Consider the following 70,613-nt stretch of genomic DNA (forward strand, 5'->3'; position numbering starts at 1 on the left):
GAATTTTCCCAGTTCCATGAACAAACATAATCACTCCCTCACAAACAGAGGTCCCTTGTATCTTGTTTCATGTGGTGTTACAGTAGTTGACACATCACGCACATTTAATCAATGTATGTTGGATAAATTCATGGCTTTAATAGCCATTTTACCACACTGAACCTTCCTTTCGTCATTTATAAAGTCAGAATGAAAAGACCTAGTACATGGCATGAAACAGCTCTAACCCAGCTGGTGTCTGGCATATTATTGGTATTAAGTAGGTGCTGATTCCCTGGCCTGACTCATCTTGAATTATTTGTCCACAACTACAGTACAAATATAAAACAGGACCATTTAAACTGCAATACATTTGTTTTGCTGTGTTGTCTCCTTTCTCTCTTTAACCTCTATAAATCCTACAAAATCCTTCACTATCCACCACTGATTTCTTACAGGTTTTCTGTTGGAAGGTATGATAACTGAAATCCTCTCCTAAAGCTAAGTTGACTGAAGGAATAATCAAAATTTGATGGAATGTCTTCATATCATTTTTCTGTCCTTATCTCCTATAAGATTCGCAGTTCATGAATAACACAAATGACATAACAAGTGTACCTCCTAGAGAAGACCCTGGAGATTCTACTAAAGATGCAAAATTGATTAGAACATAATGATATATATTCCATTCTAGAGTGAAACCATACCTTTAAAATCATGTTGATTACAAGCTAATTGACTATATTAGAAATTTGGAAAAAAATTATTTACTATTTCTAAAGAACTTTTAGAAAGAAATGTTCTTTAAGGACATTTTAAGAAATGTTCTGAAGCCCAATTATTACAATGAATTGGAACCCAGTGGAAGTAGAAGTGATAAATTAATTTATGTGGCCTAGCATTATCACAGTAACATCTTGGATAACACTTCATAGTGGTGGACTGATAAAATATAATTGCATTTATTGCAAGAAAGTTAGAGGGTTTGTTTTTTTGTATGGGTTTTTTTTTGTTGTTGTTGGCTTGGTTTTTGAAAAGCTTTATTTTGTTGGTGCTTGACAGGTTTACCAGGGGAAGTCCTTGTAATACCTTCCAGAGACAGATGTGTGACCCTAAGCTAGAATAAGAGGGCAAGGGAATGCATAGGAAAGGAGAAACCAGAGAATAGACTTAAATACCTATGTGCAACTGCAAAACTAGCTGTGGAGACTCTGGGTATATACTAGCATCACCATCCTAACTTAACACTCACTGAGTTGTCCATTGACATGTAATGTGACAGTACTTCCAATTGTATAACATAATGATTCAGTGTTCTTGAGTATTGTGAAATGATCACCATGTCTAATTAACATCTGTCACCAACATAGTTACAAAGGTTTTTTGCAGTAAGAACACTTAAGATCTGTTATCAACTCTATAGTACACAATACTGCAGTTATCATGCTTCAAGACTGGTTTATTTTATAACTTGATGTTGGTAACTTGTGACTCCATCACCAATTCTTCCTACCTCTTGTTCTCTGTATCTATGAACTTTATTGTTTTAAGATTCTACCTATAAGTGAGATCATATGGTGAATGGCCTTCTCTGTCTGACTTAGCTCACACAGTGTAATGCTTCATGTTTATGAATTTTGTTGTAGACAGCAGGATTTCCTGTTTTTTTAGGGCTGAGTAGTGCATTGTGCATTTGTGATGTACATTTTACTTCCTCATCCTTTGATGGACACTGACGTTGCTCCTTTCTTGGCTGTTGTAAACAATGCTGCAATGAGTATGCAGTTGTCATATCTTTATACTTAGTGTTTCTTTTTTTAATCTATATCCAGAAATGGAAATCTAAGCTCTGTGGTAGTTATTTTTTAATATTTTGTGCCAGTTCCCTTTGGAAAATTTTGCTAACTTTCCTAAATTCTTTTCATTACATAATCAGTGTAAATTGTTTAAAATGTTTTAACTATTTTAGCCATTTAATCAATCGTTTACTAACATCATTACATGTCAAAGTACCATGAGATCACAAACACACACACACAAAAACAGTTTAAAAAGAGAAATACCAAAATCCAGTGGTTGAACACAGACCAATTTTATTCCTATTTTCCTCTTACAGGCAGATTTTGATAGAAAAAAGGACATTTTTGGATGGAAAGTCCAAGAAGATATTCAGGCCCACTCAATACTGGAATCAGTGTCATCACTGTGGTGTCTGACCTTGACTTCAGTCAGGCAGCTTTAGCATCATTTCTCAGGCTCTGCTATGAAGCGTTGCCTTCAGCTTCTCCAGGTGTGTAGATACAGACAGATAACTCCAGAGCAGAGGAATCTTCCTGCAATCACCAAGTCTTAACCTCACAACCTCTGCACCTCTGAAAGACCATTACATGAGGCAGAAGATGGGCAATCACACGTCAGTCACCACCTTCCTTCTGTGGGGGTTTTCCAGTTTCCCAGACCTGCAAGTCCTCCTGTTTGTGGTGATTTTATTCTCCCACGTGATCATCCTAGTTGCAAATGTGTCCATCATGGTGGCCATCAAGCTCAGCCACAACCTTCACACCCCCATGTACTTCTTCCTCTGTGGCCTGTCCTTTTCAGAGACGTGCACCACCATGGTGGTCATCCCCCGCGAGCTGTCAGACCTGCTGTCAGACAGCAAGACCATTTCTCTTCCTGAGTGCGCCACCCAGATGTTTTTCTTCTTTGGCTTGGGTGTTAACAACTGCTTCACCATGGCAGCCATGTCTTATGACCGCTACACTGCTATTCAGAACCCGCTGCACTACACCACCCGAATGACACCCAAGATCTGCTGCCAGCTCATGGTGGCCTCTTGGATGGTCGGGTTCCTGATTTCTACGTGCATCATCATCACTGTATTTAGTTTGTCTTTCTGTGGCTCTGTCATTCAACACTTCTTCTGTGATATTGCTCCTGTGCTCTCCCTTGCTTGTGATTATACTTTCTATCATGAAATGACTATTTTTGTATTCACTTCATTTGTGTTGGTTGGTAGCTTTGTTTTAATTATGATTTCCTATGTGTTCATTGGGTTTGTCGTTATGAAGATGTCTTCTGCACAGGGGAGGTATAAGGCCTTCTCCACTTGCTCCTCCCACCTCACTGTAGTGTCCATACACTATGGATTTGCTGGCTTTGTGTATTTGAGGCATAAGGACAGTAGCTCATTCCGTGAAGACATGCTGATGGCTGTGACATATACAGTAGTGACACCTTTGCTTAACCCTATTGTGTACAGTCTTAGGAACAAAGAAATGCGGTCTGCCCTGAGGAAGGTGCTAGACAAAGCAAATGGATTTATCACTCAGACAATTAATAAAAGAAACTGAACATTTAAAAATTTATAGAGCATTGGCCCTCCCTAGTGGTGCAGCATTTTAAACCACAGCATATGAAGCTGTCACAGCCATTGCAGTGTGAGTTTGATCCCTGGCCAGGGAGGTGACCCACATGGCATGGCAGACCTCTCCTGACCCTTCCTTCTCTCCTCAGTAGTGTATTTCAGTAGATTTGTCTGTTCAGCTCCCCAATCTGTCTCTGCTGGCTCCTATCAGCCCTGTGCCCCAACCTCTGATTGTATCCCCTTTTATTTATATGTATAAATAAATAAGTCTTTAAAAAAAATTTTCAGAGCATTGATATGTAACATTTGGGTACTTCCAATACAATAGTTACTTTGTCTATAAAATAAAATATTTTCTAATTTCCTGACATGCCTACTGTCATAGCTTTCTTACTATAAAACCAGCTTTAGTTTTTTTTTTTTTTTAAAGATTTATTTATTTGTGCAATTTGTGCATACAGAACTGGGGTACAGGCCAGAGGCTCAGGGGTGGTGAGAGGCTTAACCAGAGACAGAGTGGGGAACAGAACAGGCAGATCGAGGAAGTACACTGCTGAGGGGAGCAGCAGGCGGGTCAGGAGAGGTCTGCCACACCATGTGGTCACCTCCGGGGCAGGCGGGAATCGAACTCATGCAGAAGCGGCTTTAGATTCTCAGTGCTGTGCTTTAACCCACTGTGCCACCAGGGAGGGCCAAACCAGCTTTAGTTTTAAAACATCTAAAAATGTTATCACACACATAAACATACACAGCCTGTATGTACCCACACATGTGTATGTGTGGGCCTAAATGTACGTTGTAGACATATAAAAAAATGTTTTGTAACAGTTCATTTCATAATGTTGATTTTCCTTAAGGAAGGAAGAAAATTATCTACAAAAGGAAAAGAAGAATAAAAGAGTGATAGATCAAGAGAAGTATAGTACAGAGAAGTACAGCAGAGAGAAAGATCAATAATTAACTTGGTTAGAAGAGGAGAAAGTATAAACACAAATTTAGAACTGATATGAGTGGAAGATCACTATACAGAGAAATTTAAAATAATTTTAAGAAAATACTTTTTTCAACTCTCAGATATGTAAACTAGCCTGGAATGGATGAATTTCTTGAAAAAAAAAAACAACTATAGACGTGACCACAAAAGAGCTAAACTTTTTTAGTATTTTATCAAAGAATAGCAAGTTCTCTCTGAGGGCTATTCTTCCTGTCCCTTCAACAAACATATAGCATAGGTGGTTTCTTAACTACCTTATTGATGTCCACAAAAACAAATAATTCAAATATTAGTTAAATTATGGCACAAAGATACATAGTTTATAAATTATAAACTCCACAAAGGGGTAAGGTGGTCTGTATGGGATAACTTGATTAATATAGTTGTTTGGGTTGTGGAGAGAGTGGAAGCTGTAGTGGTGAATAGGCAGTTTGAGATCACACTGTTTGGTGGTACAGTGAGTGGTGCTACCCAGGCTGTGGTAGGATTTGGGGATTAAGCATGGGGAAAAAGGTCCAGAGGCTGATGAGAAAGTAAATGAGGAGAAGAAAGTAGATGGCCAGTATAGAACTCTGAGGATAGGAGGACATTATTTTATAAATGCATAATAGTGACTTCAATTAATTAATAGTTTGGTAATAAAAAAGCAGATAAATGATTTAGAAACATGGTAAGGAATTAGGAGTACACTGAAATTGTGTTCTAATGCCTGTAGAATAGGGGAGTGAGTAACTTAACACCATTAAATCTGAGAAACAAGCAAACCTTTCCTGGACAAATAGGTTTAGTTACGATGTAGAAGTAGAGAATATATTCTGTGAATGCAGGTAAGTTGACTGCAGAGATGAGTCCAGAAAGAAAGTCAAACATATCTGGAGGAAACCAAGTAAGGAAAAAGAAATACTGGAAAAGAGGAAGCACCAAGTGCTGCATTGAATGCAGGTGAGGAGGGCTCCAGAAGGGCTCTCAGCTGGGGCTCAGATTGCATGGCTGTTATTGTAGGTGAAGTCAGAGCCTATTGGATCTCCAGGTCCTATTCGTTCTTTGCATTGAATGAAATTTTCTGTGGAGAATCTCTGACCACCCATCTCTCAAACTGTATCATTCCATTTTCACAAATGTTCCCTACAAACTGTTAAATCCTCAAATCATAATTTTAAAAATTTCATTTCATTATTTTGAGCCTCAGTTTCCAACCATATTTTTTTTCTGTTTTTATATCTACAGAAAAATTAAATTCTCTAAAGGCTACAAATGACTAGAGCTATGAAAACAATGAATTTCTTGCTAGCACTCTAGTTTTTAATTTCTTCATTTTATGCTCAAAGTAACCCTCACTAATTTGGAAGGGAATTATCAGAATTATTATATTAAAATATATTTTTTTGGCTCTTCCTGGTGGTGCAGTGGGTTGAAGCATAGCATTAAATAAGCTAAAGCCACTTTAGCATGAATTCAATCAAGCTGACCCACATGGCATGGGAGATCTCTCCTGACCCACCTGCTGCTCCCCTCAGCACTGTGCTTCATCAGTCGGCCTGTTCTGCTCCCCACTCTGTCTCTGGTGAATCCTCTCATTGCCCCTGCACCTCTGGCCTATACTCCCATTCTGTATGCATAAATAAATCTTTAAAAATATTTTTTTCAAGAAAATAACATTTATTATGCCACTATAGTATAAAATTTCACCAAGCACATTTCTGCTGTATAATTCAGTATATTGTGTTTAAGTGAGAAAGTTGAACACTGAAATAGATACTAAGTTATAGCCAAAAATTCTTTCCAAGACAGAGTATGACATTTTGGAAAAATATAAAAACACTACCCTAAGCAAATAATGACAAGAATATTTTTTTAAATGTCAAGTTTGAGGTTTATCTTAAACTATGAATTTGAATGTCTCTATTTGTTTAACCAACATGACAGCAGAGGCGTTTCCTTGCTTTTTTCCAAAGTTGATCATTCACAGGAACACTATATCTGAGAGAGTCCTTTGTCTTAGGGCAAAATGGAGCACCCTTAGCTCACTGGAGATTGACATAGACTGCAAGAGAAGAGACAGAAAATAGTTGCACATCAGGAACAGGATATAGGTGAAGAGAAATACCTGGAGGCTGAGGGTCAAGACTGAGGGGATACTGGCAGACTGCCATTTCAGCAAGGGGTCTGGGGATTGTAGAGCTAAGTGTGTGGAGACACACAACTTGACTGAGAGAAAGTGCATGCTGTACAGCAAAAGAAGCTATCATTAAGTGAAAAGGGAAGATAGAAGGAAATATTTATATATCATACATCTGGCAAAGGGCGGATATCCAAAAACTACAAAAACTCATACAACTCAACAACAAGAAAACAAAAATCCAATGGGAAAAAAAGAGCTGAAGAGCAAAATAAACATTCTGAAAAGAAGACATACAGACAGTAAACAGGCACATTAAAAAAATGTTCATCATCACTTACCTTCAGGGAAATGCAGGTCAAAACAATGAAATACATCTCACATTGTGTGGAGAATTTATACTAAAAAGACCAGATACAATGAGTGTTTATGGGACATGAAGAAAAATGAAATGTAATACATTTTTGGTTGGAATACAGAATAATCCAGTCTCTATGGAAAGCAGTGTGGAGCTTTCCCAAAATATTAGAAGTAGATCTATCATATGGTCCTGCAATTTTACCTCTTGGTCTTGCCTGAAGAATGCATTAATTTGAAGGGATATATGAACTCCTGTGTTCATTGCACTTCTGTTTATAGTAGTCAAGTTATGGAAACAAGCTAAACACCCAAGCATGGATGAGTGTGTCAAAGGGTACAAAGTTGTAGTTATGTAGGATAAGTTCTATGTATCTAATATACCACATAACTATAATCACTAATATTCTATTGTAAGAAATACTGGAGATTTATTAAGAGAGTAGATTTTACATAAAAAGTAACTATGGACCCTCCCTGGTGGTGCAGCGGGTTAAAGCACAGCACTGAGAATCTAAAGCCACTTCAGCATGAGTTCGATTCCAGCCTGCCCCAGAGGTGACCACATGGCGTGGCAGACCTCTCTTGACCTGTCCGCTGCTCCCCTCAGCAGTGTACTTCGTCGATCTGCCTGTTCTGCTCCCCACTCTGTCTCTGGTGAAGCCTCTCGCCGCCCCTGAGCCTCTGGCCTGTACCCCAGTTCTGTATGCACAAATAAATAAATCTTAAAAAAAAAAAAAGTAGCTATGTAAGTAAAGAGATATGTCAATTAGCTTGATTGTGCTAATCATTTCACTATGTATAGGTATGTCAAAGCATGCTGCACCTTAAAACCTATATTTTGTATTAAAAGATAAGACATTATTTTTGAAATTGCAAGTAGCATTTTGCTGATACCACTTGAATGGAAATCATTGAGATTTAAGAGCCATTTCTTTGATTACTGTGAAATTCTTGAAAGAAAAACACATGGTGTACAAGCTTTGTGTTCTTAGTCCATAGACTATACTAGGAATAATGGACGCACTAAATAAAATATTCATTGAGTTAAAGTCAATGTTTAACCAAGAGCTATTTGTAGAATTGTTCTATGTACCAGACACTGTACGGTGAGCTAAGGATAATTAGTTCAATCTCCCACACCACTACTTTCACCCACCCACCAATGTTCTGTAACTGAATGATAAGTTAGCTCCTGTTTTCCCTTATGTTTCGGTTGAAATGTCATGTCCTAAAACCCTCCTTGAGCCTCACAAATAAATGGTTTTGACAAATCGTATTACGAGAAGTAGAAACTGAGCAAAAAGTACAACTTGGAACTTTTGATGATGTGATAGGATATGTGCTCCCCCACTAAACGTTTGAAGTCAAAGATGCCAAGTAGCTAAGACTTGTGATACCAAGATTCTGTTTAGGAAGACACTATAGAGAAATTAGTCTGAAATCTTTTTTTTTTTTAAAGATTTCTTTATTTATGCATACAGAACTGGGGCATAGGCCAGAGGTGTGGTCGATGAAAGGATTCATCAGAGACAGAGTAGGGAGCAGAACAGGTAGACTGATGAAGTACACTGCTGAGGGGAGCAGCAGGTGGGTCAAGAGAAGTCTGCTGTGCCATGTGGGATCGAACTTGCAATGAAGTCTGTTTAAATTGGTCTCTATAATTGGTGAATGGGATTTTTAAGTAGAAACTATTTTCCAAAGTACTTTGAAAAAAAATCCTCATTTAATTTGAATCAAGTACATAGCCAAGTCATCTTCATAAATTGAAGTAAATATTGACTTTGTATGTTGCTAGAAGCTCTTCACTATACAGTGATTAAATTAATGGTAAATGTCTTTACAATACCCAGCACAAATGTTGGTTTGCTTTTATGGATTTAGAAAACCAATCTGTTCTTGACATGTTTTCTCATGGACTCTCTCTTTTACCTTTTTGTTCCACAGGCTATAAGTGGGGTGGGGGTCAACATGGGGGCTGCCACCATGAAGATTACAGATGCCACTTTGACTTGTAATGGAATAGCTTGATAATGGCATCACATAAACAAACCCCGTAAAACAGAGTAATGGCTGTGAGGTGGGAAGTGAAGGCCTCCTTCCTCCCCTCAGTGGAGTTCATTGAGGATGTAGCTGCAGATACAATTATGATAAATAGTGCACTTGTGGGTACTGATGCAGAAGAAATGCAGGAGGTAATTCAGCACAAGAAAATATCAAGAGTGGACAGAGACCACTGAAAAAAATGGTTGAGTTTATTTGGGTCACAGAAGGCTAGACTCATCAGACAGCCTATAAATGACAAGTATTCAGGCATCCCCAGCTAGGAAGCCCCCAACAGCACAAAGTAGACTGGAGACATCTGGTGGGGTTGGGCAGGGGAAAGCAGGTGGCCACATGGCGATCATAGAACATGGTGGCCAACAGGAAGCATGCTGCTGCCCCGGAAGTGACATCAAAGGCATGCTGGCTGTACCACCAGTGACAGGGATAGTAGATCTCTCTCTTAACAAACCCACAATCATAATAGGTTGACTGATGTGGAATAGCCAATGTCTACAAAGGCCAAATGGTTTATAAAAAGAAACATTGGGGTTAGTAGCTGTGGGCTGCTGTGAATAAGATGATTATGCTATTTCCCAATTGGGCGACTATGTAACTTAGAAGTATCCCAGAGATAGAACATAGTGCATGATTATCTGTTAATCCCAAAATAATGAACTCTTGTCACTGTATGGAGCTTTCAGTCTCCTGCTATCCATTTAATGGTCCCTACTAAAATTAGAACCAGAGGAAATAAAAATGAAATGACCCCACATTTGATGTATATCCTTAAGTGTAAACATATAAATTTTAAATGGTAATTTTATTCCAATTCTAGGATATTTTGTGCACACAAATTCCTCTACAAATTTCATCAGAATTTTAAAATTGAAGCCTCAGTTACCCTAGAGCCCAAATGTTTTATCCTTATTTGTATACCATGCAGTGAGTCTACACTGTATACACATGAGATATACAAAAGGATGTTTATGGAAGCATTGATTGCAGTAATGCAAACTTCAAATAACATAATTGATAACAGAAAGGCCAGATCTTGAATTTCCAGCCCCATCCCTGATGTACTCTGTCCCAGCAATTTCTATTTTAATATTCTCTTTTTCACACTCATTTGAACAAAATGTATAGTGTTCACTTTGGTCATTTTCTTACTTGATCCTTTTATTGGAATTTTAAAAACCCACATCCTTAGTTATAATAATGGATAATAAGGGTCAGAGTTCTTCATGTGCAAGATGAAATGCTCAAACAATTTTTACTACTAATGGGAGGTAAACATCCCAGGTGATGTGTAAAAAATTTCTAGGACACATCTCCGATGTCTTATCTTTTCATACTTATGGGGCTGTGTGAATCAATAAGAAGAACTAAGATATTCTTTTAACAAAGATTAAATAGAAATGGAAATGAAACATTTGGGAACAACTTAGATAACTTTCACACCTTAGGTAACTTTAGTTTCAGTTCTATTAAAAACAATAGGGAAATAAGAATTGAGACAGAGAAAGGAAGGTGGGGATAGAAGAAGCAGGAAGAATGGCAGGAAATTAAATTCAAAGAAAGATGAACATTTCGGAATACTATTCCCGTAACTCAAAACAGATAGAACTCTCAAAGGGGAGAATATGTTAGTTATGGACACTCACTCCAAGTGCTCCTTTAACATGCATTTCTGAATAATTTGTCTTAAAGCCATATCTAGCTAGCTAGCTTCCTAAAACTCTTGGTACCCACATACATGTTACTCAGTGTTTCATTTTACTCAAGGCATAAGGACAAAGGTATGTTACAGTACAGACATTATCAAGATTATGTGGCTGAATTCTGAAGTTCTGACTTTTTTTCAAGATTTATTTATTTATGCATACAGAACTAGGGTACAGACCAGAGGCTCAAGGGTGGTGAGAGGCTTCACCAGAGATAGAGTGGGGAGCAGAACAGGCAGATTGACAAAGTACACTGCTGAGGGCAGCAGCAGATGGTTCAGGAGAGGTCTGCTGCACCATGTGGGTCACCTCTGAGGCCGGGGATCGAACTCATACTGAAGTGGCTTTAGCTTCTTAGTGCTATGATTTAACCCACTGCACTACCAGGGAGGGCCCAGTTCTGACTTTTCTAACTAGACAAATACTCAACTCTGAAATTAATTTTATGTTTTTAAAGAAAATAGATGTGTGAAAGACATAAATGTTTCAAAGCTGGATATGAGTACTAGCACAGAAGACAGGTGCAGAAATATCATGGAATTTGCACCCATGAAACCCTGGCATCAGCTTCTGGCTGTGTCTCTCATTATCTATGGAGTCATAAACAAATTACAAAAATGCTCTGATCATCTGTTCCTTACCTGTTAAAAGGAGGCAATGATAACATATGTGTTTCTTGTGTTGAGTCATATGATGTAAGTGAAAACACCAAGCATTATAACAAATAATATTTAATCACTAATAGTTTGCTTAAAATAATTAACATGTGACTTCTGGCAACATAAGAAAATCAAGTATGTCTGTATCGTTAAAACTAGAAATAGGTTCCAAGGAATCGTTACTGTACAGCAGTTTAATTTAAGTAAGACTTGTGTCATTTAAGAGAAGGTACAAATTGCTTACTTCCCAGGTTATTACAAATTAATTACTTCACATATTTTGGAAAACTAGGTTGAGAATCTCATTGGGATAAAGACATTACATGGACCATCTATTGGGATAGATAAGTAATATGTAAAATATGTATTATATAAAAGTATACAAATAAAATATTCTCTAAATACTCGGAGATTCTGTTTATTTGAATAAAACAACATTTTACTATCATTAAAGCTGACAATTAGAACAGCAGACAATGTGACAACAGCACAGCTGATGTGCCTGTGTGCAGTGGTCCTGGCTTCCACTGTCGCGTGTTTAGAAATCATTTGAGTTTGCTAGTTCAGTTTAGTTTGCAGCAATGCATCCTGTTTGCACAATATTATTTCCAATGTGGCAAGTGTCATGTTGAGAATTTACTTTAAGTTACAAACTTTTTATCTTCCAGTATCTCAGATTGATTTTTATACATTCACTATTTTATACTCCTCTGAGTATATTAATTACATATATTTTAGCTTTTTTATTCTAATTACTCTTTTAACTCCATTTGCTTGGGAGTTAGGTCTTCTTTTGATTGTATTTGGTGCTTCTCACTGTTTTGTTTATTCTTCTCAGTCATTACTTATTCTTATTGTCCACTCAAATTGTACTTCTGATTATCTCTCAGCCTTGTGTGAATGTCATAAACATTTTACCACAGTCACCTCAGTGCTCTTGAGATAGGGACAGGATGTGCTTCTTGATAGAGTCCCAGGCAAATAACACAGTCTGGATTTCTGGATTTGTCTACATCCATCCTTCCTGCATGTTGCCAGTTGCTTGGAACCCTGCCTTTTAGGACCCAAATAGTTTCTCACATGTACCTCACAGACAGAAAACACTGAAACCAATTCCTGATTGGAAAAAATTAGAGCAGGGTGTTTTAAAATACACAACTTTTGGGGCCCAACCTGGTGGAGCAAGAGGTTAAAATACAGCACTATGAAATTATCTACAGCCACTGCATCATGAGTTCAATACCTGGCCAGAGCGGTGACCCATATGGCACAGCAGACCTCTCCTGACCTTCCCTCCGTTCCCCTCAGCAGCATATTTCAGTACATCTGGCTGTTCTGCTCCCCTGCTCTGGCTATTCTGGTAAATCCTCTCATCCCCGCACCTCTGGCCTGTACTCCAGCTCTTGTATGCATAAGTAAACAAATCTTTAAAAAAATTCATCTTTAAAAGGAAGAGATGATGTAGAAATGAGAGGTGTAGCAAAGGGAAAGTGTGAAAAGGAAGTGCCACCCCTAACTTGTGAGTTTTTAGCAAAGGAATAGAAGGGCTACCAGGGAGAAAAGAGGCTTAGTCAGACCTCGAAACCTCAGAGCTCTTAGGGAAAGAAACAATAGGAAGAGCTTTCAGATACAGTACACACAGGTTTGGAGAACAGAGAAACAAAACCTTGGCAAAAAAAAAAAAAAAAAAGTATATGGATTTCCCTGAGGCAGGATCCTGCCAAGGCAAACACCTTCACACACAGAAGTAAAGACGGTAAAGGAATAGGGTTATGTTTGCAAATGAAAGCTACCTTGCCCAGCAAGTCTAGGCAAAAAATCTATTTTGTGTTTCAAGCTCTGTAGCCTTTCTCCTGAATACTAACTTTTTATGAAAATCTAACTTTATGGTACTTGGGAAAAGAGGGTCAGAACAGATGTAGGTTACTGACAAAATCAAGGGAAAAAAGTAACTTAGAACAAAAAAAATCTTACAAGCATAGAATGAGAGAGGAGATTGTGTTAGAAATCTGGATTTTGATAGAAATCTGATTGGGGAGAGAAACTAAAAATACATCTTTCTTTTGTCCAAAATTGAAGACTTGAATAGTGAAAATCCAGAGGAGGGAGGAAGAAAAAGTGAGAGAAAAGGAAGAGGGAGAAAAAGAGAGAGAGAGAGAATGAACAAAAAGCTCTTTTGGTCTTCCAGAGAAAACCAAAAGATATGACATTATTAGTATGTCTCAACTAATAATGACTTAGTTGACATAATATTGTGATAGAAAGTAAGAACTACGAGTCAGAAGACATGCATTGAATCAAGACTACAACACTTACTCATTGTGTATCCTTGGGCAAGTTGATAAAAATCTATTTGACAGTTAGATTCCACCTTTATAAAATATGAATCCAAGGAAAATCTTTTAAAAATAGTTCTAGATGATAAGCACAGAAGGAATTATAAATTTAAAATATTATGAGTCTGTTGATAAGATCCTAGCAATGGATGTTGGCAATGATCATTAAGTATTGTTTAAGTTCATTAAGTGGAAAAATATGAGGGACTTTATGCTGGATGAATCAAGCTGATAACATCTGAAACTACTGGTTAATTTAAAGTCATAAAAAAAGACAACCAGATATTATGGGTCTAATGGTTTGTTGCCAATGGGTCACAAAATGAATCAAGAAGAAGAAAATGTACGGATGCTCACATACACAGCTTCAAAAAAATGGTAGGTTGACACTGAGATGCTGAACATAGTTCCAGAAAAGGAGCCTGGTGGGGCCACACCCCCCTACCCCCCAACTGGAGTGCACACTGTCTCTGTAAGGCTGCTACAAACAAATGTCATGAAAGTGAAAATCTGTCAGCTATCTTTAATTTTCTTCCATTGAAGGGAATTTTCTCCAGATTTACTTATTTTATTTTTTATGCTTCATTTTCTTAAGATGTCTTCTTTTGTATTGAAGTCGTATATTGGTTACAACACTACATGTGGTCTGGAGATGTAGTTTCACATCTCTGCAGATACATGTTACCACACATGCGCACCAGCAATCCAGTCACAACACCTCACCATAGCCCATTGGGCCCCATCCCTGCTCTGCTCTCCACCCTCCCTGTCCCCCTCTGATAGTCTCAACTTTGCAGTCATGGTACTAGATTTGCTTCGTTTGCTTCTTTATATGCGACATAGGAGTAAAATCCTGTAGTACTTGACGTTTTCCTTTTGACTTACTTCACTTAGCAGAATCCCTTTAAGTTCCATCCGCATTGCAAATGGCAAGGTTTCATCGATTTTATGCCTGAGTAATATTTCATTGTGTATCTATTAGCACTTCTCTCCTGGGTTAGCAAAAAAGGTTTGAATGATTCTTTGATAAAAGCTAAGTGGCTTTGAAAAGTAGACATACAAGAGCTTGCATTTAGAAAATAAAAATAAAAAAAAAAGCTGAGCTTATTAAGAATGTAGGAAAATCTACCTTTGTTAACAAAGTCTATTGTTATTCAGTTCTCCTACAGAGAAGTGTAACTATACCAAGAAGCAAGTAATGTTTGCATAGGGAAATATATACCAACCACTTGCTAACCAGATAAACTCTGCAGGAGGCAACATATTGATGTGGGCATAATGAGACACAGATATTGTTCTAACAAGCCTAAGCTTCTTTTAAAAATTAATTATTTTTTAAACATCCTTGTTTATTTTTTTTACAATATAGAAAAAAGGGTCTATGCTTCTGTGGTTGACTCCATAAACCTTGCAAGGATCTTGCGAGAAACCACATTCAGAAACATCATGTAGATATGGTTGAATGCCTCAATTCTTGGTTAATGAATAAGCTTCTGAGTTGTTATTATTTTGCTGGTCTCACAAGTCTTTCTATTTTTCATTCTTTTTTGTTTCTCTAAAATTTCAGGATGAAAAATCTTAGATTCAAAAAGCCTGTGAGCAAGAACAAACTAATTTTACTACTTGGAATGATATGTTTGGAGCAAGGTAAATCTACAACTCTCTCTCTCCCACAAGGTAAGTTCCAAAAGAAACTCATAACTATGTCTAAAGGAATAGCCTTTGCTAGTAATGGGCATCACAAACCCACTCCATATTCTTAGGGGATACAGGAAAAGCAAATATATGTTGAGATCGAATTATTTTCTCATGTAATTATTTTGGACTTCTCTTCTGTAATTCCCATATGAAACTGAGGGAAAAAAACATTTATTGGTACAAGTTTGACAAGTTGCATTGATATGAAGAAAACTGAAATTGCGCGCTCATTTGGACACATTACAGAATTCCATCCTCTTTCATAGAAGAAATTCTGGAAATCAGCTCAACTTTGGAAGCATTTGTAGTCCTTTGGAAAACTTATGGTGCTGGGAAGTATGAAGTGTATTCATAATAGTAATTTATAAATGGTCCTTTTTTTTCCCTCAGGTAACATAAACTAAGAATAGTTTTTGGCAGGCTTCTCCTTTATTATTAGATTGTGCCAGTCCCATGAATCCTCATATTTTCTGGTTTTGCTTCAGTTATTTCAGGAAATTGTAAATTTGGTTTCTAAGGTACTTACGATTCATTCAACTCAAATAGAAAATAAATTTCTGATCCAATGTCATATCTGCAATAGGTCCAGAAAGAGTTAGTATTCACCTGGGCTTTGTCACTAATCAGCTATGCGTCTCTTTGATTCTTAATTGTCTCCTCTGTAAGGTGGGGGTAATAGTGCTTGACTCACAAGCATAGAAGGGGGATTAGGTGAGAAGCTACTTCAAAGGCTTTTTCTTTTTCTTTTTTTTTGCATGTTTCTATATAGCACATTTGAGCATATTACCTGTATAGTTATGCCCTTAAGAATTTGTTCTAAAGATAATAAAATACTAGTTCATCCATCCTAACATCTCCTGTATGTTAGGAATTGTGTAAAGCTTGGAAATGCAGAGATGAGTAAGTTAAGTTACTCCTAGTCCAATAAGGTAAACAAACTGTTGTGTCACTTGACTTATTATGGGACTATGTCCTGATACACCATTACAAATTGAAAATATTTTAAGTTGAAATGTATTTAAGGTGCTAGCAGTGCACAGTAGATGCATAGTATCAGCTATCCACCCTCGTGATCAAGTGGCTGACTGGGAACTTTGGTTCTCAGCTGCTAACAGCATCACAAGAAAGAGCATGCTGTTAGTGCAGGAAAAGAGAAAAGTTAAAAACTCAAAGGCCAGTAGGTTATATGAATGATCATTGCCTTGTTGTGAAATATAACCAAAGCTCTACAAGCTATTCAAGTTAAGTGAGTGAAGCATACAGAGTATCTGTATTATTTCTTTTTTTTTTTTAAAGATTTATTTTATTTGTACATACAGAACTGGGGTACAGGCCAGAGGCTCAGGGGCAGTGAGAGGCTTCACCAGAGACAGAGTGGGGAGCAGCACAGGCAGATCTATGAAGTACACTGCTGAGGGGAGCAGCGGGTGGGTCAGGAGAGGTCTGCCACGCCATGTGGTCACCTCCGGGGCAGGCGGGAATCGAACTCATGCGGAAGTGGCTTTAGCTTCTCAGTGCAGTGCTTTAACCCACTGCACTGAGGGAGGGCCTCTGTATTATTTCTTCCAACTGCATGTGAATTTTAGTTAGCTCAAAATAAAATTTTCATTTAAAATAAAAGTAAATAAAAAATAAAACAAAGTATTCTACTGATTATGTGTTGCTTTTACACCATTGGAAAGTCAGAAAATCATTAAGTTGAACCATCATAATCCAAGGATCATCTTTACTTCACGGCAGATACTATAAAAGGGCAGAGGAAGGAATGATACCCGCACATAGCAGAGGAAGCAAAATTTGGTAAAACCAAGAAAGACTTCTCAGTTGAGTTGATAACCAGGCTAAAGAATAAGGATCAGAAGTTTCAGCTACATAAACAAGTGGGGTGATTATTAAGCAGGGTTTTATGGATCCTCTTAGGAAACATGTAGTCAAGCACGATCTGCATAAGATCCAGAAGATGTATAATCTTTGAGTTGCCAGTCCTTTGTAAACAGCTTTAATTTAGCCCATCTGTTAACAGTGGAAAAAAAAAATCAGGACAAATAAATAAAGGCAACTCCTTCAAGGGAAAAATCTTTTCCACACAGAGGAAAGAGCTCTTTTTTTCTTTACCTGGGAAATTTTCTATACTCACACCACGTTGTTATTTGGACTGAGGAACTGTCTTCTCTACTCCAACCTCCATGCGCAACCTGCAGTGGCGATATACCTCTGAGGCCCTTAATTTTTATGTCAGAAAAGTAGATAGCTTTATGATTTGCCTTTTCTATGTAACAAAAGATGAACAATCCCTGAACTGCAAATCTCACAATTAACTTAGTCATTTTGTAATCTTTCCACATATTTTGGGTCCTACAATTGTTTTTTGTTGTTGTTGCTCAGAAAGGTTTCCTCATTCTGGGATCTAGCTAATGACTAAATATTTGTCTTTTCTGTTCTCCAGCTCCCACTTGTGGGCAGAGTATGGCCAACATAAGGCCTTGGAATTACTTGAACTTTTTCAGTCGCATTGTTGGGGGAAGCCAAGTGGAGAAGGGGTCCTATCCCTGGCAGGTGAGTCTTCGGGAGCATTCTCTGGTGAGTGGACTCTGAGTTATCTCAGAATCATATCTTTGAGAATGCGGCTTAGCGGTGATTAGCTTAGCATGTGAGCTTAGCAGGGCTCCATTCTGCCTACTTATCACCAGAGATCTCATGAGTGTATAAGGATCCAAGTCCTTCATGACATGTATCAGTTAAATTCAGAATAACTACAAAATTACATGCACTATAAGCTTGCCCTCAAAGTTGGAAATTGCATCCTAAAATTTCAGCCCCTAACACAAAAATCCCACTTAAGAAATTGAAAAACTTTTGAATTTGCAATTAAAAAACTAATTTTCAGATTCAATAAACATATTTAAAATAACTTATCTTGTTATAGTTAAAGATAGCCAGGGAAGTCAAAGGTAACTTCTCCATAGGTCTACTTTACATTTGTACCAATACCTTAGGACCTCTTGGAGAACAGTCAATAATGCCTGCTTAGTGGCTCATGCCCTCAGACTCTGTCTCGCAATAATTTCCTGGTCCTCTGATGCCATACAAATGCCTTTGTGCCTCTGCTCTGAGCAGATGGTATTTATTGTCTTTGAAAGTCTGTCAACTTTTTTTATTCTGGGAGTCATTTGCATTCTTGCCTGTTCGAGGGTGATGACTACTCTTTATTTTACTTCTCTCAAATCAGCCATATTAACTTTTAGGTTAGTAGATATGGTAGACTGAATTCAGGGGTTATTTGAATGACTGAGTCATTGTCATCTGATTAAATGACAAACTCATCATTTGGTTAAAAAGTTTAGTCATTAGGCCCTCCCTGGTGGCGCAGCAGGTTAAAGCACAGCACCGAGAATCTAAAGGCGCCTCTGCATGAGTTCGATTCCCGCCTGCCCCAGAGGTGACCACATGACGTGGCAGACCTCTCCTGACCCGTCCGCTGCTCCCCTCAGCAGTGTACTTCGTCGATCTGCCTGTTCTGCTCCCCACTCTGTCTCTGGTGAAGCCTCTCACCACCCCTGAGCCTTTGGCCTGTACCCCAGTTCTGTATGCACGAATAAATAAATCCTTAAAAAAAAAAAAGTTTAGTCATTAGTTGCTTACATGTTCAGTAGGTTGGCCAGCCAATTGCAGAAATGTATATTTAAATCATAGTTAGGGGGAACTACTTACTTGCTGGCTCTTTTATCCTTTGTTTATATATATATATATATATATTTATATACATGTATATACATACATATATGTATATATACATACATATATGTATATATACGTACATATATATGTATGTATCACTCATTGAATTTTTTTAATATGACAAATTGTTTCTTTTCTAATTTTAACAATGGGGTTTTTCAAGTATGTACTTGTATCCTATAAGTCATTATAAAGTAAAATCAAATATCACAAACAGAATAAAACAAAATACATCTTACATAAAGTATACTGCTACAGAGGCAAATTAAAAAAAAATAGACTAGAAGAAATTATAGAAGTGAAATAGTTGAGCATATGAGAAAATTGTTGGTCCAGACTGTTTCTCTAAGAGACTTGGAAAACTGGAGCATGATTTGAAAATTCCTTTATTCCTCACCATGACTTTCTCTCAAACCTCTTTGTCTTTACTTTGCCATGTCTTGTATTTCTTTTTCATTAACCACAGATAATTGTTGTTATTGTTAGAGTAACAGTCTGGGCCAACAGTAGAAAATAAATACATACATATGATTATATATTTCAAATTATAAAGCATTTCATTTTAATTAAAAATTAGATATTTAATATTGTTATACAATTTTTCTAATTAGAGAGTCATAATATAATATAAAGTAGACAACTCAGAAAGTCAAAATTAGCACAAAAGAGGAAAATTGTCTGATAATCTCATCTCTGAACACATTATATATGTATATATGTGTGTGTATGTGTGTGTGTGTATCATACTTTGTCTTATCTTTGAATGGTATCAGAGCACTTCTCTTAATGTGAAATAAAATATCAACAACTTTTACTACCAACTTCTGGAATATTCTGGTTCCAGCATTACTCATCTTTCTGATCTGTAGTAGGGTGGGTTTTACTTTTTATAGTCTATGATGTCTGATTTTTTTGAGTGACATGCTCGGGCCTGTTTTTTCAGAATAAGCTCAACCTCCACGTTTTGGGGGAGTTGAGGGCACTTACTTGCTCCCAGTTAAGGATTTTGCAATTCAGGTGTCTCTGAAACGAAGGCAGAAGCATATCTGTGGTGGGACCATCATCTCTCCACAGTGGGTGATTACAGCCGCTCACTGCGTTGTGAACAGGTAAGGATGAACAAGTTCATGGGCAGAAATCAGATTACCCCTTTTCCACCCATGCAATCAGCAGTATAGTTCTATTAAAATACGAAATTTTTGATGATGGTGTTAGCGCAGGAACATCTTAATTGCATAACATAATTAGGGTTCATTGACATTGTCAGAGGGGAGGTACTCAGTTTGGAGAAAGTGGACTTTCCTTGTAGGAGTTGAATACCTTGTTTACTTAGATAAAGTGGAAAGGTATTAAGGAATCATGTTCAAATTAGATTTAAAAATATCATGAAGATATATTTATAGATGTTCTCTCCCACTTTTCTTAAATTTCAAAGAAAAAATAAGCCTATTCATTATGCATCTTAACAAATAGGTAAAGAAAAAAGAGGCCAGTAGAATATAAAGGAGTCTCCAATGTCTTTTTTCCGACTGCCCTAGTTTCTCTGAGCTTTAATCTGACAACTTCTACTCTCACTTTCCTGTGTGCCTTTGTTGTCAACGCTGGGGGTCCTCACTAGACTGCAATCAAGATCATGTTCCTGTGCTGGTCATTTTTAATTTCAAAACATCTCCTGGGTATTAATTTGGTCCTAAACACTAGTGGGTATCAAAGACACAAAGATGACTAAAATATAATTCCTGTGCCCAGAGAGTTGGTCATCTAAAGAAAAGTCAAGTGATGATTTCCTGAACAGGGCGGGTAGTTAGATGAGAGAGAGGGTATGTGTTAGGTAAAGTACTTAATGTAGCTAAGCGCTAAGGAAGAAGTACCAAGAGAAGATTGTTTCTCTTTTCAGTTTTGTATAAAAGTTTCACTTATGGGAATGAAGGGCCCCCCAAAATGGTAAACTCCAAAACTCTTAGTACTTCTCAATGCATCCTATCAAGTTCCTTTCTGGTAACTGGGGCAATCTTTCCCATGGTGTGCCACATCTCTAAATTAGAATCACACCTCTCATAATAATCAGTCCCAAACCTGAGTGCGCTTGCTTTTGGGGATATAGCAGTTATGGTACAATTATATAATGTACACTATGTACCATCTCATTGACATCAAAGCAGCATGCTTAATAGAAATCAAGTCATTCCCAAAGTTTCTCATGGATATTGAGATACTGAGACCAAACCATCCACCTAGGGTAGCTGAATAATAGCCACTTGAATTACAATGTCTATACATCTTTAAACATTTTACAAATAATATTACAATGCATTTAGTTTATCATGTAAAACCATATGACATGCTAGTTCCCCACTTGAACTGGGAAGCCTATGTGTTTTTACTTATAGTGTTGCAAAGATTTTCACTTTCTTCGTTCAACAACCTCACACCCCAATTATGCATCCATGTCATTTTAAAGAGGCTAGTTTGCCAGCCATTCCAACTGTACACAGAAAATCTATGAAATTCATCGATTTTATTGTCTCCTATTCATAGAAATAGTGCATCAATTCTGAATGTTACTGCTGGAGAATACGACTTAAGCTATATAGAACCAGGAGAACAAACTCTTGCCATTGAAACTATCATCATACACCCATGTTTCTCAACCAGGAAACCAATGAACTATGATATTGCCCTTTTGAAGATGGCTGGAGACTTCAATTTTGGTAAACATCTGAGCCCCACTCTGAAATGTTGATCCCGTATTTTCTATAACCTCTCTGTTATAGCCTACAATACATCCTGTCTAGTATATGCCTATAGTATGTGCTATCTAGCTTATCCCCAAGTTTTTTGGTCATGGACTTCAAATAGGGAGTTGGAGTAGAGGGTACTCTACCTGAAACCCTTGAGGTTTCAAATATAGATTATGTCGACTAAAATCAGGGTCATTCTCAGTCTGATAAGTGACTCCCAGAGGTGCCAGGTAGAGATTACACAATTCTTATATGGTCTTTGGGGAACCACCTAAGTCAATTGGTGAGTGACTTAAGGTGTCCTCTCCTCCTTGGATGTGATGAACCCTGCTTTACTCTTTTCTTCAGACCAGTTTGTGAGGCCCATGTGTCTTCCAGAGCCAGGAGAACAATTTGAGGCTGGATTTATCTGTACAACTACTGGCTGGGGCCGCTTGATGGAAAGTAAGTCCTTCTATATGACTCTTATCAGATACTAGAATTTATCACATTAAATTTGATAACAATTGTGTTAATATTTTTAAAAGTAGAGAGTATCACATTATTCATAGAAATTCATGTCTTGCCAAAAGACACAATCTGCATGATGCAGCTTCAGCCCAGGAGGGTTGAAAGAGCAACTTGTCGGGGTTCTCCTCTTTGTGTTTTGTAGATGGCAACCTTCCTCAAGTCTTGCAGGAAGTGAACCTGCCCATTTTGACCCACGAGGAGTGTGTGGCAGCTCTGTTAACCCTAAATCAGCCCATCAGTGGGCAGACATTCCTCTGCACAGGCTTCCCAGATGGAGGCAGAGATGCATGTCAGGTAGGTGGGAGCTACTGGGCTGGCAAGTACAGATAGTTTCCCTTGGCTTTGCCCTCAGATTAAGGGCTGAACAAAGGCCGTAGATAAGATTGGGAAGAACCGCCAGGAGTGACAGGGACATCAACAGTTTAAACAACCTATTTTTAAGCAGGGAATGTGCATTCAGAGACAGTCTTCTGCTCTTTCCAAAGAGCAAATAACAAAGATAATACCAACAATGAATTCAAGTTTCTCCACCCCTGAAGGACAGTTGGCTTTTTCCTACGTAGAGACTATCAATGTGTGTATACTGGGAACTTAATTTTCTGCCATTCCTTCTGCTTGTGAAGACCTGAGTTCTAAACTGCTGGGTCTCCATTGGGTGAGACAGAAAAAGGAAAGAAGCTTGATGCTTTGATGAAAACCTAGCTAGGGAAAAAGAATGGAAAATGGGCAGCCTCAGACAGTATTTGATCTCATGTGACTTGTGTCTGGCCAGCGTCCAGGCCCCTGAATCCAAATAACGTTGATCCTCATTTAGCAACTTTGAAGGGGGTGGGGGGGAAAGGTGAGCACTGTGGGATATGGACACGGATAAGTACATTAACAGTGGCCCCTTCCCTCCCTCCCACCCACAGGGGGATTCAGGAGGTTCCCTGATGTGTCGGAATAAGAAGGGGGCGTGGACTCTGGCTGGTGTGACTTCCTGGGGTCTGGGCTGTGGTCGCGGTTGGCGAGACAACATGAGGAAGGATGATCAAGGAACCCCTGGCATCTTCACAGATATCAGTAAAGTACTTCCCTGGATCCACAAACATATCCAAATTGGTAATGAAGCCAGCACACAAGATCAAGAAGCTAGGTCCAGGAAGCACATCAGCAGAGTCTAGGCTGAGCACACCCACGACGCTGGCTCCTTCGTGTCGGTTAGACTGCGGTGATAGTTACTCGGTCTAAACCATGAGTAAAACGCAGCCTGGTACAGATACAGATAGTCAGTGAAACATTAATCCACCCATCCTAGACTGTCAAATTTGCCTTTAATTGAAATCATCTCATTTCACAATTGAAATGGATCATGTTTTTTCAGGCCGGGAGAGGAAGGGAGTGGCATATAGTGTAGGAACCACGGATGTTGCTAAGCATCCTATGATACACAGGGTAACCCCCCCCCCCCAACAACAAAGACCATCCAGTCAACAAGACAAGAAATGTCATGCTTGAGAAAGCCTGGCAGAATTCAGGTACAGGATGTCTGGCAAGGCAGGAGTCTATACAGATGAGTGAGTTACTTCTGACCAGTGAGTTAAGGCTTCATTTCTGCCTCCAAGTCCAATGTAATTGCTTTCTTAACTAGTGATTTTCAGCCTCAACAAGGGTCCTTTCCAACAAATTGGTTCCAGAAGAATTTGGGTTTATTTTCTAGAGTGTGACACAGGGGGCGGGTGCCTGAGACCTCAGTTAAAGTCTCAGGTTTTCAGCAAATCTTGTGTGGGTGGTTGAGCAATTTCCATCGCCAGCCTCCCTTCTCATGTAAAGTGAGGGGTAGGTCCGATGACCTCTTCTTCCTGTACTGGACCTCCAAACTAATCATGGCCTATTTCGTAATTGGCACAATTAATAAAGAGAGTCCCATCATATTGAAACACCAGGGCCGTTTTCTTCCTTTGTTAATTTAGCCATTCTGTTCTTTCCACAGGTTAGATTTTTATTAGCACATACATCTAAAATTCTTCACTTGTGAGCTAGGGAGACGCTAACTTCTTGAAATATTTAGGATACCACAAACTGTGAATTGCGTCTTTCTTTTTCTTTCCCAGGAAAACAGACAAAGAGCTCCAAAGGTGGATATTTCTCATAACATGCTCCAATAGAAATGAATAGCTAGCATTCCTGAATATCAGTCCCATTTATAATCAGTCTTCCTCTGCAAAACCTCTCTTTGTTCAGATGGAGAAGAACCACTTGGAGCACCCATAGTCATCCCCCCCCTCAGCCAGTAGAGTTATAGATTTCCTCCCTTCTCATTCCTGGTCAGTCCAGAGCTCCAACTCAACATTTGCCAAATTCTGGCTTAGAGCAGAAACTTATGGGAGGACGGTGAGGCCATGCAGCTGTGGTCAATAATTACTCACTTTACCCTGAGTGTCTCCACCTGTAGTGGGGGGTGTGTGTTCCCCTGAAAGTCGGTAAAGAATTCTCTTTGTAATTCTGAGCACACTCCTCCCAACTTTGGGCCTTGACTTTCCTCAACTATAAAGGAAATGCAAGGCACATTTATCTCAAACTATCAGTGGCCCCGTGAGTATGAGTAACTATCTGTACAAAGCAATGAACAAGAATAGTCTCTGAATTCTCAGTGGAGCAAGCAGTCACTTCTAGCTGAAAACAAGTCGGAAGGGGTTTGTTTTTGTTTGTTTTAATTGAATATTTATTTTCATTATGATAACATTAGAATTTTCCCCATCAGACAAGGGAGGCTTTAAGGCACAGATGTCTTTTAAGGTTACTTTTAAAGAACAAGTAGGGTTTTATCAGGTAGATCTGGAATACAGGTAAATAATGATATTCCAGCTCAAGGAATCATCCTTACCAATGAATAGATAGATACTAAAAGATGGAGACAAGTAATTTTCAAACCAATAAGCCTATATTATTGCAGCTAAAGTATGGAAGGTGATGTGTTTCATGAGGGAGAAGATTCAAAAGATAACTTTGTCATATGTGAATTGGTGGTGGGAGTTTCACGGGGAAACAACACATTGTACAAAAATGAAGGATGATATAATGAATATATTTAAAAAATTAGAAGTCATAAACAAAAAAATGTGAAAAGTAATAAAGATAAGGTAAGGCCAAATTTTGGACACTTTGAATACTAATCAAAAATGTTTGGGCTTTATTGAATAATAGGAAGTTGATTATTACATAAAAAGATGAGTGATAGTCATATAAGGATAACACAAAGGGACAGAGTAGAGAAGAAATAACTGAAGTGGATTTATGAGACTACACATTAGTTCAAGAGAGAAGAAATAAGTGCTTAAAACAGGGTGATGGTCAGAGAATAAAGAGTAGGGAATAGAAACAAGAATTAGAGCCCAATAATTAGATGAAGAGTGATGAGGTAGACAAACAAGGATAATACCTGGGTTTTGCTTATAAGACTAAGGAAAGGGCACACATAAGTAATCAAATTGCCATGGTGTGGGGGGCCTTGACCAGAAAGGCGAGGGGGTAGAGCCGCAGGGACAGCACGAGGAAAAACGCGGACACGTCTTTCACTGAGGAGAGCTTTTATTCTTTTTGTTCTTTCTTGTTACAGTCATAGATAGATAGAGCATGAGGGCAGTACAGAAAGTACCGGTGGGGGGTGGTCTTGATGGTTTGATATCTCAAAGGCCAATGGGGTTGAGGGGAGGGAGCTGTCGTCATCTTAAGGGAGTCGACACTTATCTCGGGAGCCAGAGATAAAACCTATCTCAGGCGCCAGAATTTGGTCTCGGTCCCCGGCACCATGGAAAGCAATTTTGCAGATCCAGAAAAATACTTTTATAGCATATTAAGTTTGGGGGAAATACATGGGAGACAGGAGAAAAATCAGGTCTGAATCTCAAAAATGTAGAGCTGATCATTGAAACTCAGTACATAAATGAGGCTGGCCTCATGAAGAGAGAGATGAAGCTAAGGGTAAAAGCTGGAAAATACCTGTATGTGTAGAATGGAATTATGGGATCAAAGACAAAAGAGTGAAGGAGAAGAAATCAAAGAATCTCAAGATCAAGCAGGATCTAAAACAACAACAAAAGGCATCACAGACGCCAAGACAGAAAAGAATCTGTGAAGCATGAAGAAGAGCCAGGAGGTCACAACATCTCTCTGGGTTCTGGAAGGAGCACCACCCCTGTCAGCCTGATTCTTAGGACTTTACCTCCCAGCCTCTTGCAGTGAGCAGGACCATGTGATCAGCCAACCTGAGGGGGAGCTGCACTTCCCAGAAGGCCCCTACCTATATCTGGAGGGCAAGCAGTGAGTAGTCCGTCTGCCAATCCCCACCCAGATGCCTTCTCCAGTCTGACTGTGCCCATTAGTTGGATGGTACCAGTCACTTTCTGTCTAGAAATAACCCCTCTCAATGTATCCGCCCACAGACTGTGTGTCTGGACCATATTGGCACCAGAGAAAATGCATGTGTTGCTCAGTTTTTCCTACTTGGACGCAGAGTCTTGTTATCACGATTACCTATCGATATATTCTTTAAAAGACAGACTCATGGGTGAGTGGATTTTCACACTATCAAAAGGACACTAGTGTTAAGACTGCTGAAGGGGCCCAGTTCAAGTATGTCTGGCACAGAGTCATCTATGGACCCTCCCTGTGTCCAGTTTTAAGTCTCAGAATTGACAGTGGGACAAACAGGAGCTGAATCTGAGCCTGAGTGATGGCTACAAGGCCTCAGAGCATTTCGTTAGTTGCATCTGCTTCCCACTGAGCGAGGGTCCTAGATTGATTTGCTAAACCTGTTCACCTCAGGAGTAATATGTAGACATTACATGGCCTGGGGGGCACAGGGGACTTGCAGGGGGATGCTGATTTCCTAGGTAAGCGAATAGAGCTAAGAAGAAATATACCAATGGATAATCATGAGACAAAGGTTATTTACATAAGAAAAAGAAATGGAGGTGCATTCGGTGGCTCTTAACTGGTGGTACAGAAATTTGACAGCGCCTTAGAAGTAATGTTGGTAGTTGAAGCTAGAAGAAATATTTCTGGCATCTGGCAGGCAGAGGTCAGGATGCTGCAAATGCTCTGCAATGCATAAAACTGTGCATTGTAAGTCATTTAAAAAAATATTTATTTACTTACACATACAAGAGCTGGGTTGCAGGCGAGTGAGAGGATTCACCAAAGACAAGAGTGGGAAACAGAATAGGCAGATGTACTGAAATATACTGCTGAGGGGAGCAGTGAGCAAGACAGGAGAGGTCTGCTGTGCTATGTGGGTCAACTCCCCAGCCAGGGATTGAACTCATGCTGCAGTGGCTACAGATAGCTTCACAGTGCTGCGGCTTTACCCTTTATGCCAGCAGAGAGGCCCTTACAAGTATTAACACTCCTAAGAGCTCACGACAAGTTCAGTTCTCCAGAAACCTTTGCATGTTTTTACAGATCCTGAACAAAGACTCTTCCTTCTTGCGTTGCAGGGAAATTCTGTGGAGAAAGCCTGGCTTCATCAGTTCTCATTGGGTCCAACTCTCTAAGACTGAGGTTCATCTCTGATGCCACAGATTATGCTGCTGGGTTTAATCTCATTTATAAAGCTCTTAAACCAAGCTATCTTCCTGGTAAAGCCATTTCTTTTTCTCACACACTAGTGGGGCCTTTCGCAGACACCAATTTTCCATAGCAAGGGGAAGGGCTTAGTGCCCTCTCCCCAGGCCAGCAGGGCTCCTGGTGAGAGGAAAGCAGGCCAGTGAGACACGTGGTGCAGGTGTCTGTGGATCATGTTTATTGCACACCTACATGAGCTGATGTGCCACATAAGTTATTGAAAATCAGTACACAAGTTCCTCCTTGCTGGAGCGACATTGGGGGAGACAGGAGGGAGAGCAAAGAATTCCTCTTTGCTTGGGGTATGCCGTTGTCTGGCAGTTTTCTCATGTGTTTCAGATTAGGGTTTCTCTTCCTTAGTCATCCTTTTGGAAGAAGGCTTCATTCAGAGTCTTGATGATCCTAAAAACTACATGGCCAACTACAAATGGGTTTTTCAAGCCCCCATGTATTCCCCCTTACTTTGCTCTGAATAGCCCTAAGGGAACAGCCCATTTCCCCATGCAACTACTCAAATTTACCACTAGATGGCCACTGTGTACTTTACTTTTAATTATCACTTCATCAGGGTCTAGTTCCTTTTAGTGATAGAAACAAGTGTTGCTTCCTTAGTAATTAAACTGCTAACAAAACATTTTGTAGGACATGGCTTACAGAATTCAAGGGCAGTACGTTCTAAATCATCAAATCGTCCAAATAAGGGGTCAAAACAAACTCTGACTTAAACTTTTATCCTCCATCACTAGCAATAAATGTTCCCTTCATTCTGCATCCTCCTGAAATTTCTGCCTCGACTTTTAGGAAGAGAAGGTCTGTAATGACTTCCTCTATATTTTGTCTTGATCTTGCTTGGACGGTCCTGCAAGTAAATAGAAATTAGCATTAGAAGTCATCATGAATCCAAAACATATCCCAGTAAGAGTTTAAGAAATGTTTGAATGAATCCTGTTCATCTTCTCCCCATGACTGCATTTGCCATGGATCATCATTTATCTCCACTCTTGTTATTTCCATTCAGTCCCTTGTATCTTCTGCTGACCGCTCAAGCTCCATCGAATCCTCATTATCTGTGTGTTTAAGATCCAAATTCCTACCCTATAAGTCCTTTCTCCCACTGTTTTTCACTTCAAGCTCGATGGCTGTGCCATAAAATGACTTTAAGATTGTCCTGTTTCTTTGTTCCTCCATCTTGTTTCTCCTGTCTATATACTTCCCCTTCCTTTAAACAAAGAAGTATCCTATAGAGGAAATAATACAAAAGAAAGAAAACAAAGTTGCATAAACATACATTTCCAAGAGAACAAAAAATATGTACAAAAATCTAAAGAGAAAAATGATTTCTTGCAACCAATCTGAGTGCACCAAGAATATATCATGATAAGCCTCTTGTTTTTGCAGTTTCTATAATCGTGTTTAATGGCTGCATGATATTCTATTTCTCTCTATACTTGGGTAATTATGAGTTTTATTTTCTATAATATGCCCTAGAATTTTGTTGAGGTTTACATTTATGCTTGGCATGCAGTGTTTCCATTTCCACACATCTATGATTTCTCAAGTTCACTGTATTGACTCTGACACCACCTTTGCAAGTGCTTGCAGGAGCTCAGGTGACCTTTTGTTTTACATCAAGGTCCTCTTGCTCCCATGCTATATCAGAATTTGCTAGTGAATCGTAGAGATTTATTAGCAGCAAGACAAAGCAGGTGAGAATAGGATACAATATATCCTTTCAAAAAAAAAGGCAGAGGACCCAAAGGTACAACCACTTCTGATCTTGATTCTAAAGAACTGAGGGTTCAAGATGAAATATCAGGAACCAGGTAGACAATAGTCAGTGGTCCAGAGAAGCAGTTGTATGCCCGTGGTTTCACTGTATAACCCAAAACCAGTCTCTTTAGGTGGGAAACATCTCCATGGGTGACTCTGCTGGTCTCTTCAGAGCCAGCAGGGAACTAAAAGGCGTGCATGTATTCCCACCTTGAATTTGGCCTGTTCTGTAGTTTAAACTGTTTCAGACACATTGGGAGCCCATGATAGAGCATCTTTTTCTAAATAATTTAAATTCCCCATGAGTAGAGTTCACTTATTTTTTTTATCTGTTGGTCATTTTCCAGAGCAAGTTGATTAATGCAAATTTCTTTGCTTCATCAGAATTATTCACTTATATCATTTAATCTGTATATAATATAGCATCTTCTCAGCTTTCCTTTCAGAATCTGGAAATAGAAGAAAATGGAGGCTGCACTTCTGATTATGTGATGGTGTACAGGGATGTAGAAGGGAAGGAGGAAATAGGTTTGTGTTCTAGGAAGCCACCTCCCCTTTGTTTGCATGTGAATGGAGTTTGGTGGGTGGGGAGATGCATGAAGAGAATCTGGTGCAATTTTCCTTTATTGCCCTGTGCCACTTCCATGCTTCCTGTGCTCTCACCACCACAACTGTAGGGACAGGGAGAACAAGAAAGCATGTCAGAGAACCATTTGAGCAGAAAATGTGAGAGACAGGCCCACAGTAAACTAGGGATCACCAGGGAATTACCATTGAAAAAAGCACTATGGCTAGAACCAACACTCTGAGGGAAATTTCTAGTGAGAGTGTTTAGAGATAAAATAGGATGGAAAAACTGATGGGGCACATTTCTTTTATTTTTTTTTAAGATTTATTTATTCATATGGAACTGGGGTACAGGCCAAAGATGTGGAAGGTGAGAGGATTCACCAGGGACAGAGTGGGGAGCAGAACAGGCAGATCGATGCAGTACACTGCTGAGGGGAGCAGCGGGCGGGTCAGGAGAGGTCTGCCGCGCCATGTGGTCACCTCCGGGGCAGGTGGGGATCGAACTCATGTGGAAGTGGCTTTAGCTTCTCAGTGCTGTGCTTTAACCCGCTGCACCACCAGGGAGGGCAATGGGGCACATTTCAAAGAAGCAACCTGCCTTTCTATTTTTAAAATGAATTGTAACATCCTCCAGAAAAGCTTATTTCTTAAGAATTATCTAAAGGGCAACATTTTTCTTCTATCCAATATCACATCTACTTGCTGGATCCTTGACCATGTCTTGCTGGGGCTGGACTTGAACCAGCACGGTTGTGTGGCTTTGATATTCCTGCCCCTGTGCTGAGTTACTCTGGTACAGTGCTCATTAGCTTCCAGTTGGATGAAAATAAGATTTTCAAAGAGTTTCAAGCTACAGTATCCTTCATTCCAGAAACAGGTAAGAAGATAGAGGTGCCAATCCTTAGGCTGATATTCTAATCCTCATAATATGCTCACAACTGGCAGCCTTTAAATTGCCACATGAATATAATCAAGTCTCATTATTTGCAGCAGTTCTGTTCTATAAAGCTGCCACAAACACCCAAACACCTAGTTGGTGAATAGCAAAGAAACACATAGTTTGTTGGGCTCCTCGGAGTCTCTTTTTTTTTTTTTAAGATTTTTTTTTTATGTATTTATGCATACAAGAACTGTGGTGTAGGCTAGAGGTGGGGGGCGGTGGGGTGGTTGAGAGGATCACCAGAGACAGAGTAGGGAACAGGCAGATCTACTGAAATGCACTGTTGAGGGGAGCAGCAGGAGATACAGGAGAGATCTGAGTCAGCCATGTGTGCCATGTGGGTCAGCTCCCTGGCTGGGGATGGAACTCAGGCTATGGCAGCAACAGCATGATAGTGCTGAACCACCAGGGAGGCCCCCAAGAGTCTCTGGTTTTATGTGTGTTTCTGTTTAAAGTCACCTTATTTAATCAGTATTGCTGGTTCATTAACACAGAATGAAGACCAGCGCTGCTATGACTCGTGTCTGAACAAGCTTACCCGCCATTTATCTTCCCTCTAAGGTACATCAGACTATTTTATGTTTCCTGTTATTCATGACACTTACATGTCCAGCCATTTTAAACAGCAAAATCACCAACAAAAGCACCAAAGGTGAAAAACAAATCCACAACTTCAACATGGCACTAAGTAGACCATGAAAAAACACTTATTCGTAGTATGAGATGTGTGGTATGAAGCAGGAGCATCTCCTCATTCAACCTCAGCTATGAGCACAGATATCCGTGACTCTTTGTCCTTGAGTGGCCTTGAAGGACCATGCATATTAGCTTTGAGTTACAAATAATTTTAGTGAATAAGTGAATCTGCAAATACAGAATTCACAAAGAATGAGAACTGACTGAGTCTTGGGCCTACCCTTGCTGTAATGCGCTATCTAAGAAAAAGTCATCTTAGGCTAATTTTCTTCACTCTTGCAATAGGAGAATAAGAACCTGGGTGGGGATTAAGTAACAGCTGCACTTGACCATGAGCAAGTCTGCAACATATAACAGAGTTTCAGTCATGTGAAATAACTTGACCTTCCTCCATCCACGAGGCCTCTGTACAAGTCCCACAGAGACTCTGATCTGCCCCCCACCAAGTTTTTCATTGTTATTAAACAGTAAACAACTACCAAGGGCAAAACCAGTTTATTGTTAAGATATTTCACTTTTTATGAAAATAGCCATAGAAGCCAACTGACTAAATACCCCACGGTTCTAATAATAATTTTCTGGTAAGTCCCAAGCAAAACATGTTTATGTAAGCTGAGCAATATGTATTATGCTTCTACCCAGATTTAAATATATCCAGATCAGAGGATGAGTCACTGTTTCTGGAGACCTGGACTGTTCTACCTGAGAGGCCCACTTCTTCTGGTAAGCTGTTCTGGGGAAGGATCCAAAATGTATCAGAGTTTTAATCAAAAAAGAAGAAGAAGATGGCTAGAATGTGTTGGAGTCCTAACTCCAGTACCCCAGAGTGCAGGCTGATTTGAGCCAGAGTCTTTATAGACCTCAGGATAACCTGAGGTCATTGATGTGGGCCCTAATTAAATATGATGGTTGTCCTTATAAAAGGAGAAATTTGAATGCAGAGAAACACACACAAAAGGAGAAGATCATTTGGCAGAGATTGGGGTGATGCAGCATCTATAAACAAGCAACATAAACAATTACCAGCAAGCTAGCAGCAGCTATGGGAGAGGCCTGAAACAGATTCTCATCAGCACCCTCAGAAGGATCCAGTCCCTCTACTGCCTTGATCTGGACCTTCTAGCCTCCAGAACTATGACACAATAAATTTCTGTTCTAAGTTCCACAGTTTGTGGTATTTTTAAAAAAGATTTATTTATTTATGCATACAGAACTGGGGTACAGGCCAGAGGTGCAGTGAGAAGATTCACCAGAGACAGTGGGGAGCAGAACAGGCCAAACTACCAAGTACACTGCTGAGGGGAACAACGCCTCAGATCAGGAGAGGTCTGCTGTGCCATGTGGGTCACCTCTGGCTTGGGGATCAAACTCATGCTGAAATGGCTTTAGCTTCTTAAATGTTGTGTTTTAACCCTCTGTGCCACCAGGGAGGGCCAGTTTGTGGTATTTAATTATGGCAAACCAAGTACACGAATACACCAGGGGTTGGCTATGAAACTGAGGAGCTGATTAAAAGAGAATACCTTACTTTCAAATTTTTATGGAGTTTTATTTACTTATTTATTTTATATATTATGTGACATATTGAATACAGAATAAGAGAACATATAGAGTCAATATTCCCTTTAATGAGTTGGGGCAGAAAGTAGTCTATGTCTTTTTCTTCTTTTTCATTGTGTGTGGAGAGCAAAGGGTGTCTGCAGCGATTCCTTCTATTCGTCATCCCAGGTACCATCAGCAAAACCATTTCCCCATGTCCCCATCTCAGAGACACACCTAGAAGTGGTGGCCACAGCCTCTCTCTCACACCTGCAGAGCCTCGCAGGCTGCTGGGGTCCTCACAATGCCGCCTGGGAAAGGTGAGGATGTTTACCTCACCTTCAAAAAAAAAAATACAAAGGAACCGAGGCTTGTGACATTGAGAGTCACGTAACTGCTGCGAGAGGGAACCTGCCCAAGATTGACTTGAAGCTCCGCCATCTTTCCACTGCCCGGCATGGCCTGTCTCTGAGAATGAGTCACTAATTATAACTTGGTGCCATGCTGCCTTCAAAACCACACAGTAGAATCTCCTTTCCTTTTGTCTGTGTGTATACATGCCCAGATGTCCTCTGGGGGAGAAAAAAATCTGTTCTTTTTCTCTTTTTCTGGACCGTAGTTGTCTTTAACTGAAGAGAGTTGCCTTCAAAGTAGAAAGAAGTTGGACAAGCTGCTGGGCTTCACATTCCCATCACTGTCTCTGAGGCACACCTGGGTGTAGTGGGCCCTCTTTCCTGGCATGCTCTAAAGAGCACTGCATGCTGACTTCCCTCCTGAGGCGAGAAGCCATGCTGGTCTCAGAATTGCGTTCCTAATGTGACTGTTTTGATCATTTCCTTAGCCCCTCTGTACCTGGGTTATTTTTCCCTCAATGTAAATTCTTTCTTGGGAATCTACTTCCTGAGCATCTGCTTTGGTTAGTTCCATCCCACCAGTGAAAGCATCACTGCATATGTCTGAAACCCACTGAGAATCAAGCTGAGAACCATGATTATGAAAAAATTAAGTCTTCTAATAGATAAATTATCTACCATATTTGTTGGATCAGTGCCTATGTTATACTTAAGATTCAAGACATCAGATAAAAAAATGTAATAAGCAAGAAAATAAAACTTTTTTTTCTTAAAGATTTACTTTTTATTTATGCATATAAGTACTGGGGTACAGGCCAGAAGTGCAGAGACAGAGTGGGGAGCAGCATAGGTGGATTGACTGAAACACCTGAGGGGAGCGGTGGGCAGGTGAGGAGAGGTCTGCCAGGCCATGTGGGTCACTTCACTGGCTGGGGACTGAACGCATGCTGCAGTGGTTTCAAATAGCTTCATAGTGTGCTTTAACTCCTGCACCACCAAGGAGGGCCCAAGAAAATAAATGTGATGTTGGGGCTGTATTTTAAGACTCAACAAGTCAACTGTGCTTCTGACAGAGTCTTGGAGATACCTTTTGCATTCAAACCCTCAGCTCTGTTAGCCCAGAAACTGTGTCAAGAATAGAGTGAAGATCCTCACAGAATTTGAGTCTCATTTTTAATCAGAAAATTCACAGTCTTCTTGAGTGTATTAATATGTGGAAAGGGTCCTTAATTTCTAGTGAATGGATTATGTGACATGGAATACAGACATCCATATCTCTCAGTTTCATCTGGCAAAGTTCTTTGATGGGCAACAAATACCAGGTATCATCTTCGGGAACATCTCATCCAGGTATGGGAGAGTTCTGCTGAAGTGTTGTCCATTGCTTTTCTGGTAAGCAGATGCTCCTGGCCACCACACAGGGCAGCAAACACCAGAGTGGAGCCCTGCTATCTGGCTTCCTCTTTCCTGCTCCATGCAGAGCCTGGCTCAAGCTTCATGCAGCAATGGTTCAAGGTAACTTCCTGTCTTTAGGGTAGACTATAATCCAATGGCTTAGACCATGGATTTCTCCACCCTAGACACATCATGGCCTGCCACATTATGTTCATACCTAGGTGTTATCCACAATCATGTCTTTAGAAATCATGTCTAGGTTGTAATGAGATTAGCTCAGTGTCTATATACATCATAGGCACTTAATCAGTGGTGGCTAATAGAGCTACTCTATTATAGAATGCTAGTTTCATTCATTATGCTCTATGTCATCTGTAAAAGTTCTAGGGACACATGAATTTGCCCCTCTACACATGTAACAGACATTCTATTTTCTTAATATATCCATTAACAAATGTGATTTAGGGAAGAATTGGACTGGTATATTTATATTGATCTCAGGTATTCTCATCCTGAAACCCATTCTTTTTTTTTTAACACTTAGTTATTTATGCATATAAGAACTGGGGTACAGGCCAGAGGTCTGAGGAGGTAAGAGGATTCCCTGGACACAGAGTGAAGAATAGAACAGGCAGTTATACTGAAATACATTGTTGAGAGGAACAGCAGACATGACGGGAGAGATCTGCTGTGCCATGTGAGTCACCTCCCTGGCTGGGGATCGAACTCATCCTGTAGTGGCTGCAGATAGCTTCATAATGCTGAGACTTAACCCTTGTGCCACCAGAGGGTCCTATCAAGCCCCTGCCACAACAGATGGTATTTGGGAAGAGTGGAAACAACTGCTGTAAATACTGGTGGAGAATTCAACTGGCATCCTTGGCATAACTCTGGAGACACAGCTGCTGAAGAAGAATTCCCCTGGGTGTGAGAGAGATGACAGGAATAGAACTCTACAAGCTGTTCTTTTGCCTTCCCAAATACAGTTTCTGGCCAATTCTGGTCATTCCTGGTTTCTCAAACCCTTTCTCTTCATATAGTCTTAGCTGTCAGGTCCATTCCAGACCCATATTGCCAAAGTGGACCTGGTCTTCCGTGCCATATTTTGTTGTGAAGACACTACAGAAACTAAGTGTCACCACTGGTTTATGCAAACAGGAGTGTTCTGTAGTGAGTGCTGATCAGTTGGCATCAACACACTTTAGTTTAAAATGTTTGATGAGGAATAGCAGGAATATAACAGACCAGGTGAGAAAATAATAATAATAATATTAATAATAATGAACAGCTGTATACTAGAGATATTTTATGGGGGATGGGAGGGTGGGGAATGACATCAAAAACAGTGAGGGGAGGGAAATGCACTGGACTGTGGTGGTGGCATACAAGTGACTTGGTGATGGGAAGCCCACAGGGATTACAACTGAGATGGAAAAATGCACAAAATGATGTAAAAATACACTATTACTCATTTTAAAAAATGTTTGATGAGGAAAATCTAGGCAACGTCAAAAAATCTTCTTGGAATATTGGAAGTGGTGTTGGGTTTTGGAGTGGATTAGATGCTATGTTCTCTCATAAAGTTCACTCCTGTAGCCTAGACTTGTCTGTTGAGATCCTTTGTTCAGGATGACATTTTTATATAATGCACAGAGGAGAGGGCAGAGCCAGGGCAGAGAGAACTGGAAAGAGTGGGTGGCCACTCATGTGGCCTGACAGAGAAAAAGCTGTCAGGCAGCAGAATGTTGCTGAGGGAGGCGTTCACGGAAGGAAATAGACCCATTCTTGAAGAAATCATCAGCAACAGAGAGAAAGGGGAACACTAGGCTCCTCTGATCCAGAACACAAAAACATGTTGGATATAAATAAATCCAAGTATAAGTAAATAAGCCCTAAGAAACAAAATCAATAGTTCATTTAGTGTAATGATTTCCCATCGATACTGTGACAAATTAGCATAAATTTACTGTCTTGAATAGGACAAATATAGTCATAGAGTTCTGGATGCCAGATGCTTGAGATCAGTTTCAATGGGATAAAGTCAAGGTGTTGACAGGGTTAGTTCCTTCCTATGAATCTGAGGGAAAATCCATTTCCTTACTTTTTTTCAACTTCTCATGGTCACCTGTATTCCTACATTTCCAGGCCTTTCCTCTCTCTTCAAAGTTCTATACTCCAGCTGTTCCATCTGTCATCACATTACCTTCTCTGTCTTCTCCTACACCCCTCTAATAAAGAATATTATGATCACATCAGACACATTGTACAATCCCAGATAGCCTTCCCATCTCAAGAGTTTGAATTTAATCATAGGAAAGTCCTGTTTGCTAGTATTCATAAATTTTAGAGATCAGCACATAGGTATATTTGGCAGGAGGGAGGCCTTATTCAGCCCATTATAATTACCATAATTTAGGTTTAACAGCTAGAAGCTTAGAGGTGATCGGGAGTAACATAAAAATGCCATTTTAAAGGTGTAAAAGTTAATGAAAATCCACAACCACGAGGATATTGCTTAGAGAGAAGATACTTTGAGCATCAATTTGGTCAGGATGCTGGTTTCCCCCAGGGAGTCTCAGCAATGAAGGAAACTTGGTTACCCCATGGAAAAAGCTGTCTTGGGGAGCAGTTGAAGGCAGACCCTCGTGTATGCTCAATGACAACAACAGATACTCATTCTATTCCTTTTTTTCCAGGAAATATTTGCTGAGAGCCTATTCTTTGCCTGACCCTACCACAAGTTGGGTATTAAGACATGGTAGATATGTACTCGTGGTCTATTTTAGATCAGTAGGTGATTCAAGCCAGGAAGCACTTGAAGGGCACATATGAAGGGTGAAGGAGCACCTAGGAGGAGTGTCAGTGCCGTCTCAAATTGCAGGGATAAACACCTGACTTGTATCCCACTCCTAGATTAATGTGGAAGGGTATGTCTTCTTTCTCTCTAGTGAAGCAGAGATTAGTGTGCAGGGAAAATAAGAGGGGAGATGGGGAATGTAGAAGGAACCACCAAGAAGTTGACAGGGAAAGGTGAGATGCCTCTGGATTAGAAAGTCAAAAATAAAGACTGGTGCCTAGGCCAAAGGGAAAAATTAGCTTGTGCATTCATTCTTGCACGCATGCATGACATAATATCTACTGTGCATCTAACAGTTGCCAGACACTCTTGCAAGCCTGGGATGTGGTGGGAATTCAAGCAGACAAATAAATAAATAAATAAATAAATAATCCTGTCCTCATGGGTTTGTTCTGCTGGGGAAAGATAGTAAACAGGTAGGTAAATAGTATGTCATCTGGTAATGTGAATTATGGTGATAAATTAAGTAAGGAAGGGGTTTGATGGAAAGGATTCCTTCTCTCATTAGCATTTATTTATGGAGCCTCTGGCATGAGCTGGGCAGTGGGGTAAATGCTGTAGGATGGACATAAATTCATTCATTCATTTGTTAAATATTTATTGAATGTCATCTATATGACAGTCACTGTGCTAAGTCTTCAGAAAACAAGGTCTCTGCAAATTGGCACTTCCATACTCATGGAAGTTGGTTATTTAACAGTTAGATGTTCAGGATGTATAATTACCAACTGAAGTAAAGCTATGAATAGGACGTAATGTGTACATGTATTTAAACTGGGGGTTAGAACAAGAAGCAAGGTAGTCCCACAGGGATTTGGCAACCAGACCAGCATAAAAAACAGAGATCCAAAACCAGATTTAGACATCAAGGAAAACTCATACATGGTAGGAGGGGACACTGCAGGTCAATGGCTAATAAAAGTTTGTGAGCTGACACATTAACCATACAGAAAAAAGATTTAATTGGATTCCTGCCTCATATATACACAGAAATTAGTTCCAAGTGCTTGAGACATTTTAGTGTGAAAGGAAAAACTTAAAAATTTGTCAGAGAAAATATAGACTATCTTAGGAATAGACAAGTTACAAAAAGCACTAACCATACAAGCAAAATATTGAAGACTGACATAGTGGTCTAAATAAAAGACAGAGAAAGATTTTTAAAAATAAAGGAAAAATAGGTGTTAAGCTAGAAGGCAACATCTGTATCGCATACAACTGGCATGTAAATGGTCTTGAAAAATATGTGTGTCTATAGACTAGACTACAAAAATCAGTAAGAAAAAAAAAACTCAGTGAAGCCATGGGTACAAATCTGAGCAGGCTTCCCACCCCTCCCTCTCCCCCCCCCAAAGAAACTCCATGAGAAATAAGCATATTAAAGCTGTTCAACCTCCTTAGCAGCTAGGTAATGAAACTCAAAAATTAAAATGCCTGACAATAATATACCAGCACTGGCAGATCTTAGACACTAAGCAAGTTTGGGTTTGGCTGGGACTCTGTTCCTTCACTTCTGTCTCACTCTCGCCCAGGAGACTGGGATTCATCTTTGCCGCTGGGTGTAGACTGATGGGGAGTGAGGGCTGGGTGAGGGCTGGTACCAAGGTTCTGAAATGCTTGGTAAAGAGCAGTCGTAACTGTCTACACCTGCCATTTGCCTCCTCTTGTCTAGTGCTTTGACTTTTCTTCCTCTCCCAGTGATGAATGAAAGAACTAATGAATGAATGAATGGACACTGCGAGTGAATGTCTTCTTTAACCCCACTTCCTGTCCTCCCCATCACCCCCAAACACACACACATACCCCGCCAGGGACGGACAGTCTCTCTGAATTATACTAAATTCCCATCGAGGGAGTTCTCTGCCCTGGTGGTTCCGAGCGTGGGGGGAGAGGACCCGGATGGAGAAGGGGCCACGGAAGAAACAGGGGAAGCCCCCAGTTCCGTGTCGGGTCCCAGCAGCCGGGAGGCCCCGGGATCCCCGACGCTGGGGTCAGGGCAGGAGCCCACTCAGTCCACAAGAAAACCTCGCTGAGCTGGAGCCTCGGGCTCAGCCGTGGGACTCTCCCACGCATTCGCCTTTCCCGGCGTCTCCCCGCGGCGGGTCTGGGAGGCAGCGGGGTGGGCTGGGCGGAGCTGCAGGGAGGCGCCCGCGAGACTGGGCTGGGGGAGACGCGCACCGGCCATCCGGCAGGTCGCAATTGGACGACATGTTCGGCATTTCATTCCGGGTAGGATCCCGGCGGCGGGACGGCCGGGACTGGAGAAGCCTGAGCAGGCAGCAGGGGAAGTTCGATGGGGCCCTCGGAGCTGGAGTGGGGGGCGAGGGCAAGGGTTGGGGGGGACCTGCCGGTCGGGGAGCAGAACAAGACAGGCAGCCAGGTGCCAGAGCTGAGGCTGTGGGGTTCAGTCTGCTTAGTGGCTGGGCTGGGGATGGACGTCCAGAGCCCCAGGCAGGTGGGTACCCCTAGGGTTATCCCACCACTTCTGCCAGGCTTCTTCTTGGGCATTGGGGTGGGGACAGTGTTGCTACACCTGAGAGCTGACCTGCGAGGGAAGGCAGGACTTGATTGTCCCACATTATCCCACCAGGACCCGTCCCTGCTCCTGGCCATCACCATCATTGGGGTCACAGCGCTCCTGTTGGCCCTGAAGAACATGAACTCAAAGAAACAGCTTGTCACCCTACGAGACCCTAACACCAAGTACCCACTGCCCTTGATTGAGAAAGAGGTTAGCCCACCTGCTCCCCTGTGAGTGCGTGAAAGTAGGGGACAGGAGTAGAAGACAGGACCTGGGGGCAGGCATCCATGGCCTGGGATTTACCCCCATGGGTTTGTGCGCTTGTGCGCTGGGAGAGCACCAAGTTCCCTGGCATCCCAGCCGCCCAGCGAGGTTTCTAGAAAGCTGACAGTCTGTGGCTGTTTTCTGTCTTATAGCAAATCAACCACAACACCCGGAGGTTCCGCTTTGGGCTGCCCTCGCCAGACCATGTCCTGGGGCTTCCTGTAGGTAAGCGGGGCTTGACATCATCACCAGGACTGGGGCCTTGTACAGCTGTGCATTCTGCTCTATCAGAAACATAACTGAGGTATGAAGGTGGTTCTGAAGGCTCTCGGAGCCACGAGAGCCCACCGTCCTTTCTCATCGTTCAATTTGGCCTGACACAAAAATGATTATCTCAGTGAGTGACAACAAGTGAATTTAGGGTTAGAGGTCTAATCTTGCTGAACAACATTGGACAAGTCCCTCAACATCTCTGAGCTTGTCTATAAATAGGGTTTTGTTCTGCCTGATGACTGGATGTGGGTTTTCAGCAGGGACTGCAGAGCCAGAGTACCAGCCACAGCTGTCCTGGAATTCCAAGTTACCCTGTTTCTAGTCTCTAATACCACCTGACAGTTGTTCAGGCTGAAGTGGAAAACCTCTGCTAAGCCCAAACTTAGGGATCCAGGCTTCTACAAACTGCTTGTTTGGCCCTCCTACAAGACCCCATAGTGCTCTGCATCCCGAATCTGTCCTTTATGGGAATCCTGGGGCTCGTTACATTGCCCTTGCTCAGATCTGACATTTCATGCCTTTCTGTAGGTAACTATGTCCGTCTCTTGGCCACAATTGATGATGCTTTGGTTGTCCGGGCTTACACACCTGTGTCCAGTGATAATGACCGAGGTTTTGTGGACTTAATTATAAAGGTGAATAATCCCTGCCACGCTTAGCTGCCTTACCCACACCAGCCTGGGCAGGGCTTTCTGACACTGATAATCTGGTGGTTTCTGCAGGGACTGCTGACAGCAGCAGTGAGTGTAGAGAGCTCCACGTGGTTTCCAGCAGCAGATGCATTCTTGAATTATGTGCAGCTGTGAATCAAGTTGAGTGCACCATCAGGTTTGATGGTGTGGAAATCAAGCTGCCTTGTTTTTCAGGTCTACTTCAAAAATATACACCCCAGACATCCAGAAGGGGGAAAAATGACTCAGTACTTGGACAACATGAAAATTGGGGATACCATCCTTTTTCAAGGGCCAGTTGGGCGCCTGTTCTACAGTGAACCAGGTATTGGGAGGTTCATAGTGGGCCTCCAGGAGCAGGAAGCTTCCTGCAATGGCCCTATTGTTCAAGAAAACTCCTCAGATTTGCGTTATATAATGGGTTCATACACTCATGCACACATCCAGTTCCAAAGGTTCGGGGAACAATTTGCTTTTTCTTTATTATCGCTGTATGTCCAGCAAAACGCCTGACAGTTCAGAGCTGTCGTAAGCTGAAGAATGGATGTATGGGCGCAGCACCTACTCATTGATGAATTTACTCCTTCACTGTGGTGGGCGGAGAGCGAGCTGTGAGATTTCATATTAGCCTCTGTGTCTTCCTTCTTCCTCAGGAAAGGTCCAGTGATTCCCTGAGGAATCATTGTGCAACTGGGCTGGCCCAAGAAGCCATCCTGGCCTGCTCCTGTGTCTTAAAATGGCACAGTTTCATCCTCAGAAGGCCTGGCCTCCTGGGGGCCCCAGGGAAAGCTGGCGATCTTCTGCAGGCTCTCAGACAAAAGCTACAGAAGTCACCAGTATCCTCTATGTTTCAGGAAAGTTTTCAATGAAGCCAAACAAAATGAGTCAACCAGAAATCAAATTGGTTCAACACTTGGGAATGATTGCCGGTGGCACAGGTAAGAGGGTTAGGGTGTACCCAGAAACCTTTTTGACTTTAGAGGCATTTGCTCCTGGAAGGACTGATGTGAGCTTCCGTCCCTGACTGTTTTAGATGTGAATACAGGTCAGTGATGGCCTTAAAGCTGACCCTGTTCTCCCTGCTCTCCTGACCAACATGAGAGCTACCCCAGGAGCCATTTCAGGGGTTCCCAGATTTACTTCAAGCCTGACTCCCCATCTCTTGAACACACACACACACACACACACACAAAAGAGAGAGAGAGCAGACATGTAAGGAGACCTACAATGAGTCTAGAACCATCATCAGCACTTTTTGAAAAGTGCTGTCATTAATATCTTTGCCATGAATTCTGTTTTGTAGTAAGGACCCTGCAGAGCTCAGACTCGTCTTGACTCTCCCTGGTCAGACTTTAGTGAGGGAGGGAGCTGGGTGTGCAGCACAGTTCTGGTTCCACAACCAGTTCTTTCATCTTGCCATCTGAAAAGTGGAAAAGGCTTTTGATGTGTTATTGCATTCAGAGGAGAAACCAAAATGTAGGGCAGTTTCCCACCTTCAGTTTGGGGTACAGGAGTAAGAAAGGAGAGTCAGGGCCAGGGGGTGCTGGGAAGCTACTCCAGACCAGGGGCGGCGGGCGTCAAAGGAGCAGCCAGCCTCCAGCCGCGCTGACTGTGTTCCAGGCATCACGCCCATGCTGCAGCTCATCCGCCACATCACCAGGAACCCCGGGGACAGCACTACAGTGTCCCTCCTCTTCGCCAATCAGGTCAGTTCTGCGGAGCCGTCCTGAGGGGGTAGGGTGGGATGGACCGCGTCTGAGTAGCTCTGCGTTCACGGACCCCCGACTGAGGTTGCTGCTAGGGCCCATGGCTGTGGGAGGCTGGGCCCAACTTGGTCACCAGTTGCAGCCCCAGGCGTGAGTCCAGGCCTGTGCTCCCACTTTTTTCCTAAAGTTCTCCAACCAGTCTTAAGCAGCTTTCTTTCCCTCTTAATACATGGTTCTATGTTTTTGTAAGTATAAAATCATAGCCTAGCAGCTCTTAGTGGAAGTTTCAGAAAGTACAGAAGCATGCAAGTATTTACATTTCACTTATGTTGTGTCTGTTTTCTACACATGCTGTATATTTACACTTACCTACATATATTTCGTAGTGTGTTTTCCCTCAACATTACCACATAGGCCTGTCCTTTTCATTAAACTGTTTTTTTTTTTTTTTTAAGATTTATTTATTTGTGCTTACAGAAATGGGGTACAGGCCAGAGGCTCAGGGGCAGTGAGTGTCTTCACCAGAGACAGAGTGGGGAGCAGAACAGGCAGACGGACGAAGTACACTGCTGAGGGGAGCAGCGGGCGGGTCAGGAGAGGTCTGTCACGCCATGTGGTCACCTCCGGGGCAGGCGGGGATCAGACTCATGCGGAAGCGGCTTTAGCTTCTTAGTGCTGTTTTAACCTGCTGCGCCACCAGGGAGGGCCTCATTAAACCATTTTTATAAATGTTTTCATTATGGTCTATATCAAGTTGCACCATAATCTACCAAATCTTACATACACATATTTTGGTTTTTATAGTTATAAATGATAAAGTGATGAAAAACTGTGCAGTGGGTTGATCACTTTTAGACCATTTTCATAAGTAGAATCTCAGGAGTGGGATTAAGCATCCTGAAGTGTTTTGAATCCAGGTCTTCTCTGTCGTGTCTTTCAACCTGTAACACGTTTCTTCTGGATTTGCACCTTTCTCCAAAGGAGTTTCCCATCTTTATTTTCCTGGCCCGTAGCACTCCACAGCTATCCTGTGTTGTGTTAGAGGTGACTGCCTCAGCCCCGCCCGTTCCCTGCAGGGGTCCTGGGCCTGCACCAAGCTCTTCTGGTGGTGTCTGGTGCTGGGACCCAGGTGAGATAGGGGCTGTGTCCTCGCAGTGAAGCCACGTGCCCTGCACAGCCCTGACCTGCCACTGGAGGGCAGTCACCATAGGGCTGACAGTCTCCCTAGTGCCTCCACAGGACAGAAAGTTGGTTGTGCAGATGTGGCTGAGGAACGTTCTCTTTGACCCAGAGTCTTCAGCAAGACCACTCAAGCTTAGTAGAGCACTGGCAGCTTGGCCAGAAATATCCTGACCCAGATGCTTGGTCTGGGAAGGGAGCAGCTGACCCCTTGAGGGGCTCTGCTCCTGTTGCTTTTTTTTCTAGACAGAGGAAGATATCTTGGTGAGAAAAGAGCTAGAAGAAGTTGCCAGAACTCACCCACACCAGTTCAACCTGTGGTACACCCTGGACAGGCCTCCTGCTGGTACGCTCCGCGTTGTGATGGGCCCTCCACTGTGGGCCAGCTCTAGCCCCTGGCCTCCCTAAGGGACTAGTTAGTCCCTGGTTGGTTGGTCGGCTTTTAGGGCTGGGCTTGGGACCCAGGCCTTGGCTCTGTTCCCATATTGGAAATGAGGGATTTGGGTGACCTGCTTACAAGGAAAGTCAGGAGCAGGTGTCTGGGTGACCTGCTTACAAGGAAAGTCAGGAGCAGGTGTCTGATCCTCCATAGCACTCCACCCCACCTAGAACACTGTGGGGGAGGGGAGACACCGAGCATCTGAGTTACCCCAAACACACACCCCCACACTATAGAGGACACCCACTGAGAGCCCTCTGACACAGTGCATCTATACCCGACACCTCACCTGAATAGCAGACCTGCCGTTCTGAACCCCAACCGCGTCCAGCCACCCCCGTGCTCCGTCCGTCCGCTAGGAGCTCACCACTCCGGTTAGCCGGCCTCTCCTGCGGCACGGAGCTGCGCTGCCTTGTCATACAGCTCACTGCCCAGCAGAGGGCGCTGCTGGCCGAGCTGCTCCCAAACCTCAAGGAACAGCCTGTACTGCTGTTCGTAGATTCCACCTTAAACTATACATCTGGGTAGCCCTTCACCTCGCTGTCAAGTTCTCCACCTCACCAGGGCTTACAGCAATCAGGCATCAGCCAGGGGTGTCAGACTCCCAACAGGGAGCCTGTGACCAGGTCCATCAAGTCCTCTACTTCCTGGCTTTATGCAGAAAACTATAATGCAAACGTCCTAGCCTGCAGAAAAGCCTTGCCTCCCTCTCCCTGGCAAGGAGGGAGGTCGGGGGTCAGAAGTCAGGGGCTCTACCTAGCACCCTCACAGTTTTTCTCTTCTTTCAGACTGGAGTTACAGTTCTGGTTTCATTACCTCCGACATGATCAAGGAGCACCTCCCTCCCCCCGAGAAATCCCCACTCATCCTGGTATGCGGCCCACCGCCCATGATTCACTCCGCCGCCCACCCGAGCCTGCAGAAACTGGGCTATACCAAGGACATGATCTTCATCTATTAACACTACTCCTGCGTCTAGCAATTTTGCTTGGTCCCCTTCATCTGTTTAAAGTGAGTTCGACTTTCCTGTTAAACTGGAGTGTGTTCAAAAATGTCATGTAAAGCACCCTCAGGCACTCCTGTTTCCTGTATGAGCCTGAGAAGAAGAGTTCGAGGGGCTGGAGACAATGTGGCTTCTGAAGCCCTTCGGTTTGAGGAGACTTCGAGGAAACCGTTTCAATATATTTTTTCCCCCATAGTTTAACGAAATAAACCAGTACAAAGCAGATAACCCATGAGGTGTGGCTCTCTGGGGAACCCACGAGGTAGGTAGAAGGCCTTTTAGCCTGCCCTGCATTTAACTTGGTTTGTGTGCATCCAGTCAGAAGTGGCAAATGTGCCAAGGAAGAATTCCAGAAAAATCTTTGCAGTGTCATGTCAGCTCCTAATAATCTCCAGAGTTCTACTTTTAAGGTCAGACCTATTGAAAGACGCTTCTCTTGTGGGAGGCCCTTCCAATGGGAATCAGGACAGTAAACCTACAGGGGAGGTGGACCCCAGGCACCCTACACAAGGAAAATGAAGGCAAGATATACTCTAAAGGCCTTGGTCAGTTCTGGTGTCTCAGGGTTAGAGTGGTTACACACAGAAACTCCTGAACATGGCAACCAAATTAGATCCAGAAGTTCTTCCTTCAGCCCTTCATATCACTAAGCCCAAAGGATCCGAGTGACCGTGGGTGCTGTCCGTGGCCAGGACGCTGCTTTGTGGGTGTGAGCCACAAACGGCTTCTGCACTTGAAATGCTCTATTTCTCATCAAAAGCCAGATTCTCTGGGGAGTTTGTTCTTCATACCACAGGTGAGGAAACAGGCTCAGAGTGGAAACTGTGCCCAGTTGCTCAGCCAAATAGGTGGCAGAGCTGGGCGTCTGGACTTGGTCTGTTTTATTCCAAGGTGTATTTAAAACTGGTACAGTAGCAGCCTGCTAGGACTCGATTTCTTCCTAGTGGAAACTGTGCTTAGCTGTGTGTGAGGCAAGGAGAGGAGCTGGGATCCAGGAGAGTGGACACCTCAGCTCTAGAGAGCTCAAATTCAGTTGTGTGGAGTATCCACAAGGTGGCCTGACAATGACCTTTCAGAGGGCCGCCGAGGGGGGCTGGGGAGACAGCACATGCTCATCATCCACCCGCAAAGGGTGTCCCCTAAATGCCCTCACAGGGGCACCCTGAATAAGCTCCTACAGATATGTTTTTTGAACAGACATCTCTCCACGCTTGTCCCCTGCTTTAACACCCGCTGCTCTCACTAGCTCCCCCACCTGGCCACACTGTGTCTCCAGGATAAATGCCAGAGACCTTTCTTGACCTGGCTCAGCGATTTTTCCTTCCCTGAGGTGCTTTCCCTAGCCCAGTTCTTTGCTCCAGTGGCTCCTCATTGGAGGCAGTTTTTCCCCTTCGGGAACATCCAGCAAGGGCCTGAGATATTTTTGCTTGTTACTAGAGGAGTACTACTGTGGTCTGAAGGGCTCCCCGGGAACAGTGGGGACACTGCTCAGCACCCCACAGCACACGCACAGCCCTTCACCGTGACTGTTCAGTCCCAGAGGACAACAGTGAGGGTGCAGGGCCACAGAGAAGCTGCTCTTGTCTGGCCAACTTTGACACAACTTAGGATGTGCAGGCCTGTTCGAGCCCATTGGCCTGGAGTGCCCAATTCATCTTTCAGAATGAAGTATCTCCTCTGAGTTTCTTCAGTTGCTGCCCATTGCCCTCCACTGAAAATGGCCGCTTGCTCTCTCGGACTGGAGAGATTTCTGTTGGAGCCTCTAAAACACTGAGCACACTGTAATTTGGGGGAGATCTGGCCTCCCCAACTGGACTGTCTGCCCCCTCACCCAGGGGCTCGCCTGTGTCTTTAGGTCTCCTCAGCCCAGCACAGAAGGCCCTTACCATGAACACATGAAGGAGCGGTGGGTGGGCCTAGGGCTGTGGATCTCCTGAGCAGTGTGAAGACCAGGACAGGGTCTGCTCTCTGTGCAGGCGGCAGCCCACAGCAGGCATTTGGAGTTTGGGCCAGGGGCGGGGGTTGAGGGAGAAGTGATGAGTGATTTAGGTGAGCTGGGATATGCCTGGGCTCAGGGGCAGGCATCGCTATGGGACCCAGGACCTTCAACCCAAACAGGGAAAGGCCGGGGCTGGTTATGAGGCAGGCTTATGAAGGCTGGTATTGAGAAGGACCTTGCATGTAAACTAAGGCATGAAGATTCTAACTCCAATCTGGTGATTCCAGAAGCAAGGAGTTCTTAGCAGAAGGGTTGACATGCTTAAAATAGTGTTTTGGGATGGTCATGCTGGGGGTGGGGCAGCAAACATGGAGGGAAATAACTGGAAAGGTGAGGGACCCGGTAGGAGACCAGCTGTGGAAATGAGAAGAGAGGTGAGGCCTGAATCAGAGCCTCAGGGAGGACAGGGAGTGGGGAGGTGCTGAAGGGTAAGGCTGATGGGGAGTGGGCTGTAGCGCTGGGGTTTGGTGGTGTCTCTTCCTCCAGCTCCCAGCACAAGCTCCCTGGGAAGACAAAGCTGGCCTGGAAATGTTGATTCGTGGTGACCACTGGGGGGCGCTATTTGACCAGCCAATTGATCTGAAGGAACAATTGCCCGTTCAGTGCCTCAGCTCTGTGAAGGCCTGTGGGTGTTGGGGATGTCTGAGCTGGGCGGTGAGGCTGGGAGGTCAGCCTGGGGCTGTACAGGTCAGAGTGGATTAAGGGCAGTGTCCCCACCCCTAAATGCCCTCACTCTGGCCAGATTCTTGTGAATGGAAATGCCAAAGGAGCCCAGGAGGGGGCTCCCTCTTACCCTTGCCCCCCAGCTCTTCACCAAAGAACATTCAGAGAACAGTTTTCAGAACATTTTTTCCCATGGAGCTTTTATGAATTCAGAGCCCTGCTCTTGGTGAAGGATCCTTCCAGCCGCCCCAGGAATAGCTGCGCCATCAGGTTCGTGCTGGTATCTCATTTCCCTCCCACAAAAGTGCTCTGCTGTCCACTTATAAAAGTACAAAAGGTATAAAAGTACAGTGAAGAGCGTGGCACGGTGGACACGCAGGGACGCTGGGGCCACTTCCTGGACGTCTGACCCTCAGCTCTGCTCCACGCTGGTTGGCACGATGTTGGAGATGCCCCACCAGCCCCCGCAGCCTGGACCTCACGGCGGCCGTGTGCCAGTCCCCGCTGGAGCAGACACTGGGGGCCCCCCACACGTGCCTCTCTGGGCTCTCAGCCATGAAGAAGTTCATCTCCAGTCCTCAGAGTTGGGCGTGACCAGGCAGGCGTTCAGCAGCTGGTCCTGGCTCAGCATCGTCTGAAAGGACAGCCGAGGGGGCAGCTGAACAGGGCTCTGGGCCAGGCTGCCCTGCGGCAGCTGCCGGAGGCAGAGGGCACTAGGTGTGGCTCTGGCTGACACCGGTGCCCTGTAAGTATTCGGTGTCTTCAGGACCCCATGTACCGGGTCAGAATAAACAGCACTATCAAGATCAAAATAAATGGCTCATACCTTAGAGCTTAAAGTTGACAGTTAAGGGCATAAAAGGCCTAGCAGAGGCGATAAAAATAAATGGGTTCATTTCTATGTATGAGTCAAGAAAAAAACTGAATGAAAGTGATCTTGTTTGGATTCAGGGAGACCCCCAACTTGGGCTTGGATACAGCCTTCTTTATGTGCCCCAGTAAGTCAACAAGCCAAGGACGATGACATGGGGCCTTCCTGTGGACACATGCTATAGCCAGTGAGCCCAGGAATAAGGAACAGGGCCTCATAAGTGCAGTTCCCGGTGGCTGGCCTCACCCTGCCAGCTCTGATCAGTCCACGAGTCTTGCAAGGATATTAGCTTCCTTAGCCAAGGCTCGGGAAAGTGACTTGCCAGAGACCCCAGTGCTATTAAGAGGCAAAGGCAGGACTTGATCAGATCAGCCTCACTCGAGGGCAGCCCCTCCTTTCCCTGCCCCCCGCCCCCATGAAAACTAAGCTTCCCTTTCCTCGGTGCTCCCATCCTCCTGTGATTAATTTGGCTTCACTGGACATGTCAGGATGCATATGGGAAATACCTGTGTCTCACAGGCAGAACAGGGTCTACTGGGTCAGAGAGGCCTGGGTTTTGGACTAACTAGGCAGGAGCCCAGAGCTGTGGAGCATCTGGGTCTCCTCAACAGCTACTAGACTGGGAAGAGCATCTGAGACCCAGAACACTTTAGCTGGCCCAGCAATAGGCCAATATAAGGCCTCTAGGCTACTTTGTGCCTTAGGGTCAAGCTCAAGATTTGGCCCCTGCAGACCATCCTTTGGTCTCCTCAGTGCCCCAGGCTCTGGGTATGGGACACAGTTTGCTCTAGGACTTGAGCACCATTTACCCAACTCCCCTGCCCCTGTCCAACTATGGGAGAGGGTCAACGTCCTACCGTGAGGCGGTGAATGTCTTGGGAGAGGAGCCCTATCTGCGTCACAGTGCCTTCCGAGGGTGCCATCTGTAAAACGGCGGCAGCCCAGTCAGCTCACGTGGCTCCTGGTTTGCCCTGGAGGCAGGCATGCAAGACCTGCCCTGCTCAGGCAGCCCTCCGGGGGGCCAGGCAAGGAGTGGGCCAGGATGGCCCCAGCACATGCTGCATCTGTCCAGAGCACAGGCTGGGTGTCAGCACCCCATGCTGCCATGCACACTCTCCTGGGCCCTGCTCGGCCTCAGCACCACAGCAGCAGGCCAGATAGGCTGACGGGAGCAGCGCTCTAGCCCATGATTACGCTCCAGCTTCTTCCAGGGAACAGCAGCAGCAATGAAAGCCTTCAGGATGAGCACACTGACTTTCTGGGACCAATAGGTCCCCAGGGGGTGGCACCCGGGTGTTGGCACAAGCAGGCATCTGGACATCCTCAAGGAGCTGCTAGTGGAGAATGCTCACCACCAGGGCCTCCCTCTCCTCCTCGGGTAACACTAGCCCATTCCCTCTTCCCTAAGCCTATTCAGCCAGTGGATTGGGAAGCCTCATGTGATAGCACTGGATAGCACTGGACCCACAGGGCAGACATCTTGCTTGAGGCTGTGTACGAAATTAGTGATGTTAACGACTCCATGCAGGTTTGAAAACAGGCACATGCAGTCTGTCACCAGGATGTGACAGGCACAAAGGGACAAAGCCTGCCCTGGGACCCCACAAGCACTGCCCAGTGTCTGCCCGGGAACACCTGCCATTCAATGGTGCTGGACCCTGGCATCAGAGGCCAGCTGGCCGGCTTGTCCATCTCTCCCCGGAGTGGCCGTCAGAAGAGGCCATGGCCTGGGCTTACGGGCTGTGCCTGTGGCTGCTGGTAGTCTAAGGAGCAAATCTTCTCTGACTCTCTGTCCAGGTCAGAATTCGAGCTCCCTTAGTGAGGCGTCAGGCCCGGCCCTATCTGCCAGATGGTTGGGCTGCGTTTAGGAGACCCAGGGGACCAGTGGAGCCAAAAGGCTGTTCTGGGGCCAACTGGAATCTCCATAGCAGGCGCTGGTCTGGCCAGGTGTGCCTCTCCCTCAGTCCTCGCCAGACAGAGCCCACCTGGAAAATCCATTATCAGTTACTCAGCCCCCAGATCAGAGGGCAGGTCTACTCCAGCTGGTTGGCACAGACAGACCAGCCTGCGTGGTTAGTAGACCCTGCAGCTGCCTCCATCACAGAGACACTGGCAAGACCCATGGAAGGACACAGGGGCCTTCCTGCAGAGCCAGCTGCCGTCACCCACCACCCCTTCACTACATGACTGGTGCCATGAAATGGAGGCCCGCTCTAGGGTCCCCCAACATGGCCTACGGTCAGGATGGGTGTGACACAAGGTTCCCCTGAGCGTCACAGAGAGAGGTGGAGCCTGAGGCTGGACAAGGCCAGAGGCCCCCTCCGAAGGAGAAGGCCCCCTACCCTGTGCCCCTGATCCACATCGCTTGTCAAATCCTGAGAGCGGGCGTGATGCCGTCGGCTCTCAAGCTGCACGGTGTGCAGAATTCCACCTCCAGATGTGCCCTCTCTGTTCCTCCGCATGTTCAAAGATAGGCCGCACTGTTCATTTTCTACATAAATACTGATTTTATTGCAAGAAGCAGCGCCTCTGTAGTAAGGCACGACACATTTCGCCGTCTCCGTGGCAGAGAGCCCTGCTGTGTCCCCTCGATCACAACCCTGACCTGTGGCCAAAGGCCCAACTGATTGCCCCTCAACTGATGTGTGATGGAGGGAGCTGAGAGCGGAACCTCTCACGGGATTGTCCGTGGTCTCTTGTGTCCAGGTTCATGTCTTTCCCATTGGGCTGAAGATGGACACGAAGAAACACTTAAAATGTACAAACGTCTGTAAGTGTCTTTCCTCCTGAGTCCACCTTTGGCAACAGTCCCAAACCCTGGTCTCTTAGCAAAGGGGTAATTCCACACCTCAGTCACCCTCAGGCTTCGCAGAGAGAAGGGGTGCGCAGTTGCCGGGGTGTGTTCTGCGAGGCAGGCACGCGTGCAGGAGGAGGATGCAGTTATGTGGTGACACACACAGCGCTAGTAAGGCTCTCGGTGCACAGCACGGGGAGGGGCCAAGGGCATCAGCTAATCTGTCCCACCTGGTCCAGCCCGTCCAGTTCAGGGGCATCCAGGGGGCTGAGGCCCCGGTAGCTACCATAGACCCTGTCGCTGGTGCTGTCACTGGACTCCATCGGGCAAATGTAGTCAGTCGATTCATCAAACTTCTTTTTCCTTATGTTTCCAAAATGGGAAAATCCTAGTTTCCTTGGCTAAAACACAGCAAATGCAAGATTACGAGGAAGAGATCATTAGAACATTGTGTAGATATAACTGATGGTGCACTGAAAGGCAGGCCCAGACGGACAGGAATAAGGCCACTGCTCCGAGAAAGACTCTTAACAAAACAGAGCCCCTGGAAGCAATTTCTATGCTGGAGAAAGGCATGGCAGATAAATCATCTCGAGCAGCAGAGCTGCTTCTCCAGGACTGCTGACACTCACGCTGCCTGCTGCCCCCCCGGAGACATTCTTATTTCCCGGTGGTTCTGGGCCTTCCTGGATGATGGCAGCATGGAGGCCCCGCCTCGCCACGGCTGCTGGCCACACACAGGGACGTTCTACCCACCCCGTACCCCCGGGAAGCCACACCTGACAGCCCCTTGTGGCCTTCCTTCTTGCTCCAACTTCACCTGTCCCTGACCACCCCCCAATCCTGCCTGGAGGCGGTCTGTATGTGATGGGTGACTGGCATCACCATATTGCAAGGCACAGGGCCAGCCTAGGCCCCGAGATTCTGAAAGGAGGCATGCAATCTACGAAGGACGTGTTCTGAGGACAGCATACAGTTTAGGCAGGTCAAATGGCCTGCTGGGAATTAGAGCGATGGAGCTGCTCCTTGGGCAACATCTTGACAGCTGTGTGCTGGCCAGCTTGGCCCAAGGCCCCATGGTACTGTGGCATGCTGACAACCCCGACCCAAGGGGAGCCCAGACTCGGGAACCCTGCTTTGTTAGGTGAGTCAAGGCAGTGTGGATAAAGGAAGTGCTCCTGGCTGCCTGCACAGAGTTTGTGTGTAAAGGAACCTGCACTCTCTACCTTGGACTCGACTGGCCAGAAGCTGGCCTAATGCAGACTGACAGACCGTGAGACCAAACTCCCAAGGCAAAAGTCTAGAGGGCCCAGCTGCTCACAACGGCCTGCTCTGGGCATGCAGCCTGCCACTGCCCACCGTGAGGCAAGAGGGCAGGGCCCCGTGGCTGCCCCAGAGAGGGGCCGGCAACTCACCCGGACTTTGGCAGTGGTGGTCAGTGGGGTGTAAGCTGGGGAGGACATCTTCTCTCGTTTTTCCTGTTCAGCCTCAGGACCAATGAGGGCATTGAACTTGGTGGTTAGGTGACGTCGGAGGAGTGTCTTTTGTGGTGGGATATTGAGAAGCATAGCCAGGGTGTCCCCAGTGAAGCGTGGCTCCAGGATCTAAGGAGAAATCACAGACAAAGCCAATGGTGATGCACGGGGACAGGAGCCCAGGGGGCAGGGACTGAAGCGCACCCATGGGTCTGCTCTGAGCAGACACCGGCACTTTGTGGATGGCCGCCCATGTTCACAGAGCAGCAGAAAACTGTGACCCTGGGAGAAGGCTCCGTCCCGGGTGGGCTCTGAACAACATCCCAGACACCATTCCTTGTTCCCCTCCTGAATCTGCCCCTTGACAGAGCTGAGTGCAGATGGACAGTGGCGTGGACAGCAGGAAGGCGTCTGGCTGCCGCCCCTTGGCCTCCTCAGCCCGTGTCCCTGAGGAGGAGGTGGAGCTGCCCTGGTTAAAGGCCAGTTCTCGGACAATCCTTTTGTCCTGGATGTCTCTGAATCTGCTGCTAGCATTGTCCTTCCAGAAGCCATCTTGTCCCCGTGAGGCATGCTAATCCTCAACCCTAAATGATCAAAATACTTTGAAATGTCAATCTGTACAGTCTATACAAGGATTTCAGAGGAGATACCAATGTTCATTTTTACCAGGATCTATGTCTAGACCTTAAAAAATTGGTTCCTGATAGTTCCGTTTCCACTGAAACAGGGGGTCTAATCCAGAGAGCCACTCACAATAAGACCCCCATGGACGCCACTCCCGCGAAGGTTGGGTGCGTACTCTGCCAGGTCCACGGACCGCAACCACTCCATCACCCTATGGTTGGACCACTGCACGACTTCAGAAGGGGAAAGGTTGCTCTGTGCGAGGGAGAAGAGAGTGAAAAAGTAAGATCTGATAGATCCAGCCGGTCCCATGGGCCCAGCTTCTGTGATAAAGCTGGTCACAGACGCCCTCACGAAGACCCTCACCCCTAGTGACCCAGGCTGTCAGAGCAGCTGCCTATGATCTTTCCTATTTCCTAAGAAATGCCACTCTCTGGGATTCTTGAAGGATCTCCCACACTGACATACCTGATCCCAGGATCCTAACCACTGGTTAATTTTGAGACTAACAAATGATGGTGTCCACGTGACGATTCAACATTAAATACAACAATGCCTCAACGTTAAGAGGCCCATCAATTACAAGGCAAGTGTTTTATAAACACAAGTGCTCCCCGGGGAGGCCAAGTGTTTCAGGAGGGTGCACATTAAGATGCAGGTGCCAGGGGGTGCAGTGGTGAGTGCGGCTGCCTTCTGAGAGGCACATGCCTGAGTGCCTGCAGGGCATCGGGGTCTTCCAAATGCCCGGCTCTGTGCCCGAGGGAAAGATTCAAAACACAGCTGTGAAGAGTGAGAAAGAGATGGCAGGTAGCAGTGGGTGTCTTCTGTCCCCTGGGAAGCTGCATTAATTTTACAGCAGGGGTGGCCGTGGCTCCCAGGAACGTGGGAGTGAGGAATGTGATAGTGCCTCAGCTTTGGCACCCACCGACAACTCCAGGCTCATGGAATATCATCAGGGACTTCTTAGGATTTTTTCTCTAGCAAGACCTTCCTGAACATCCTCTTTGTACATGGGAGGTCAGTTAATAAAATACCTGTAAGTAAGGCGATCTGTTCTGAAATTCCTGATTCCCTATTCTGCTTACCTGACACCCATCTCTCTATTTTGCTCTCCCCTCCGGCTCCTTGGCTCATCTTCTCACCTCCTGTAAGCACCCTGATGGCATTAACAGACTCTGCCCCAGCCCCCACCCCACACTGAATAGACACCATTTCACCTGAAAGACTCTGCCCCACAGTGTGTGTATATCCCCAGTGGAGGTGGGAGCTTGGGGTTCAGTGGCTGTGGTGGGACACAAAGAGCAGACAACAGGAAGACTGGGGCACCATGAAGCACTCCATGCACTTGGGGTACATGGAGCCCCAAGCACCATGGTCCTAAATGCAGAGTTTTATGATGATGACACCTCATCTCCTCACTTGACCTTGCAAGGTCCTGGCTCAGGCTGGCCCTGGCCTCCTCTTACCTCATCTGCAGGTCTCCGGTGCAGGCAGTGGGGGTTGAACTTATTGACATGCAGCACATGAATGGCACATTTGATGCTGAGATGATGTAGCTGACTGGTGACTTTTAAGAAGAGTAGATCATTCTGGAAGAACAAAGATTTGCCTCATGAACCAGCTCCCAAAGTAACAAAACCAAACAAGAACACCCTGAGGTTCCTTCCCAGACCAAACTGGAGTCCACCACATCTCAGGAAGATGCATGTGAGCGCTCCAGCAGCTTTTCTCAGAACAGTGGCTCATGCTCTGTTTTCTGGGATTTCTAGGTGACAAGTAATACCTTAAGACCTTAAGAATACAAAAGAAGAGGTGGACCCACATTTAAAATAGCCACCATGGTGATACCTGAGCATAGCGCTCAAGGGGTTACTGAGATATTGACAGGGAGGACCCTCACCACAGTTAGGTATTGCAGCATTCGCCCGTCAACTCTGGATTCATGAAACTGGTCTTTATACTGGGGTAAGCCAATGTCATCAAGCCAACCTGCAGAAATAGAAAGGAACAGGTGAGTTAGGGCTCATGAAAATGTGGATGCCCTCCCACCACCCCCCGCCCCAAAGTAGCAAATTATCATTCTTGGGTTCCAGTTGTATTCCCACATGGTTTAGTGACCCATCTGCTTTTTTCAAAGACAGCTGTCTTAGAGACACATTCACAGCTGTCTTAGAAACGTTGTCTCCCCTCAGGAGCTGCCAGAAACAGAACAGCTATGCCTGTCCTTACGCGTCACCCAAATGTGGTCTAACAGTGCAGACTTCTCCTCCTGCTTGGTGTTGATGGCTTTCACTGCTAAAACCAGCTTCTTCCTGTGAAGAGGATGCTTAATTCCCAGCTCCTGAAATGGAAAGGTGAAGACTGGAGTGAAGTTCCCACAGGCAAGGCAGGCCGTCGGAGGATGTGTCCGGGTGGAAAGTGGCAACTTTGGGCCACCCTGCTGTGTGTGGGTGTGGGTTCCTATGTACTGGCTACTCATGAGCAACTGTGACCTATTTGCTATCCACAAATTGCAGCAGAACATTCCTTGACTACCTGGGGAGTATAGCTTGTATCACGAGGCAGGCTTGGGGACATCTAGGCTGCTCTTTACGTGACTATCTCATTATGTGACTATCTCCATGGGGGCTCTCAGGATAACTGCCATTGATAACGTCATACACATGGTCACGATGTCCCCTTCCCTGTCCCGTTCCTATCCTACCCTCTGGATCCTATTCCTTGTGCCACTGTCACATGATCAGCCTATATGATTTCAATCAATGGCACAAGAACTTCTGCTCCAGGAGCAGAGCTTCGCCTTGCAAACCTGCTCCACGATGGCTGCATCCCTCATTGTGTTCCTGCTGCAGAGCACAAAAAGTTTCCGTCCCAACAGGTGTGTGTGTGAGCTGGGGTGGGGGAGATGCAGGAGTGAGCAAGCCTGGCCTTGATTTGCAGACAAATGAGAACCTGACCCAGGGCTGGGTCCTTACCTTCTCCATATCCTGAGGCGTAGCTGACAGCAAAGTGTGGCCCGAAGTCACCCACTGCCGGGCGAAGATCACGTACTGAGCCAGACCAAAGTCCTCCAGCCACGTGCACACGCGCTCCGTGCTCCACTGGGCGAAGGGGGCATTGGCGTCACTGGAAGCAGGGAGACAGCAAGTCACTCAGTGGAGAGTCTGGGCACCATGTGACCACAGGGCCTCGTACAAAAGGGACTTGTTTAGTGCACACCTCAAGTCATGGGGTCTTGTCCTACTCTAACACACTCTCTTGGGGTAGATGCTAGTTTCCTGTGATAAGTCCTGGGCTAAATTTCCGATCTGTACTACGAGAGCCTGGGCAGTTAGGAGGTCTCCACGTGCTTCTACATGAGCTCCTGGCCCACGCAAATGTGTCCCAACCCAGGGCCCGGGAGGATGCAGATCCACAGAATAGTCAGGCTTGCAAAAGGATTCAACAGTGTTTTTAGGAAAACCCTCAGATGGCCAGGACAAGGGGGTCAACTGTCTAACATGGAACAACAACAACAACAAAACACCAAAACCCCAAATCTCTATGCAACAACAGCAAATACCTTACTGACTAATGAAACACGAGGGACACTCATGTTATAGTCAGTATTTTGTCAGTACTTGAGAGTAGAGTTACAGCCGGTAGAAGATGAGAGGAAACAAAAATAAGTATCACTGTTACAAAGATAGAAATAAATAAAAGCCATTCTTTTGAGATGATATGACTGCCCATCTAGAAGACCCAAGAGAATGCAGGGAGGTGTCTAGTTACAAATCACACTCACACATGGCTGATAAGACACACAAACAGGTTTCTATAGACCATCAATGCCCAGATGCTAACAATTTGTTCAAGCGACTTAAAAATTCCACTGATGCAACAGGAATTATAAACAGCCTCAGATATGTCTAGAAGGAGTGTGTGGCCCTGTGTAACTGTGTGGGGCAGAGGGGAGGGCATAGGGAGGTGATAACTACAACACTCACCTACACCACATAAAAGAAGACATGAATAAATCAAGAGCTAGATCATGTTCCCAGACAGGATGACTGGGTATTACAAAGCTATCAATTCTTAAGGACATCAATTTTTCATTTAAAGTGTGAATGTAATGGCACAGTCAAAATCCCAACAGAGTCGCTGTGATGGGGTGAAAGTTGACAAGGCAACTTTATATTCATTTTTTTTAAATAAATGGGGATTTATGAAATATGGACAAATTCTTCCAGGAAAGTACCTTAACATAATGGTCAAAAATATTTCTTTTTTTTTTTTTGGAAGCCTGGCTGAGTCGTTCTTAAAGTGAAGAATTCCTTAAAGGGTTGAAACAACACAAAAGCACCATTCTAGAATAAGTTTTGGAGAGTCGTAGAGTCACTCAACACTGCCCACGGTCGCCTGAGTCTGGTTGTAGTAATAATGAGTTGGTGCAGATCCAGGTTTTATGAGTGTTGGAACTTGTAAAATTGTGGGAACTCTCTTTAAATACAAAGTAGTTTAAATCTGGAATTACCAAGGTGACTATTTAGAATGAGGAACTAAAAACATAATTTAATCAAATTTAAAGAAAACCCTCAAAACCCTGGCAATTCTATTAATTCTGACACATCACTGTAGTGTCTTTTAACCATACTACATGCAGTCTCTGATTGCTACGTCAACAACCCAATGCTTTTGGTGAGAACAGAAGGCTGATTCAATCTTCTAGCATGACTGATCAGTATTTCTTTTATTAGGATAACTTTTTTTAAAAGATTTATTTATTTGTGCATACAGAACTGGGGTACAGTCAGAGGCTCAGGGGTGGCGAGAGGCCTCACCAGAGACAGAGTGGGGAGCAGAACAGGCAGATGGACGAAGTACACTGCTGAGGGGAGCAGCGGGCGGGTCAAGAGAGGTCTGCCACGCCATGCGGTCACCTCCAGGGCAGGCGGGAATCGAACTCGTGCAGAAGTGGCTTTAACTTCTTAGTGCTATGCTTTAACCCGCTGCGCCACCAGGGTGGGCCTATTAGGATAACTTTTTAAAGTTTCAGCTTCACAACTTAGTATTGTCAAGAACACTTTCAGTGTTGTTAAAGTTAGGAAAAACCTCTATCAAGTGTCTTCTAGGTGCATGCTGTAAAATAACATAGCATTTGAAATATCTAGCGTTCTGGCTAATCTTACAAATCCTTCCAGCTGACAACAATTACTTGATGTCCTCTGGCTGTTGCATATTGTGAATTTCATGTTCTCTCTGCTGATGTCAGCCTGTCATGGAAGGTCAGCAAGAAAGTTTAACCTTTTCCCAGTGTGTTCATATGACTCAGTTTATATGAGTGACAATCTAGAAGACTAGTCACTATTTTTCTTCAGAATTTATCTTAGTCAATTATTGCTTTTAGTATGATTTGGAATCTTTCTGTTGATATGTTTTTTCTTAATGTCAGGATGTTTTCTCTTCTTTCATTTCACATTCTTTTTTATTGTGTATATTTTCTGGTTTCTGGAAATTGGCGAAAAGAAAAACATTGTCAATCAGAGGTATATTGCTGTTTTAGAGGGAAATGGTGTTTTTTAAGATCTTAATTTGCAAACCTCTCTCCTAGACCTTGCCACACACCCTGGAGTTCTGGTGCTTACCTTCACGAGTTTCCCACCCACGGTGGCCAACAGCCCTCCCACCCCTCAGCCCCTGCTGGTCACACAGCAGCAGACCCAGCTGTCCACCTGTGCAGGTTCCCTCTTGCCAGTCTCCCACGCGCTCATGCCAAGCCATTACTGAACACACTGAGTGTAATTTAGAGATGACAGAGAAGGCCCTTTTCATCTACAGCCACGCTGCGTGTCTTACGGACATACAAGTGTCACCTTGGCGTGTGGGGCAGCAGTCAGTGGAGTCCTGTGGGCTTCGGAGAAGCTGTCATCAATACTTCAACTACCCCGAAGGAAGAAAGATCACCTCGGCATAGGGCCACCTGCAGAAGTAGCCTTCTTGGGGGAGAAGCCCATCTGCCTAGCAGACACCTAGCTGCAGGGCATCTGATGGTCACCTAAGGCCCTCCTGCGCTCCTGACACCCTATGCTGTTCACTAGCTGACCAACAAAAACCTCAGTCTGTCCTGTTTACCTGGAAATGACAGTCAAGGAAATTCTCCACCTGTCATGCAAGTTGGGGATATTTTTCTCTACTACTAATCTATCTGATGTTCATTTGTATAAGCAGCTGAAGAATCCAGATGGGGTAAGGGATTCTTTCCTCTACCTTACATTCTGAAATATGCGTCTCACATACATTAAATGGATAAAACTGAGATGTATCAAATGCACCACTCCCTAGTGCAGGAACATTTGTAATTGTACACACTCCATTAGGAATTTGCAGATTTGATGACTGGGAACAATTTCCATCAATAAGCTTCTGGTTTTGTGCTTTGAAACTGTTCCTTCTTTTCCACCATCCATTAACCATGAAGGCTATACCTAAATATCTATAAATTATAAACTCTGCAGAACACTAGCATATAATTATATCAAATTCCTGATTTTTTTAAAGGATTTATTTATTTATGCATACTGAATTGGGGTACAACCGAGAGGTGCAGGGATGGTGAGAGGATTCACCAGAGACAGAGTGGGGAGCAGAACAGGCAGATGGACAAAGTCTAATGCTGAGGGGAGCAGCAGGTGGGCTAGGGGAGGTCTGCTGCACCATGTGGGTCACCTCCGGGGCCTGAGATCGAACTCACACTGAAGTGGCTGTGGCTAGCCTGTAGTGCTGTGCTTTAACCTGCTGCGCCACCAGGGAGGGCCTCAAATTCCTGCTTTGAAGTAAAAAAGGCCAGGCAGCAGTCCTCTGCCCATCTGTGCCCATGCAGGTGCTTCTTTCCACCAACTTTCTCACCTGCAGGGCAGCAACCTCAGCCTGCAAGTGACCTGTACCCCGCTGGGGCTTCAGACCTCCTCAGTAGAGGCCACTCTCCTCGAAAGGGAAGCCATTTCCTGCACATGGCACAGAGGCGTGACAATTACAAGGGGATGAAATTTAAGAGTAAACTTCACTTTTCATGGTTTGGTTATATTTGACATGACACAGTCAAAAGCTGTGGAAGGTCCCTAGAAGCCTGGTCTTGGCTGAGTTACTCAGTCTTTAGAGACATGTTCTAAGTCTGGTCTGAAAGGAGCGAGGCCGCGGAGGGAAGATGCCCTAGAAAGTGGGAGTAGGCTTTTGTCTGAAGGGAGACACTCTTTCCCAGAGCAGAGGAATCTGAAGGAAGGGGGTGGGGTGGGACTAGGGACTGGAGGCTGTTCACCAAGATAATTTATTTTGGGTGAAACCTGCCACTTGAATTCCTTTGCAACCCTTCCATTACCTCCTGTCAGTAAGGTTTGGTACAATGTGCCATGAGGGTGAGGACAGATATAGCCAGCTCTGCCATCGCCCTTCAGCGAAGTCTGTTGAGGACAGGGAGGCTGGTCCTGGGCAGATGAGGTGATGCACCTTTCCAAGGGTACTGCAGGAGTGACCCCTGAAGGGCTGAACAGCTGACATGCAGGAGTGCTGTGCACTCCATCACGTCAACCTCACAGCTTTACTGAAGTACTTGTTTTGACCATCTACTTCACAAATGAGCAAACAGAAGCACAGAAAGGTTTACGGATATACTTGAGCAGTAATTCCAAATCAGGTCTAAGATTCCAGAATCTGTGCATTTAGTGGCTTTACCTGAGCATCTCAATCCAGTACGCAGAGACACTGCTAGATGTGCATTACAGCTGTGCTGAGGTCTGCAGGGCCTACCTGTCTTTACCTGGGGTACCAATAGGTAGGAACAATGTCTACTCATGTCAAAAACGGAGGCATGAGCTCTCACCTGGGTTTCTCATCTTGCATCTCTGGTGAGCTCTGAGACATGCAGCCGTGGTCCCCACTCCACCCTGGGCAGGATTTCTCACCATTCTCTGTAGATGGACTGGCAAAAGCCTTACCATTTCTGAGCCTTGGGGTCTCTGGTCCTAGAAAGTCTTGGCCCTGCAGTGGCCCGGAGCCCGCCTCGTCGAAACTCTGCTATCCCTGGTGCATCAGTGTTGAAGTTTCCTGACTGAGTTCTTCGGATCCTGTGTGGAGAGGCACCCGTAGACACAATCAGGGTGCAGTCTGCAAGGGTGGACTCAGAACACCTGCTCTTTTGCAGGATCAGCCAGACCCAGGACTCCCAATGACGATGCTTGCAGCTTCCCAGGTCAAACATCATGACCTGTGACAGTTCCTTGGTCAGACCCAAGTCTCAATTCTACTCCTGCCCCTGGGATTTGGGCCACTTCTTCATGGAGGTTAAAGTGAAGGTTGATGCCTGCTAGGGCGCCCTGGTTTCTGTCTCATTTTACAGACTAGGTCACTTGGACCAACTGGTACTCAGCATTCTGTCTTCAGAGGGTTCAGATATAGAATGACCACTACGAATAATCTGCTGTCGCCTCTCTCACTGCATGTGTGAGTGAGGTGCATATGGATGGACCCAGAATGATTGACATGTGGGGCGACTGGCCAGATTTAACTGGTGCCTTTCACAGTTCTTCTTGGACCCTAGAAAATAAGTTAAGAGTCTTCTCTCTAACCATGACCACTTTTTTACTACAGTTCTAGAAGGGAAGTGCAGCTGCTTTACCCAGTGAAGGATATAAATTAATTTTAAGAAGTGTAATTATGGCTCTCTTCATCAACTTACTTTCCCCAAAATTTCTTGATGCCTTTGGGGCTCCGTTTCCCATCTGGTGTCAGGGGAGACTGGGGACCTGACTCAGTGCCAGATGACGTGGATGAGAAGTCGTTGCCCACAGGGCTGTCGTCCCAACCACTCTCGGTGTCTCCTGAAAGAGTTAAGTGATGTGTGTATGAGAGGAAGGGACATAACCTTTGGAAGTTTCCTCCAGACCAGGGCCACCCTTCAGTGGGAGTCAGAAGAGTCTGCCCAGCTCTGCCTTCAGGGCAGAAAATCGTAACAAGATCTGAGGCTCAAGGGGGCTAGGCACACTCCAGGTTTTCTCTCTGTGGAGCTGTGAGCTTCATGAGCTAAGACGTTAGCTAATTCTAAGGGGCTGAGGTTGAAGTACTTTCAGGATAACTCCAACAAAATGCTTGCTGCTTTTCCCATGGGAGATTCAGGAATGTAGGCAGGAGGGGACCTGGATATTGTCCGGTTTGGGAAGGGGCACACTAGGCAAGGAAAGGGAGGGGAAACAAGGGCATTCTCATGCTCCACCTCACCTGGAAGGATACAGTACCTAATACGGGGGCACTGACACTCCTGCCACGATCTCCAGCCAGCCAAGAAGCAGAGAAGCCACATGAAGAAGCAAGAGAGGCCAAAGTCCAGCCCAACAGAGTTATAGGAAAGCAGAGAAATAAACAAGAGTCATCGAGCTAGAGAGAAAAAACTCAAACAGAAAGAAAAATAATTGCACGAGAAAGGATGCATGGGGTGAATGGTAACCGAGCCATTCCCAGTAAGGAGGTCCCAGGTGATGACCCAAATGCTCCTGGTGCCAGCCCTGGGCAGGCAGTGGTACCTGCATACAGGGAGAAGGAGGGAAGGCCCAAGGGGCTGCACACAGCAGGTCACGTGCTCTTGTGTGGTGCTAGGGTGCACAGCAAGTCCCTGGGCGTCGTTAGGGCAAACTCATTTAAGCACTTGTCTGGGGCTGGCCAAAGACAGAAGCCATGCATGGGATGGCTTGGGGGTACTCGGGGGTGAGGAATCAGGGGTGAGGCCTGTCAGGGCTGTGACATTTCCTGCAGGACCCCATTGGTCTCTCACCGCTGTTGGGGAGAGAGGACCTATGGTGCAGTAAATGCAGCGAAGAGCTCCGTGATCTTACACCTGAAGTGCCAGCAGCTTAATTCTGGATGGACAGCCTCACCCACTGGCCACTGAATCCATTTCTCTAAGGAAATGCTCTCCCTTGGGGAAGTTTCCATAGTATCATCCTACTGCTACCAGGGAAGCAGCGGAGAGAAAGGCAGCGTTGGGTGAGAAGGTCAGAATGGCAGGGGAAGGAAGAGTGGAGTGTGCTATCCCAGAGGGAGGGTAAGAGGTTGCGGGGAGGGTCAGGGGCTCAAGAAAAAGGAAATGGAAGGGGATGTGGGGAAGGGGTAACTGCAGTTAGCAAGGAGGGAAGACACCAGTCCTGGTTTTCTGAGGTTCTGAAGTGTTTGCTAGAGAAGATCGTGCCTAGAAAGAGTCATGGTCTGGAAGCAGGCGGCCCTGAGGCATGGCTGTGCACAAGGCCCCTGCACCTCCCCTTATGGTCTAAACTGCACAATGGCAATAATTGGCAGGGCCTCTGGGCTGTTCCAGAGGGCACAGCCCGGGGGCTTGGACACTCACTCAGTCTCAGCAGGCTGCTCCCTGTGGGATCTGGTGGGGAGGTGGCTGGAGATTTGGCAGCCTCTCCGTTGGGTGTGACTCCTGAAAGCTTTCCAGGCGATGTGGGGTATCTGTGCTCTGCCTGGAGATGACCATCCTATGGGAGGGAGAGGAGAAGAGAAGATGCCAAGTTAGCCTTTGGTATGACTCAAACCCAACTAGGAAACGGTTGGATGCAAGGACCACTCCCTTTTCTCCAAGACCCAATTTTCACTGAGGCTGACTCAAATACACCTTCGCTGAGTTCTTGGAAAGGAAGACACTTGCCTGAGATGACACAATGAAACAAGGGAAGAGTCAAGCCCAAGTCCAGGGCTGGCTCTCAGCAGGAAGTGCTGTGTCCTGCTAGGTAAAGAGGCCTTTGTCATTTGGCCTAGTGCTCGTGGTTCAATGAAGGAATGACGATAATTACCCTTTAAACATGCAAAGTAGAATTCTAACAAAAGTTACACCAATTGCTTCATTATGTGTCTGTAATATGTAGTATATTTATTGTACTTTTAGAAAATATCAGGCTGAGGCGGAATGAGAGGGTGTGCACAATAGGCCAAGCACTACATGCCAGCAGCGTGTCCCTGGTCAGAACTCAGCATCGTTTTCATGAGGTTTAGGCACGTGAAAGGGGCCCTGCTCTGCCCTAATCCAAAGAAACAAGTTGATTAAAAGGGGCAGAAGAATTGCACTTATTTGGGCAAGGAACATAATGGCCCCTAAACCCACAAACCTGATGGAAACCACAGTGGAATGCGTTTGAGTGAGCATAAAAGAGAAGAAAAAAATTGAAGCAACATTTCCAAGAGAATCAACTGTGGATTACTTGATTGGATCCAGAAGGAAAGTAATGTGAAAGACAAAACTGATTTCATAACTGACACGTCGGAAAAGTAGTGGGAGACTTTAGTGACGGAGACATCTTTAGAAGTTTTGTTTAGTTAAAAGCTAAGTGCCCAGTAAATTTCTGAATTCAGTTTGCTATAAATACATGTCCTAGAAATGGAAATCCAATGCTAATGCCCTAGAAAGAAGCTGAGAAAAGAGAAATATAGAAAAAGTAGATTGAATTCTCAAGGAATTCTGAAAGAACTGGCTGCTGAGGTAGAAATAAGCAGAACCATTAGGATGGAGACGCCTGGTTTTCACATTTCTGATGGTCCATGAGGTAGGCCAGGCATGCACGATCCAACATGTGGTCAAAGAACAGCAATTTCCAAATGCCAGACCATGCCCCGCTGCTAACAACCTAAAGTACTTGCAAAGGCCACAAACGCCAAGCTTCTACCTGGTTGCATGAATCAACCCCTGTAGCAATGTACTCCAAGACTCTGAGTTTTAACCAAGCATCTCAGATGACTCCAGTGCACAGTCAGCCCCAGTAACCACTGATTGTGGGGTAGGTAGGGCCTAAAACTTGTGAGAACTACAAGACATGACTCTTTTTTACAGGGAATGTGTGTATGGAAAAGACTCTCAAAAACAGACTTCCCCTGGCCTCATGAGACAGGTCCCTGCCCCCATGACAGGGCAGAGATGATCAATACTGTCAATGTGCGTTGTCCTGCAATTGCTAGAGGAGCTGACGTGGACAGCATGTGTCTAACCCAAGGACAGTCTTCCAAAGGTGGCCCAGACTTGCCAGAAAGATGGTAACAGGCACCCCGGGCCATGGAAAGGGTTCTCAGTCTTTGCCAAAAAAAAAAAAAAAATTGGACAGGAAGACTGGCTGCTGGAGAAGGTCAGACAACATCAGGATACAGCACGGAGGGAAAAAATGCTTGAATTCGGTCCTGCTTCTGCTTTTTGCACCAAGAGCAATCCCGCTTGTGGGGGAATGAAATCCCAAACAAGGAGCAGCATACACTCCCCACTTCAAAAGTAGAGTGTTCCTATTCAGTTTGAGGTAGTAAGCATCTGGGGGGAGTGGGAATGCTACTGGCATTAATTTATATGGAAATTCTTTTGCACATTCCCAGACCCCCAAAAGATCACCTACCACATGATGCCAAATGAGTATGTCCTCCTTTTGGAAAGCAGGGCAGGCCTGGGACTGATTATCCGGCTGCTCTTTATTAGCACAGAGACATGAGGCACCAGAGCGACCAGAGGCCAAGCTTTCTATCAGATGAATGCAAGCAGAATCTTTTCTCTGTCACCTCTCAGAACTTGTGTTTTGTTATTCATTAGGGAGCAACAATTCCTGCCATAGGCCTAGCACACAGAGGCAGTGTGCGTGGGCGTGGAGTGACGGCCATAAAAGCATTGACCGTGTCCAGTTCAACTGGGGCACCGAGTGCACCTGTCTAGAACACCAGGCTCCAGGGCATGGCATAGGGGGCACTGGCAAAATATTGCTGGGACTGAGGAGAATGAAGGGGAACTGTAAAGGTTTGTGATCTGTGCACCTGAAAAGAGGGTGCATCACTCAGAGAGGGCAAGATGGTGCATCACTCAGAGAGGGTCAGAAGGGCCATCGGGAGCAGAGAAGACTGACCGTGACTGGGGCTCCATTGGAGAGCCAGGGTGAAGAGACGCATGTTCTGGAGGTGCCCAGATGCATGTTCTGGAGGTGCCCAGAAGATGTGCATGACACAGCCAGAAAGGATTAGAGAGACTGTCTTGGAATGCAGTGAACTTGCCATTACAGCAAGTGAGGGACAGGTAGCGATGCCCAGCAAGGCACCCAGCCCCCGTGGAATGAGAGTGGCAGTGTTTGTGTAAGGGAAGGTGGTTGTACTGGACTACCTGATCTGGCACAGGACTGTGACCATGGTCAAAGCCAGGCAAGAGTTACTCTTTTAAGCTGGAAAATGTTTTCTTCATCAACAGGCTCAGGTTGCTCATAGTTCCTGGCAATCAAATCACAGTCTTAAAGCAGGAGCTGGGGACCTGGCTGGGCTTCCAAAGGAGCAGATGGTCTTTTGCAGATGTGCTCCCAAAACATCTGCGAATGAGCACTGTGAGGCTGAGGTCAGAGGGAGAAGGGCAGGTACTAAAGAAGTGGTACCCGAAGCAAACCAGTCAATTTCCAAGAGACTTCAAGGAGCTGTGTGTCCAGAGCAGCTAGACAGCGGGCAGAAGACTGAGCTCTCGGGTGGCCAGGAAGGGCCACCCCACAGAAGCAGCAACTGCTGCAGAGACGCAAGTGCAGAGAAGCTCCCTGTAAATGTGCAGAGATCCCGAAAGGCTCTTCCTTTGGGAGACTGACATGAAAATGTAAATGACCCTTACAGGCAAAAGTTAGCATGCAATAAGGCCCCATGGATAAATGTACATGACTCTCCTTTTAGCCAGGACTTGTCACCACAGGAAGGATGGGAGCTCTCATGCTGCTCTAGCTGCATGCAGAGGTCCCAGCATCCCACTTTCCAGTGGCCAAATCTACACTGCCTGGTTAAAGACAAATTTCTCAACTACAAATAGAGGAGGCAGTAACCGATCCCGTCCCACAGATAATGGAGACGAAAGCATATTGTAAAGAAAAGGGAGAAGTTTGTCGTCTTCTCCCTCTAACCCCTTGCAATGAACATAGTTTCAGATTATAAAATCTGTAGCTTGTTAAATGAAAACACCGAACAAACCGTGCAGCCACACACAGGTGACAGTGGCATGCAGTCAATGTACCTTGGTTTCTACCACCGGGGAGAGCGGGATCCCATCACTGCACTATGGGATGGCAAAGAGGAGCCCAATAAAGTGGAGAAACAGAGATCTGTGTTAACCTCAAGTAAACACCTTAGGGACACTTGCCTGCTTAGAGACTAACCCCCACCCTCACCATCTGTGAAAAGAAAAGCCCTCCCACTGTCTTTGTGTCCAGCCTCAAGGACAGATGACCGGACAGCTGTGAGCAATCTGACCAGTGGTGCAAGGTGCATGCCCACAGAAGCCAAAGCCACAGAATGGCCCATGTCTCCCACCAGCTCTAGCCTTCGTGGTTTTCCATTGTATCCCCAGGGAGTTTGGCACATGCTGGGGACCGTGGGATGAAGTGTGTACGCAGCAGGGCTCAGTGAAGGTTCTCAGTAAGGGCAAGATGACCACTTGGCCTCTAATGCCCTGGCACAACTGCTGCAGCCCTCCTCTGTAACAGAGGAGTGGCCACCATGGTCAAAGTCTACCTCAGGAAAGGGTCCGAAGCTCTCCTCGCATCTTTCCAGATGCTTAAAAAGACGTTTCCTCTCCAATCTTCTAAGTTATTAGCACCTCATTCCTGGGATCATCTCTTTTCTCCTCATTCTTCCTCAAACAGCTTCTCTGCAAAGCTTACATTGCCCTGCAGAAGCAGGGCCAGGACTCAAGATCTTCTGGGCTTGGTCAGACCTGTGGCTCTGCTCTAATCTCCTCGTGCTCCCCCATCTCCCACATGAGCCACTCTGATGTCTGGTCCCGGCAACTCCAGGCAGCATTCCAGGGACGCCCAGGCCACACCTGACTACTCCTACAATGTGTGTGTAGTTCCTGTCTTGCCAACAACTCTACAAAAGCCTCTACCAGATGAGGACCAGGACTTCCTTGGTCTCACATTCTAGCACTAAGCTGGGCACATAGAAGTAGCTCAGTGATCTTTATGGATAGATTGACACGCTGACCTTATCCACAGAGTCACTTCTCAAGTCTTCTAGACTACAGGAGAGCTTTTTCTGAACCCTGCAAAAACACAAAAGAATAAACAAAAGAAAAATAGTTACTAGAGAAGAAGATAACATGGATACACGGTGTAGTTCATGCTGAGAACTTTTCAAATGTTTAAGCAGTAATCTGTCTTGGGTTGAGGGTCTAGGTCAAGAAAAATACAAACAAACAAACAAACAAAAACTACCTTTCAGCATAACTATTACCTATAAGACTGGCCCACATTGGCAGATATGCTGGCCTGACAATATTTTGGTTAAATCCAGATCAAAAGTCCTTGATTTTCCTAGGAAAATTAGAATATCCTCAAGTCTACTGCTTTAGCAGTTGCTGACTATTGTGTGATCATAAAAGAAGACCAATGTCTGTGGTTAAGAGAGGAAAGGTGCCGATTCTTTGTCTGTGGAGGGAGGAGAAAGCAGTGCCCCCTCAGAGTGGACAGGAGCACACCAGCCAGCCACAGCTCCAGGGATCCCCTGCTGGGACCTTCTCACACTGGGCTCAAGCCCTGCACATGCTGACCAGTCTGTGCAGAGCAATTTGCTTTCTCAGGGTCTGTCTTGCAGAGAATGGCACCAATTGGATAGAGAACTTTATCAGCAGTCACAGAGACTACCTGGTGACAGGTCTTAGCAGTGCTATTTCTCAGCTTATATGCCCAACTCAGCATTTTTCATTAGTCTCCTGTGAGTCTGGTCAATGTGAGTCACTCAGTATTGTCTTCCTCCTGAGTGAACTCAGAAATCCAGTTTCTCATTCTGCGAAAGTAAAGGCTAGCCAGTCACTTTCTCTGATTCTGCCAATTTTCTCTGGGGTTTGAGACTCAGGTGAACAATGGTTTTCCGGAAAGTGGGGCTGAGTAGTGGAGGCTCTGGAGCCCTGGGGCCTCAGCGCCATGCAGGGGAAGCCATCATGCTATGGCTGTCTCCCCCAGATATGCAGGCTGACGACTTGCTCTAGGCAGTGAAGCCCCCACATCTCTATGACATGGGGCACAATTTGAAATGTATTCTAAAGAGCTGATATAGGGCACTAGAAATAAGTCAGCCTGCACCCTGGGGCCATTGCCTTTCTGAGCTGGTTTCTTCAGCCTTTCCTTTCACTC

At 44.6% G+C, this 70,613-nt stretch overlaps 4 protein-coding genes across 13 annotated transcripts in view; 3 read left to right on the forward strand and 1 right to left on the reverse strand.

Annotated features, from left to right (window-relative positions):
- The first annotated feature begins 2,378 nt into the window (after positions 1 to 2,378).
- On the forward strand, positions 2,379 to 3,332 carry LOC101632500 (olfactory receptor 10Z1-like). Its single transcript, XM_004683615.1, has one exon. It carries the CDS (start codon positions 2,379 to 2,381, stop codon positions 3,330 to 3,332), a length of 954 nt encoding a protein of 317 aa, XP_004683672.1.
- Positions 3,333 to 15,146: 11,814 nt separating this feature from the next.
- OVCH2 (ovochymase 2) lies at positions 15,147 to 34,199 on the forward strand. The gene is given in 17 exon segments (XM_004683616.1): positions 15,147 to 15,255; positions 17,723 to 17,832; positions 20,032 to 20,123; positions 21,553 to 21,725; positions 22,104 to 22,199; positions 22,408 to 22,559; positions 23,177 to 23,366; positions 24,359 to 24,382; positions 26,477 to 26,567; positions 26,690 to 26,814; positions 27,743 to 27,883; positions 28,209 to 28,314; positions 28,420 to 28,438; positions 30,074 to 30,167; positions 30,955 to 31,086; positions 32,479 to 32,568; positions 34,135 to 34,199. Coding segments are annotated over 17 exon segments (1,809 nt in total).
- Positions 34,200 to 40,158: 5,959 nt separating this feature from the next.
- Positions 40,159 to 46,270, forward strand: LOC101619845 (NADH-cytochrome b5 reductase 2). Of its 5 annotated transcripts, none has more exons than XM_012725742.1 (9): positions 40,159 to 40,218; positions 40,580 to 40,720; positions 40,927 to 40,999; positions 41,576 to 41,682; positions 41,914 to 42,043; positions 42,573 to 42,656; positions 43,339 to 43,424; positions 44,850 to 44,949; positions 45,831 to 46,270. In XM_012725742.1, the coding sequence occupies exons 1-9, from the start codon at positions 40,198 to 40,200 to the stop codon at positions 46,001 to 46,003; spliced, it is 915 nt and encodes a 304-aa protein (XP_012581196.1). In that variant the 5' UTR covers positions 40,159 to 40,197; the 3' UTR covers positions 46,004 to 46,270. The 5 variants fall into 5 exon arrangements, with proteins under 5 accessions (XP_012581196.1, XP_012581194.1, XP_012581193.1 ...); XM_012725739.1 differs by lacking the exon at positions 40,159 to 40,218 and adding an exon at positions 40,230 to 40,444; XM_004683088.2 differs by lacking the exon at positions 40,159 to 40,218 and having other exon boundaries at positions 40,230 to 40,720.
- Positions 46,271 to 48,906: 2,636 nt separating this feature from the next.
- PPFIBP2 (PTPRF interacting protein, binding protein 2 (liprin beta 2)) overlaps positions 48,907 to 70,613 on the reverse strand; it is a 131,473-nt gene continuing 109,766 nt past the window's right edge. For 4 of the 6 annotated variants that reach the window (XM_012725568.1, XM_012725566.1, XM_012725567.1 and 1 more), the window contains 14 exons: positions 69,466 to 69,523; positions 68,498 to 68,539; positions 64,841 to 64,976; positions 63,182 to 63,323; positions 62,442 to 62,570; positions 57,447 to 57,597; positions 56,701 to 56,812; positions 56,372 to 56,460; positions 55,938 to 56,060; positions 54,601 to 54,726; positions 53,788 to 53,976; positions 52,603 to 52,773; positions 50,436 to 50,501; positions 48,907 to 49,341 (listed from right to left, as the gene is read on the reverse strand). In XM_012725568.1, the coding sequence (XP_012581022.1) occupies positions 49,273 to 49,341; positions 50,436 to 50,501; positions 52,603 to 52,773; positions 53,788 to 53,976; positions 54,601 to 54,726; positions 55,938 to 56,060; positions 56,372 to 56,460; positions 56,701 to 56,812; positions 57,447 to 57,597; positions 62,442 to 62,570; positions 63,182 to 63,323; positions 64,841 to 64,976; positions 68,498 to 68,539; positions 69,466 to 69,523 (1,603 nt within the window). In that variant the 3' untranslated portion in view covers positions 48,907 to 49,272. Of the gene's footprint in view, positions 49,342 to 50,435; positions 50,502 to 52,014; positions 52,774 to 53,787; positions 53,977 to 54,600; positions 54,727 to 55,937; positions 56,061 to 56,371; positions 56,461 to 56,700; positions 56,813 to 57,446; positions 57,598 to 62,441; positions 62,571 to 63,181; positions 63,324 to 64,840; positions 64,977 to 68,497; positions 68,540 to 69,465; positions 69,524 to 70,613 lie in introns of those variants that run through there. The other 2 variants (XM_012725569.1, XM_004683089.2) reach the window with 2 other exon arrangements.

This window comes from Condylura cristata, unplaced genomic scaffold (assembly GCF_000260355.1).
Source record: "Condylura cristata isolate star-nosed mole 26May11 unplaced genomic scaffold, ConCri1.0 scaffold00015, whole genome shotgun sequence".
Classification (NCBI taxonomy): Eukaryota; Metazoa; Chordata; class Mammalia; order Eulipotyphla; family Talpidae; genus Condylura; species Condylura cristata.

Bases quoted from the DNA above. Each gene is read 5' to 3' on its own strand.
- LOC101632500 (XM_004683615.1), top strand. From the start codon at position 2,379: ATGGGCAATCACACGTCAGTCACCACCTTCCTTCTGTGGGGGTTTTCC.
- LOC101619845 (XM_004683088.2), top strand. From the start codon at position 40,283: ATGGGGCCCTCGGAGCTGGAGTGGGGGGCGAGGGCAAGGGTTGGGGGG. The intron at 40,721-40,926 runs GTTAGCCCACCT...TCTGTCTTATAG, and splicing joins TGCCCTTGATTGAGAAAGAG to CAAATCAACCACAACACCCG. The intron at 41,000-41,575 runs GTAAGCGGGGCT...GCCTTTCTGTAG, and splicing joins TGTCCTGGGGCTTCCTGTAG to GTAACTATGTCCGTCTCTTG.